This window comes from Nannobrachium achirus, assembly GCF_963921795.1.
Source record: "Nannobrachium achirus genome assembly, chromosome: 17".
Lineage (NCBI taxonomy): Eukaryota > Metazoa > Chordata > Actinopteri > Myctophiformes > Myctophidae > Nannobrachium > Nannobrachium achirus.
The window spans coordinates 41,366,900-41,427,288 of record NC_137824.1 but is presented as its reverse complement, the minus strand read 5'-3'; the positions used below and the strand labels follow the sequence as shown (position 1 = coordinate 41,427,288).

The 60,389-nt window shown below is 41.2% G+C and overlaps 7 protein-coding genes across 9 annotated transcripts; 4 read left to right on the top strand and 3 right to left on the bottom strand.

Annotated features, from left to right (window-relative positions):
- Positions 1–9,198: 9,198 nt before the first annotated feature.
- eif4ebp3l (eukaryotic translation initiation factor 4E binding protein 3, like) lies at positions 9,199–16,074 on the bottom strand. Its single transcript, XM_080745831.1, has 3 exons — positions 15,605–16,074; positions 12,693–12,869; positions 9,199–9,785 (listed from the first exon to the last, which is right to left on the bottom strand). Exons 1-3 carry the CDS (start codon positions 15,732–15,734, stop codon positions 9,757–9,759), a joined length of 336 nt encoding a protein of 111 aa, XP_080601957.1. The 5' UTR covers positions 15,735–16,074; the 3' UTR covers positions 9,199–9,756.
- A 4,732-nt stretch (positions 16,075–20,806) lies between these two features.
- Positions 20,807–34,793, top strand: acsl4a (acyl-CoA synthetase long chain family member 4a). 3 transcript variants are annotated; one of them, XM_080745853.1, is made up of 15 exons: positions 20,807–20,843; positions 23,330–23,899; positions 24,650–24,827; positions 24,928–25,037; positions 26,516–26,654; positions 28,173–28,323; positions 28,527–28,650; positions 29,591–29,662; positions 29,784–29,923; positions 30,108–30,280; positions 30,380–30,454; positions 30,561–30,749; positions 31,904–32,018; positions 32,356–32,513; positions 33,427–34,793. In XM_080745853.1, exons 2-15 carry the CDS (start codon positions 23,543–23,545, stop codon positions 33,582–33,584), a joined length of 2,139 nt encoding a protein of 712 aa, XP_080601979.1. In that variant the 5' UTR covers positions 20,807–20,843; positions 23,330–23,542; the 3' UTR covers positions 33,585–34,793. The 3 variants fall into 3 exon arrangements, with proteins under 3 accessions (XP_080601979.1, XP_080601978.1, XP_080601977.1); XM_080745852.1 differs by lacking the exon at positions 20,807–20,843 and adding an exon at positions 22,720–22,804; XM_080745851.1 differs by lacking the exon at positions 20,807–20,843 and adding an exon at positions 22,814–23,040.
- A 53-nt stretch (positions 34,794–34,846) lies between these two features.
- nxt2 (nuclear transport factor 2-like export factor 2) lies at positions 34,847–37,776 on the bottom strand. The gene is made up of 4 exons (XM_080745588.1): positions 37,646–37,776; positions 36,234–36,320; positions 35,937–36,081; positions 34,847–35,100 (listed from the first exon to the last, which is right to left on the bottom strand). The coding sequence occupies exons 1-4, from the start codon at positions 37,661–37,663 to the stop codon at positions 34,916–34,918; spliced, it is 435 nt and encodes a 144-aa protein (XP_080601714.1). The 5' UTR covers positions 37,664–37,776; the 3' UTR covers positions 34,847–34,915.
- A 182-nt stretch (positions 37,777–37,958) lies between these two features.
- On the top strand, positions 37,959–41,704 carry psmd10 (proteasome 26S subunit, non-ATPase 10). The gene is made up of 5 exons (XM_080745795.1): positions 37,959–38,162; positions 38,868–38,966; positions 39,750–39,896; positions 40,450–40,616; positions 41,250–41,704. Exons 1-5 carry the CDS (start codon positions 38,049–38,051, stop codon positions 41,401–41,403), a joined length of 681 nt encoding a protein of 226 aa, XP_080601921.1. The 5' UTR covers positions 37,959–38,048; the 3' UTR covers positions 41,404–41,704.
- A 1,031-nt stretch (positions 41,705–42,735) lies between these two features.
- mrnip (MRN complex interacting protein) lies at positions 42,736–47,376 on the top strand (the record flags this gene model as incomplete). The annotated part of the gene is made up of 7 exons (XM_080746744.1): positions 42,736–42,795; positions 43,508–43,567; positions 44,029–44,135; positions 45,198–45,276; positions 45,608–45,738; positions 45,857–46,007; positions 46,819–47,376. 7 exons carry the CDS (start codon positions 42,736–42,738, stop codon positions 47,374–47,376), a joined length of 1,146 nt encoding a protein of 381 aa, XP_080602870.1.
- A 271-nt stretch (positions 47,377–47,647) lies between these two features.
- Positions 47,648–53,883, bottom strand: sqstm1 (sequestosome 1). Its single transcript, XM_080745676.1, has 8 exons — positions 53,607–53,883; positions 52,588–52,683; positions 51,992–52,413; positions 51,588–51,726; positions 51,012–51,092; positions 50,649–50,833; positions 49,820–50,003; positions 47,648–49,024 (listed from the first exon to the last, which is right to left on the bottom strand). The coding sequence occupies exons 1-8, from the start codon at positions 53,785–53,787 to the stop codon at positions 48,867–48,869; spliced, it is 1,446 nt and encodes a 481-aa protein (XP_080601802.1). The 5' UTR covers positions 53,788–53,883; the 3' UTR covers positions 47,648–48,866.
- Positions 53,884–57,829: 3,946 nt separating this feature from the next.
- LOC308302488 (putative pancreatic secretory proteinase inhibitor) lies at positions 57,830–59,941 on the top strand (the record flags this gene model as incomplete). The annotated part of the gene is made up of 4 exons (XM_080746743.1): positions 57,830–57,881; positions 58,074–58,105; positions 58,544–58,656; positions 59,896–59,941. The coding sequence occupies 4 exons, from the start codon at positions 57,830–57,832 to the stop codon at positions 59,939–59,941; spliced, it is 243 nt and encodes an 80-aa protein (XP_080602869.1).
- Between the last annotated feature and the right edge of the window lie 448 nt (positions 59,942–60,389).

Here is a 60,389-nt window from a genome sequence, read left to right as displayed (position 1 = left end):
TTCTGTCCTACCTTCAAAATCCCTTCAAAATCCCAGACAAAAAAAAACAATGCTGAATCTGACCCCTAACTTGGGAATTTAGGCCGGGAGCCAATTCTGAAATTGGCCCAAATTGGTACCACCCAAGGTTTTTTACATTTTCGTCTTCGTACATGTCTCTAGTTTACATATTGGTATGATAACTCTTCCAATCGCCCAGCTTATTGACAGTTATCACTCCCTAAACAAACCAATATCCATATGAAACAGTGATGAGCTGTATATATAGTGTGGTACGATGTGTACTTCCGTAGGATTTTTGTGCTAAAATTGTTTTGTTTTTTTTGCAGATCCTGGTTCTATAGAGTCCAAACTATGAGAAAATGATGGGTGCCAACTTTTCCGGACCCCCACCCCCTTTCTGGGGGTCATCTAGTTTGGGGCCTCCCAGAACAGTACGCCAGTCAGTTAATGTCCAATTTTCTTAATATTAGGGTTGTTTTGTAGGTTTTAAAACATTCTGAGTTCATTTATTACAATTTTGAAGCAGCCAGAATAACCTTTCTGACATTTGGTTGGGGTCTTTCCTCACCTGGGACCCCCCAGACGCCGGACCCCTGTGCCTATCTCAGTACTCGCTCTGCTCCTGCTCCAGAACAATGTCATATTAGATCATAATTGAATAAATGTTTTTGTTGCTGGACTCTGAAAACAAAAATGAGTAGTAGCAAATATCAGGTGTCTTCCACAGGGGCTTCGGGACCCCTAGGGGGTCCTCAGAGTTACTACATAGTGTACTTCTAATGATTTCTTTGCGTAACTTTATTTTTTTACTGCTTTGGCTTTTATAGGGACCAAACTGTCAGAAAATGACGGGTGTCAGATTTTCCCAACCCCTGCCCCTTTTCTGGGGGGTCATTTATTTTGGGACATTGCAGAACAGTATGCCAGCCAGTTAATGTCCAATTTTCATAATATTAGAGTTGTTTTGAAGGTTTTAAAACATTCTAAGTTCATATATTGCACTTTTGAAGCAGCCAGAATAACCTTTCTGACTTTTGGTGGGGGGTCTTTCCTCACCTGGGACCCCCGGAATGACTCCTGAGCCTATCTCAGTACTCATTACAGTCCTTGCTCTGCTCCTGCTCCCGAACAGTGTCAAATTAGATCATAATTGAAGCATAAAAGCTTTTGTAGCTGGGCTCTGACAACAAAAATGAGTAGCTAATACCAGGGGTCTTCCACAGGGGGTCTGGGACCCCCTGTGTTTAGATCAAAATATGGGTGTAATTTGGCCGTAAAGTGCTTGATGAAACGGGCCCATTGTTTCATCCCGATCTGTCATAGCAGCAACAGTGAGTATAATGACTTATTACCAATAAATCGTCGTTGTCGGGTGGAAACCTTGTATGTCCAAAACCGTTTGTTTTGTGTTTATCATTTTTTAAATTATTTAAACAAGTGAAAACAGCCGATCTACAAGCACACAACGCCTCGCACCGCGAAAGAAATTACAAATTTGAAACGTGGAGATACGAGGTTTCTTCCCGACAGTGACGAAATAACAGAATGGATATATACGTATTAACAGATCATCAACAGTGCATATAATAATGAATATACGTACTGCATACAGGCCTTCAACAGTGACTTTCTGGGTGATATATAAATATGCCTCTCCTCTCCCCACCTCAGTTATCCCTAATAGGCATCTGTCAAGGTTACATCATGTAGGCCTACATCCCAGTAGTGATATATTCTATTGCATGAAAGTTCAGATGTGAACCTGCCACATATCTGTTCTAGGTCCATAATATATAAATAGCTATAATGTAAATGTCAAAGAGGAAGTTCATGTTTACAGTTTAATATGTGATTGTGCTGGGTGGCAAGCAACATATACATATAGCCAGCAACATATCCATCCAAACTCCCATAACCCTCCTCACTGATAGTCTTGATGTAGCCAAAAATCTCAACATCTACTTCACCTCCATGGCCAAAAATCTGGTCAATAAACTGCCCGCTCCATCTGGGCTGTTTGGTGTTAGGCACATCTTGAAATTCTACAGGAACCTTGGGGTATGCAAAGACAACTTTAAACTTGCCACGGTGTCAACTGATGAAGTGTTTAAAAAACTGCGCACCCTACCTCAATTCAAGGCCGCTGGCCATGATAAAATTGCCCCCAAATTTCTCATAGACTCAGCTGCCACCATTGCCCCAATCATTACCCATATTATTAATCTATCTATCAAGCAGGGTTATGTCCCCCAGGACTTCAAATTAGCCAAGGTAACCCCCCTGCACAAAAAAGGCAGTAAACTTGACCCTGGCAACTACAGGCCAATCTCAATCCTTAGTTCCATCTCTAAGGTAATGGAAAAAATTGTCTATGAACAGGTGGCTAAATATCTTGAAGAGAATAAACTGATCTACGAGTTCCAGTCTGGCTTCAGAGAGTCCCATTCCACAGATACATGCCTCATCTATTTGAATGATTACATCAAACGTGAAATTCACGATGGCAAATATTGCGGCATGGTCATGCTGGACCTCCAGAAGGCATTTGACACCGTCGATCATTCTATTCTGATCGAAAAACTCAAAGCTATTGGTCTTGATAGCACAGCAGTGAGATGGATGCACTCTTACTTGGTGGGGAGGGAACAGATGGTGGAAGTCAACGGAACCCTGTCCCCCCCCCTCCCAGTAAACTGTGGAGTACCTCAAGGGAGTATACTAGGACCACTGTTGTTCTTAATATACGTAAACGACATGTCATCTGCTTGTGACTGCAATCTGTTTCTGTTCGCGGATGACTCGGCTCTCCTAGTCTCAGGCAGAGACATTTTGCAGGTTGAAAAGGCCCTTAACTGTGAACTTAACAAGATCTGCACCTGGCTCAATGACAACAGACTCTCAATTCACCTAGGCAAAACTGAATGTATCCTCTTTGGATCTAGTCAGAAACTTAGCCTAGTTGAGAACTTCACAATTAAAGTAGGTGACACTGTGATAGAAAGAAAAAAACACATCTGCTACCTGGGTTGCATCCTGGAGGCTAACCTATCCAGTGAAAAAATGACCACCAAGGTAATCAATAAAGTCAATCAACGAATTCGCTTCTTGCAAAGAGTTGCCCCACTGATCAATATTAAATCCCGAAAGACACTAGGAGGTGCTCTTATTGGGCCCCTCATTGATTACGGAGTCCTTGTCTGGTATCGCGACGCCCCAGCTGCCTTAAAGCTAAAGCTCCAAACAGCCCAAAACAAACTAATTAGGGTTGTGCTTGGTCTCCCTCCTCTGACCCACCTTACCGAGCATCACCACGAAAGCGTGGGGTGGCTCAAAGTAGCTGACAGAGTACAGCATCTTGCAATGGGCCTGGTGTACAAGATACACTACACCTCCAAGATTCCCATGTACCTGACAAACTACTTCTTAAAGGTCAAGGATGTTCACGATCATAACACCAGAGGCAGCTCCACTAATCATCATCAGCGTAGATTTAACACTAAACAAGGCGCTAACTCGTTCTCCTGCTATACCATCAACATGTGGAACGCCCTTCCACAAGCCCTAAAGGAGAGCAAATCCCTAGCCTCCTTCAAAATTGGTATGAAAAGTCACCTTCAGACAGCAGCTACCCGTGACTTGTAAATAGACTAAGCCCCCATGCTCCCCCCCCCCCCCTTTTTCTTTGTATTCTGCCTTTTGTATTTGATGTTATGCTTTTGAAACTGATATTATCCTAGATAAAGTACTATGTTCTATCCGTCTGTCTTTCAATGTTATATGAGATACTTAAAGTGTGGTTCCTGTGGAAATAAGCCTCGGCTTTCTAGGATCTCCTTTTAGTTGACCTTGTACCAGTGATTTGTACTGTCATGAAACTGTACTTTTTTCTATTGCAAACTTCTAATAAATTCTTCAATCTTCAATCAATGGTCTGTGATAGGGCATTAACAAAAAAGTCGACAAGTCGACTCAGTCGACTCCATTACACAAGTCGACTCCCACCAGAGAAAGTCGAAAGTCGAAGTTGAGAAAAAATATCTTTCTATTGTGAAAATAGCAGATCTACATGCTCGCGTTGCGAGGCGTTGTGAGCATGTAGATCGGCTATTTTCACAATTTCTGCCTCTATTGACAATTTGGACAATGTATAATTTATCATTTAGGAGGTATTACAAAGTCCTTAAAATGGCACTTTAGAAATGTGCAGAAACCTTCTATAGATCTATACACTTAAACTTTATGTTGGTTTGTTTACAGTTGAGTGAGAAAACAATGTTTCACATTACGTTAATCATCTGGGGACCCCTCAAAATAATTGCGGGGTCGTGTGTGATGTGATGACGTCGTCAAACGATAAAGTCGACTTCAACTCAACTTTTTACTGAGTCGAGTCGACTTGCAAAAATCACAAGTCTTTAATGCCCTAGTCTGTGATGGGTCAGTATTTTGCCTTCATCTGGGCAGGTGCATAGGTGAGTGTAATCTGAGATAAACCAAGCAGACAGTCTGCCAGGAGATCCCTTGACCTGAAAGAGGGATCAACACGTGCTTGTTCTACATAGAAGCTTGGCATCTGGTCTGGTTCTCATGTCCACATACTGTATGCTATGAACACACAAACTTGTACAAACAAAGACACGGCCAGACTCGTGCTAAAACAAACATCGAGAGCATGGACACTCACTGCACTCACGGCAGAACATTGTATCACATCCATATACGATCATAAGATGTATCACTATTCACCACGTTCAACTTGGCGCCCAGATTTTGGGCATGAAGTAGATCAACAATTTCTTGCTCATTTTGATTTTAGAAAATAGGCCTTAAGTAGTTAATGCTTTAGTTAATGTTTGGCAAAGATACAGCATGATTTCAGGGCAAATAAACCTTCTGTGATTAGCTTATTGTGTGAGCTGAAAGGAGAGGACTGCAGTCACTCATTGTCCGGCGGAGATCAAAACCCATTTTTTATATTACTCCTACATATGTCCAAAAACATTCATGCTAATCGCTACACTTATTATCTCTATTGTCAAGTGATCAAGACGGATCTGTCAGATTTTCCATATTCCATCCTGATTGGCTAAGAATGGCTTCCAAAGTTTGCAGGAGTGGCTTGTTTTGAACAAAATGCATTAAATCATGAACACAGCGTCTGATTGTCGTGAAAGGCCACCCTACAGTTTTCAAATCGGCATCATGGTGGCGCTTTCATGTTTTATTTTTTGGCCTATAAGAACTAGTAGTAGGTCATACAATTACATTTATTTTCCACTTGGATTCGTTGGATCATACCTCTGCAAATAAGCCACACCAAGTTTTCAGCCATGTTGCATTTTCTTAGCAAAATACAGTTTTTGCTACTACTCCTACCGATTTTGTCCAAACCTCACCTAAATTGGTACACATTATCTCTACAGTCATCAAGATCTGTCACATTTCTCATATTCTATTCCGATTGGCTATGATTGGCTTCCAAAGTTTGTGGTTGTGTCCATTTTGCACAAAATGGCACACATCATGAATGCAGTGGCCAATTGCTGGGATACTTTGCACAGACATTCCGACTAAGCCAATTACAGAAGAACCTCCATCCCAAATGTTTCAAATCTCCTCATGGTGGCGCTCCAAAGCCCTCATCATGCCATTTTCTGTGCATTTTCTTCTAAACACATTTTTTGTTACTACTCCTACACATTTGGTCCACGACTTACACATTGGTACACATGATATCTGGGGTCATCTGATCAAGATGCATGAGTTACTGTATTGTAGTTAGTTTTCAGACCCCATTCCAAGTGGCTATGGCCAAAGTTTGCAGGCCCTGGGTAGGCAACCCAGCCTGGTGGAGACCTGCGATCCGACGAGCACACTTTTCTGGTTCACATCTGTGGCCACTTTTTTCTGCTGTGCACGTTAACTCTTAAGCACATTCATGGTGATAAAAGTTTTCTTTTGCAGGAACTCAAAAGCACTGCAGTGCACATACTGTACCAGATGCATAGTGTCGTGGAATTCTTGATCTATCGGTATTTGATGAGGTAAGAGGAGTCAGGGGCAAACCAGGCAATATTCAAGGTGATGATGGATATTCTAATCTACATGATATCAGTGTACGTTAGTCACACAGGATCACATCATACTATGCTCTATAGCAGCTACAAGGACAAGCTGAACCAAAACAAGACAGGCTGTAACCAAAACAATAGCTATCAGGACTAGCGGAGACATCTTGATAAGCTACAAATTATGTTAGATGTAAACAACCAAAAAATACCAATATCATATAATTCTACCACAATTCTTCCTCAATAGATCACCGCTTTAAAGGCTGAGCCCAATTCATACTGTCTCACAAGGAGCTTGATAGTCTTCTATTTTCTGTGCACTAGGCCAAGGGTCTTCAACAGGGGGTCCGGGACCCCTAGGGTGTCCTCAGTGTTACTACAGGGGGTCCTCCAAATTGATAGAAACTTTTTTTACAAGCTCACAATGCCTCGCGCTACAAGGCGTTGAGCTAAAAGTCGTTGAGCTAAAAGTCTTTTTTTTTTCTTTTTCTTTTTTAAATAAATAAAATGTCAGCTGTGCTTGCGCTCTCCACTCTGTCACATTGACAGGCTGGACAGACAGTGCAGTGACTGCAGTCAGAAGTCGTAACAGTAGCCACCAACTTTATCAAAACAAAGGCCATATTAAGGGAGAAAGGCTATTCTATGAAGCCCCAAGGTGACTAATTTTCGGGATTTGTTCCCCGTTTATGCCGTCAATGTGATGACGTCATCAATTCATCAAACGATAAAGTCGACTTCAACTCAACTTTTTACTGAGTCGAGTCGACTTGCAAAAGTCGCTGATGCCCTAGTTTGGTGTAGAGGGGAAAAAGAGCAGACCAAGTACTGAGTGAAAGGTCATGTTTATTAAGTATTGACAGTTCAAGTGGTTAATATCTGAAAAATACAAATGGACATGAATGCACTGACTGATGATCGTGCTGTCTGCTGTCAAATAATGAAACTATATGGAGAGGTTGTAGGGGCCCCTGCTTCATCTCTCTCTCAACTAAGGGGTCCTTGGCCTGAAATGTTGAAGACCACTGCACTAGGCCAATGTGCAACAGCATAAATTAGGCATATCGTTGTAAACTGGCTCCTTGTCATGTCAGCAGGTTCATGGGAGTAGAACAGCTGAGAACACTGACCTACATCCTGCATTCGATGACGACCCACAAGACCAGCTTATCTGTGTGTGCATAGCCTTAGACCTACAGTATAGGCACTTGCATGCTGGCTGAATCATCACAACAAGCCTTACATTTAAATTGAATTCACACATAATCCACACCTTCCTCAAATAGGTCAAATACATTTCAGAATTTCTAGTGTGGTTGGTTCACTACTACTGAATAACAATACATTGAAATATATTACAAATCGTAGCCTAAATTACTTTACTTAAATGTAACGATAGAGAACTATGCACAATATGGGGCTGTTAAGTATGACATCATTTTGTAGGCAGAGGAGAATTTCTGCCCCCAGTTTCCGTGAATCTTTTTACAATTTTTACTATTTACACATTTTTCTTCTCTTTGTTGTTGAAAGGAAAGTGTTAGAATTATACTTTAGTCGTTATTTTTGTCTCGGATCTGTTGAAAATAGCGAGGGACAGAAAATGCTCTCGGGGCAGATTCTCCTCTGCCTACAAAATGATGTCACGGCTTAAAAGCCCATGAACACAGTAAATGGTACTTGTACTACATACACATTAAGTAAATAGTCCTTATGGAATGTTTGCGGAGTCAGACCCTTTCAAGGTTTCCACATTTTGTTTCACATTTATCTTAAAGTTATTAAATAATAATAATCTACAAAAGATAATCCACAATGTCAAGGCAAAAACTGTTCAGCAATCAGACCCTTAGTAGCCTACTTGGACAGCATCCAGTATTTCTTTCAAATGAACCTAGCAGCTGGGTTCACCTTCAGAACGTTTCTCCCTTGGCAGAATTGTTCAAATTCATCCATGTTCCACAGGGAGCATCCGTGCACAACCATTTTCAGATTTATCCATAGATGCACAGATGGTTTGTGTCTGGCTACTCTACCATAAATGCCTAATCGGTGGAGTGCTGCACTGATGGTTGTCCAGTAAGGTTCTACCGATCTCCACAAAGGATGTCTGAATCTCATGTCTGGATACCGTCATTAATTCAGCTGTTTGGAGATTTTGTGACTCCCCGAACCAAACTGAAATAAATTAAAAAAGTATGAATCTAACATGGCTAATGGGTTTATCTGTCCTTATCTACTAATCACTATTCATCCGTATTTGTACATAACTATGAACACTTTTTCTCGACTCGGTACAGATTGGCTCTGGTTTCAAAATGTTCTAGTCTTCAACCAATGAATTGGCTAATATTTATTTACTATGCATTAAGGTGTGTGTGGGTGTGTCTGTCCCCTTTTTCTGCGAGACAAGTTATCATTGTTTCCCAACAAGGTCCTGGGTTCAAAACACAACTGGGGCTTTTCTGTCTGGAGTTCTAACCATGTACTTTATCCCTTTGCAGCCACTCAATTATGCAATTCAGTCATATAAAACTGTAAATCCAAGTACAAACAAACACTGATAAATGACATGTATATATCCAGTTGTGACAACATTCTGTAGCCTACATTCTTACTGGGTCATAACTGGTTTATGATAAGATAAAAGGGCAATACTGATGTACAAGGCAGAGATGGACACAACCTGGGTCACAAGTCTGTCAAATCTTAAAGGTGAATTCCGGATGACCCATTTTCTAGTAATCTGATGATATAATATCCAAGAATGTGTGGTAGAGGTTTCTCTTTTTATCCAGAGTCCACTGCAGGTCCGATCGCAAGCGGTGGGGTTTACCTGTAAATCACTTATTTGTATGGCACGGCTCATTTGAGACAAACACTGTGGAGAGTATTTAGTACTTATGAACGACTACATCATTTTATTTCTGGGCAGTGATTTACCGATAAAACGCTCGCAATTGGAGCGGTGGTAGGGGGAACATAAATGTAAATTCAGATATAAAAATAAGACCTGTACCACTTTTTATGGAATATTATTATAACATCACATTAGTAGTCCGGAATTCTCCTTTAAGTAATGCTACAAGAAATGTTACAAAGGAAAACAAAAGTAACACAATGGTTCATTTCAAAGACTTTTATTTGAACTTATTCCCATTTGATTTTCCATATAAAAGAAAAACAAGGTGCAGATTTTCACTTAAGCCCTGCCTCTTAAACGCTTAAAGCGTGAGAGCCTACAAACACCCATCAAGGAGAATTAATCCACTGTATTTGTAACCAAAAAAAATGGTGCCGACAGTATTACCCCCCCACGTCTCAATGTAAATCCTCTTACATTCCTTAGCTTAAAAAAAATGTATACATAGTACCATATCATTATTTACAAAAGAAAAAGAAACCATTGAGAAAAGAAAAGATCGATTCCTTCCTGCAACCGCTCAGAAAAGAGCCTGTAGCCGATCCTCGATTTTAAACATCATTCTGGTGCCTTTTTTTTTTTTAGGGTCAATGCCAACCCTACAGTTTTTGTTTGTTTTTTTCATCTTTTTGGTTCCTCAAAAAGGGTTTTTTACAAAAAAAGGAAGCTGAAAAAAAGCTTAGTAATGCAACGCTTGACAATCGCTACAGACCACAGAGGCGTTGGAAAAAAATGCTCCACAGGAGGCAAAACTGTAGCTCACATGTCCATCTCAAACTGGTCGTCCTCTGTGAAAAAGACAGGGAGATAAAGGGGGAGATAATTAACAATTAGTTTGTAATTCTGGCAGTACATCATGTTCAACCACACCCGTTAACGGATGAGTAAGCAGCTGCTTTTATCAGTAGATTGTTTTGCTCCAGACAGTAAGGGGCCGTGTCCAACTGTTTTTTTTTCCTGAGCTTCTTTGTTTTGAATTGTATTTCATGGTAGCGCCCTGCATTTACACTATGCTAGAAATGGCAGCAGCATGACGAGGTGCAGAGCATCTTTTCTGCACATCAAGGTTTATTCGAAGAATATTCAACTTTTGGTGTATAAAGGAGCGTTCAAAGAGGATGTTGCGTTCAAGTCAAATGGTGGGAAAAGGCCTTGCGTTGTATTTGTGGACACGGCCAGAAAGGATGAAAACAAACACCACTAGACCTAAAGGACTCAGCTCCCTAATCCAAAGCCAATGAGCAATGATTTGCATTGGGTCGTTTACCAGACAAAATAAGGGGGGCAGAGGCTAGAGCAGAAGGGGGTCATTCCTAATCCCTCCTGCATACAGGCCATTCCTACTGAGTGCGATCAGACACTACAATTCATCTGCCTTGGCCAGGCCTACTGACATGGATCTGCTTGTGGACTAGACTTTATTATTAATTTATAATCTCACAGGACTACCAGAACACTTGACATAGCTCGACTGACTTATCTTATATAGATTTAATATTTGTGTTTCATGTACAATTTAAGCTATATTTTAATTTACCTCCCAGGACAAACTCAATAAACACTGTTACATAATGTATAGATATTCATATAATCAAGTGTCATATAAAACACATCAGTCCATGTTTGCTGTGGCCCAGTGTTGTGTTAATGAAGCCTGCATGTCCCCATGGGGATCAATAAAGTTTCACATAATCGAATCTTAAACACTTTTAGTCACGACAAAGAAATATATATACAAACTCAATGCAATTTTTGAGTGCAGCTTTTTTTATGCGATGAAATATGAAATGGGGCAGAGGGATATGGGGTTGATAACTGAAAACTCCAGTAGTTTCCCTTCGTAAACCCACTCCCCACCGGGCAAGACTGTCATGTTAAAGGACCTACACCATGAATTTTCACTTTTTCTATTTTAAAACCTTTTTTTGGGGTCCCACTGGCACCTTCTATCCTCACAAAGTCCTATTTCTGACCGTTGTGTCTTTCTCTGGTTTTGGGCAGACAGAGATGAAAAGCTTTCCACGGGTTCTCAGAACAGTGCTGTTCTGAGAGTTGACGAGAGTGACGTCACTCTCGGATTCCCGTTTTTTTTTCAGAGTCAAAAAAAAAAAAAATTTTAAATTTTTTTTTTCAAAACTTTTTTTTTTCAAGAAAATGCAATGCAGTCAAAAAAAAATGTTTTCAATTTTTTTTTTCAAAACTTAAAAAAATGTTTTTCAAAAAAAAAAAATTCAAAAAAAATTTTTTTCAAAAATTTTTTTCCAAAAAGTTTTTTTTCAAAAACTTTTTTTTTTCAAAAAACTTTTTTTTTCAAAAACTTTTTGAAACTTTTTCTTTTTCAAAAAACTTCTTTTTTTTCTGGAAAAACCCCACTAGATGCAAACAGAGGCCGTTTTGGTATTGCAGCTGGAGAGCCTCATTATAGTAGAGCTAGAACAAACAAAAAGAATGGTCAGAGTGTTTTTTGAGGGTTAAAACCTGTCTAAAGACTCAATTTTGAGCATATATTTATACAAAAAATATAGTTTTAAAAGCATGGTGTAGGCCCTTTAATGCATGCAATGCTATGGCCTGCAGAAACACATGCTAGGGCCTGCAAAAACGCATGCTGGCTATATTTACTTTTTACACACGTGTAACATTCATGCACGTACAGAAGTACGGATGTCATGTTAAGAACGAAGACCGTCAATGCAGTCAGTTCATGTTCACATAACAAGGACACAATGTCTTCATACGCTTTAAGAAAACACACTTCATATTGGCCATCATAATAAAACAGGGAAGCAAAACTTCTGTGACAATAGATTCATGAAAACAAGGATGTCTGTTGCAGAACCAGTCAATTCCTGTTTATACCTGCTTTAACTTCTCTCCAACATGCAGGCGACTATATTTGCACACGTGAACGTGTTTACCTACTACATCACACGACAACTGCTCAGTCAGCACAAAGCTCCAAGCAGAACAATTATACTTTTGTATTTCAGTTAGTGGGGTTGTTCATGTCAGTATAGTTTTTATTAGTTTCCCTAATATACTGCATATATTTTTGATAATATGGGGAGTATTTGTCATGGGCAAGTTTTTACAATAACAATGGCTTTTGAATAGGGCCGTCACGATTATGACATTTTACATGGCGATTAATTGTCTCTTAAATAATTGCGATTAACGATTTAATTGTGTTTTTGTCGTTGACAATTACATTTCTGTTCGGCTTTTAGGCTTTGAAGTTGCACATGGTAGATATGACACATAACCTAAATATACAAAGAAATTACTGACATATTTGACAACTTTATACTTAAAAAATAACATTGATAGTGGAAAAAAGACAATTGACTCACTGTCACATTGACCATTTGACCAAAATGACAAAGACTTGAGGCATTTAGTGTTGTCTGTCATTTCTTTTTCTTTTTTTCCCACGATTTTGCAACCCATTTTCACCCAGTGCCAATTTCCTATGTAATCCTGGGCTCTGCTCTCCCTCTGCCGCGCCTGGGGAGACAACGGACTGACCTCATGCTTCCTTCAATGCATGAGTAGTCCAAGTTGTTTCTTTTCACCTGACAGGGGGGATTTCCCCGGGATGGACGTAGCGCGTGGAAGGAACACGTTATTCCAACCAGTTCCTTTCCCCTCCATCAAGCGCCCCTGCTGTCATTTCTGTGTTGGTGCACACATCTTACCTGAACGACCCTTCTCCTCTTCCTCAATCTCCTCTTTGAGGTCTTGCAGTTTCCCCATTGGGTGCGTGGCAGGAATCGTTACACCTGGGATCTGAGGCAGACAGCACGGAGGGGTACGAGCGATGGGTGAATTCCGGCACTCCAGAAGAAATTTCCTGTCGTAGATGATGCGGGTTCCTGTGTGCAAGACGAAGGGGGATGGGAAAAGAAATGAGTTTAGATACAAGAGAGATTCATTGTAGTATGCAGGTGCTGGACAAACAAGAGGTCAACATAAAGCAAATTAAGTCTGCAGTCTCTGCACACTGCTAATATTCTTCCAGTATACAGTTCAACATTAGGATCACATCTGGATCTTCAGACAAGAATATCTCACACTTGATTAAGTTCCAGACGTGACTGAAACATTGGACTTGCATTAAACAGTGAGAGCATACTTTCTTTGAATAGAAATGTTTTTACCAGAGGGGGACAAAACGCTTTGTCCTGAATTTGTGAACTCAAGACACTTGAAAGCCAAGCTAACAAAGTTGCACTTTAATAGGATTAGATTCAAAGAGACAGTCTGGCTTCTGAGCTCGTTATAAAACCATGTGGTCGGCCGTGATGTTTACTTCCGACATGGCAAAGAGGATAAGAGGCCGTGGTGGAGTTATGTACGGTGTACGCGTGTGCATGTGGCACATTGGCCCATGCTCGTGGTCGACAGGGCTGCTGGCTGGACACATATGCTCGTGGTCGACAGGGCTGCTGGCTGGACACATACCAAACAAACACACCCTGTTCTCAGAGCAGGGAACAGAGGGGAGAGGAGAACAGGAGCAGTGAAGGCTGTCCCTGCACACTGTGCACACTGCACAGTCAGTTCTGGGAAATCAAAGCACATAAACACATTCTCCCCCCTGGCCCATGAGAGCGCAAGTTCAATGCCATGTGTAGCTTTGTCGGGCAGGGTTAAAGCTTTGGTCAACCGCCCTCTCCCACATGTGTAGCCACGAGCAGCTTTTCTCAACGTTTCTCCTTAGCGTCCCACTATTTGCCTAGCTTAATACGATTCATGAAGACCCCCCGGCCCCGGGTCTTATCTCTGGCACACGGCCAATGTCATCATGAATTGTGTTTTATGACAGGGTAAAGTAAGTAAGTCACATGTTTACGCCCCGCTATTCTCGTCCTGTTGTGGAGTTTGAACTTCTCCCAGCACATGGTATCAGCCTATCCACCAAACACCTGACAAAACATGTTATGTAATAACTGACTGCTGAACTGGCCCTGCTGGACAAAAGGGGGGAGACAAATGGGCTGGAATGTAAGCTAGCAGCACCACCAATGCTAGTGCTAGACAGTTATGCAAAAGGGATCCTTGTTTATTCAGTCTCTCTCTGCAGAGTCTGCACACTGGTAGCACATGGTCTAACAGTCAACTACAAGTCTGTGAGTTTACTCAGCTTTTTGTATGCAGCCTACAGCAGTGGTTCTCAGCCTTTTTCATATCAAGGACTGTAATTTAGTCGGAATCAGATCCACATATTATTTAGTCTTTCAGAGTGAAATCTTGAATATTTGTTATTGTTGGATATGATGTTTCCATAGTGTATTGATATGATAGGGTCAGGATAACAGCCAATGATCAAAATAATTCTAGTATGTTTATCTAATTGTGTAAACTTCTTGAAAATCAAGTAATGCCGATTTGGTCTCCCAGACCCCGAGAATCTCAGGCCTACAGTGCAAGACAACAGAACCTATTCCAAGTCACTGTTGCCGTCGCATTGACACCAAGGGTCTGACCCAGGTTAAATGAGGAAGGCCTATATACATTTCATTGCGCTGTCTTGCTCAATCCTTTTGCAGTGTATGTTTTCTTTCAATACTTCTCTCCTGACAACAAGTACAGAATGTTCTCCGAGTTCCTGAAACTGCACCAGGGCTGAAGGGGTAGGCCAGCCTCCACCTTCTCCGCCTCTAGAAAAGCCAATCACTGGCCTGCGATATCTGCTGAAAGATCATGCCCCTCCCCTTCAGAAGTCACGGGTTTGTTTAGATCTCGTTGGCACTTGACGTCAAGCTTGTTGTTTTTCTTGCAGTGCGCGCTGTTGCTGAGTGCGCGCTGTTGCTGAGTGCGTGGGCCCATACTGTACATGCTAACAAGTTGGGAAATTGCATCAGCTTCAGGAGTTTAACAACAAGCATCAAAATGTCTGTGCATCGACTTCACAGTCACACCGACAACAGCAGCTACGCGTACAAGACCATTTTGTTCAAAACTTGCAGTCAACACTCATTTGCAACATGTCACCAAATGGTACCACAGTGAACAAAGGGGTCAATCATCACCAGATGATCAGTCTAATCTCATGTCTGCAAAGCTTGACTAGTGCCATTGTACATGGTGGCCCTGTCAGATCTAACTGGGACAATGTTTACTAATAAAGCAAAGCACAGAAAAACAATGTTGTGGTTCTCAATCTGGGGTCTAGAGAACCACCGAGGTCCTTGTAGTGTGTCCAGGGGGGTCTAGTTAATGAACAAGAAACTACAACTACATAACCTACAGTACAATAACTACTGTTTTGATCAAAGTATCACTGCCATTACAATATAGCAGTAACAATACACAGTAAAGCGATTATGTATATTGTACTAAATCAGGCCCAAATATAATTATCTTAAGATATAGAAAATATTATCAAATAGGGGTCCATAGACCAATAGCCTACATTATAAAAACGTGAGTAGGCCTTCATATTTTAAAGGGTTCGTGGAGTCCAATTCATATTAATATGGCAATAACAATATTTTGTTGTCGTGCTTCCTACACCAGCATACATGTAGGCAAGTATATCTTAACCATTTTCACGGAATGTTTATGAAACTCCCCCAAAACTGTTGCGTTCACACAATATTCTCACCTCCAGGCGTTGTAGAGAACAGAGTCCCCCCGGGTGTCTGGCTGTAACAGTCGGGCAGTTGGGACCAGTCTTTCAGGGTGAGGACCCTGGTGGGAATGGGGCAGCTTTTCACCTGCTGGGTGGTCGACATGACGGTTGAAGTTTAGAGTCCGAAGCCTAAGTTGCAGGCAGCACGGGAGAAGAAAGCGATGTCGATTTGTCTGCCGTCGAACGAAGTACCAGTTGTACCAAAGAGACGCAGATTTATCGCTTATAGAATGCAATGCACGGAGGAAACAAATGCTAAATGTTGCGTATTGTATTGCCGCTTTCACACAAAGTTATTCAAATGAAGAAAACGCGTACGGAAGAGTTGTGTTTATAGAGTTGATTAGCGTCCTTTCTCCTTTCCTTTGCAGCAGAAACTAGTGAAGAACAGCGACCATGTGCGACTATTTCAACCCCGACGCAGCTGGTACTGCTCTGTGTTTTTGTGTGCCAGAGACGCGGAGCACGTGGTTGTGGGAGTCATTATGGCGAGCTCGTTTTTTCCCCTGGATTATCCGCGAGGGAGGAGCTTGCCTCCCCCAGTAGAGTACTGTACAGTACAAAACAACAAACATGATCGACAAAGCTATCAATATGTCAATAAAAAAACATCAGAGCCAGGGGGATGGCATAATCAATAAAATAAAAGTCATTTTGGGTGTCAAAAAACAATAAAAACATTTAAATAATAAATAAACTCGCATCAAAGCTTGACAAGAAAGATACCTTTGAATCATTCTAGTCGTGCTTTGGATCAAGACAAGAATCATACAGATGTATTTTAACAGAGTTTGGCTTTTGCTTACTAAAGCAACACTAAGACTGGATAAAATACATCTATGATTTTCTTGATCCAAGGCTAGAATCATTACGAGTCGGACGTGCGGTGCCTGTGTGTGTGTGTGTGTGTGTGTGTGTGTGTGTGTGTGTGTGTGTGTGTGTGTGTGTGTGTGTGTGTGTGTGTGTGTGTTACGAGTCGGACGTGCGGTGCGTGTGTGTGTGTTGTTTGTGCTACTCTGGTTTACAAATCATGCGTACCTAATGTCCTGAAGATTGTAGATTTTACGTGGCCATGCTGCCCCCTGATGGCAGTTCACTGACAATGTCCCCCCACAACACTGATGATCACAGACATAAAGGTCTTGACTTTTTGAGTGCGACATTCAGATACTGCCTGCCTGGTTATATTATGCAATATTTTGGGACATTGCAGAAGCATAAACTACCACTAGAGGACGTGATGGCCTTCCTATTGATCCCATCTTCTGCTAAAATCAAGCCATTATTGACTGTCTTGTTTTTATAATAGGCCTATTATAAGGAAAAGGTGGTCAAGGGGACCATAAAGGACAATTCTCTGGAGCGATTTATTGTGTTTGATCCTTTTTTTCTCCCATAAACATAAACAGTTTAAGAAGTAGTGAAAATAGCAGATCTACAAACCGTTAGCCTCAGTATTTCTTCATGGTTCTTTGGGATTAGTTGTGGTACTATATGTAGCAGTTCTTCAGTGGTTATTTGGGATGGTTGTTGAGGCACTACAGCAGGAGTGGGCAACATCTCTTTGGGGGGCATACTGACTTTGATAAAGTGAGAGAATTGCCACACATTGGACAATTGAAACTTGAAACACATAGTGCTGAATTAGGTTAAAACGGCATGAATTTGATAGACATGACAGACAAACATATTGACGATTTTGCGTGGTGTCTTCAAGGCTCATGAATTAGGCCTATTTTATAAATATAGATCGATGGCAGACTATTTCACTGTTACATTATGAAAAATGTACATTTGAGTATACAGATGGAATATGGAATGCAGTATATCCCTAAAAAACATAATGCTGCCTTTTTGAGATGTAGATTTTGGGGGTAATTTTGTTTTTCTTGAGGACTTTGAGGGCCGTATTGAGATGGTCGAAGGGCCAGGTCCGGCCCCCGTGCCGTATGTTGCCCATGTGTGCACTACAGCACCTCAACAGTTCTTTGGGATGGTTGTGGTGCTATAGCACCTCAGCAGTTCTTCAAAAATCACTAGAGGGTATGCACATGCATAAAGTTAATGGCAAATCGAGTGGCAAAGTGAGTTTAACATCGCTTAACGTTGTTTAATGCGATCATATAGGACTTTTCTGTTTGGATGTATGGGCTGTGACGGCTGTCAAGGCCAGAACGTAGTTTTTGCCACTCAGTAGGCATTCCCGCATAACTTCCGGGTATGATGATGTCACGCGCATACCCTCTATAGTCAAGAAGGTTTATTTGTCACCGCTTATACACATAGAGAAACAACATGAAAGTATGTGAGGTATATCTAATGACAGCATTAAAAACTAAGAAAACATAAAGAAGAAGTATCCACATCAGCATAATATGATAAAGACAAGGGAAAGGGTATGTGCATATAATGGATAAGGCATATATAAATGTGCAATAAGGTAAAGCCATTTTCTGCAGAAAACACTATAGAACAAGTTCATACCCTCCAATTGTGAACCAGGGACAAGGTAAAGCCATTTTCTGGAGAAAACACTATAGAACAACATACCCTCTAATTGTGAACCAGGGACAACCCACCCTGACCAAGAATGAACCCGGGGACTACTGTTGTGCTGGGCGGGAAGGGAATTCTAACTCCTTTTTCTAAAGGAATTCTGACTTTCCTGGTAACTGACCCATTTTGCTTTTACTGTAAGCTCTGGGAATTGTGCCCTGTGGCAACTGAACTCTGCCAGAACCAGGGATTATGTTTCATACTTGTGCCTCTTGACAGAGTCTGTAACTTCTGTTGAAGTAGGCCTACTTTTGATAATGATGATAATAATGTCTTTAATTCCACTGTGTTAATGTAACACAAATGCCAACAGTTACTATGGTTCTCCAAAATGGGAGGGGAAAAAAAAGAAGAGTATATTCAGGGAATTCAGGGAAAGTAATAGATTCACAGACCACCAGTGGTCCACAGACCACCGGTTGAAAACCCCTGACTTAGACACTCTGTACTTAGTAAAACAGACCTGAGTTGCACTGAACTTACACGTTTTTCCCCCCACACCGATTTACATAAAATCTACAAGCTCACAATGTGTTGATCTGCAATTTTTGGCGAATGTTCCCCCCTCAGAATAGAGATGCTGGGGTTCAAGGGGTTAAGTTAAAGGTCCTTCAGCATGTGCAATAGCCTGCTACAGATGAGAGTATAGCTACAATTGCTTTGTGGTGTGCTGAAGAGGAATGATCGTGAGTCTGTGGCTGAACATGCTCCTCTTCCTCGCCAGCTCACCATATATGGGGATGGGAGGGGTCTCTCCAGAATAGCATCCTCAACCGCCCCGAGCCTCCGCAACCACCTCCAGATTGTTCAGCTTAAGACTCCAGTTCCAGTATAACTATGGAGCTAGCCTTCCTCACTAGCTGTATCTTGAACTGGAGGAACATATGCGGTTCTACCAGTAGAACATCTCCAGCCAGGAGCCTGGCTGTTGCATGCATTGATTGAACATAGTTGTCGGTCCAGAGCTCAAAAAAGTTTGAGAACCAACCACTGATCTATTCCTCTTACTTTATCCAACCTTCCATATTAAACTCATATTAAGTGATGTACTATACTGATTTGTAACATTTATGACTGAGCAAACACATGACATTAAATTGCCACATTTCCTAATGATACTATTCCTTCTTGAGATTATAACTCCCTTTTCTGTGGAATTGCTTGACGGGAGCGTTTCGCTGTTTCTATGTGTCATCTTTTCGACACCCAAACCTAACCCTTACCCTAACCCTAACCTCCGTGGGGTGAGTCGCTAACGGGGAACCACTCTGACAGAATGGGTTTGCTTCTCTGACATCACTGTGATGTCAGGGGAACCACACTAACAGAATCCCGCTTATGCCCATATATGGAGTTCCGTGATGTCATCAATATTAAGCCCATATCTAACAGGACTTCATATGGGAATGCCCATATATGGAAGCCACATCGGCCACATCGACATACCACACTAACAGAATCCATATATGGCCAAGACAGCCCATCTGTGTGGCTGGTTTTACAGACAGGGATCTCCATGTATGGGCATAAATGGGATTGTATGTATGATGTCAAATGTCATAGACCTCATAGGACCTTCACACAACGAATAACCGAGAAAGTATATTTGGGCTCTCACAGCATACATATCCCCATATACAGTAACAGTACACGGATCTCCATAAATGGGTACCAGGGGTCTCCACGGGTAACTGGTCCGACATCACTGGCCAGATGGCCAAGACATGGCGCGACCTCACCCTAAAGGGCGAGGTCACTTGTTGCCCTGAGGCGTCTTACTAGTGATGTAAGCTTGGGGTCCTCTTGCTCTGCCAGTAATCCACCACCAGTTCTTTGGTTTTTCCAGATGAGTTGACTGAGTGAACATAGGGAATAATTTGGGATTTGCATAGGTGCTGACTGCAGAGGGAATACAGGGCTGAGGGGACAGGGTTGAGGGAACATAGGGCTGGCTGAGGGACTATATAGGGCCCATAAGGGCTCTCCAACAGGCCTGTATTATTGTGTTGTATTTAATTATTTGTAATATTACAATGTGCTTTTTATGTTTAAACCAGATTAGTGTTATTCTCACATACCCTTTAAGAAAGTTGCTCCCCAACTATTTAATGAAGTTTAAACCATTTATTTAGCAGGCCAATCTGAAGAGCAGTGGTTGAAACAATCTCTATAAATAACCATTTAGGAATGTTAACTATCTCTGTTATTATTCAAGCAGCTTATCATGCACCTTACACCTCTATCTTATCTGATAATGTTCACCGTTTTTTTTTACATACGTAAACATGATGTTAATCATCGCCCGTTATTCACCAAAGCCACGTAACAACACGACGCCCCGTAGCCATAAAGGAATGAAAATGGAATGGAAAGAAATAATAATAACGAGAGAACCAGCCCATTAACACACGTCATTTCCTTTGACATAAAATGAACCCAGAGTTGAAAAAAAGAAAAGAAAAGAAAAAAAGGAAAAGAAGAAAGAAACAGTTCAGCGAGGGTTCTCATTGGTCTAGAAATATGGAATCAGATGACGTGGATACTTCCGGTTCCTAGTGCCTCAGAAAGGGTTACTTTCGGTCATTCTCCTCTCCTCTAGTCTGACTGGCAGGAGACCCAGTAACCGTTAGACCCGGGGTTTCACGGCCGCTTCAAGGTAAGAATGTGACCTGCCTGCCCGTTTAAGCAGGTCGCTCTAATCTGATTACAACATAATGTGATCCCATTAGGTAGATCTGTGTAAGAGTTAATTTATCTGGATCGTATTGAAATGGATTTGCGGTTTCCAGTCATGAACCGGGGTCTAGCATCGTAGCTAGATGAAAGCAACGCGTGGCCTCTTCAATGTGGCTTTATATATTTTTAAGACAATGATCTGTGAATTTAAATGCCTGGGAACGACCGCTGGAGATTGATCTGATTCATGCGATCTTAAATCGTTGCTCCTGTGATGCTGTGATCCCGCCTGCGTGCAATGCAACGTCTAGACATGAGATCCTAATTAACCACCATACTGAGGAACTAGACAGAGCATTTCCTAGTGATGATGATGTTTAAGTACTTACCGTATTAAACACTGCTCGTGTGCCTTAGAAATATAGCCATAATGTATGCAGAAAGTTGTAAAATTAACGTCCTGTTGTCTGATATTGGTTGGTTAAAAAACCAACAAGAGTGTTAGTACTAAGAGGCTCACCATCTCTCTCTAGCTCTTTAATAATCTAAATGTAAATTTTCAGATGGGTCACTACTAGAGAACCCATTCAATCAGGTTAAAAAAATATGAACACAATTTCATATTTTTACAATCCCAAATTGTCTGCTCTTTATTTTGTTTCATCACTTGCAATTTCACATGTCTATGATGAATTCTCTCACCAGTCACCTGATTGGAGGAGATTAACCTGGAAATGTATTTTAATGTATTTTACCATTTACTAATGAGCTGGAGAAACCGGAATAGAGTTGGGAGTGTAAATAGCCTACGTATTTCAACAAAATGTTGCTCCATCATGGTTTAGTGGCCTCCGTCACCAAACCAATAGGCTATAGCCTATACCTTTCTTGAGACCAGACATTTTAAGGACGCCATTCAATTTAATTTAAGAATGGATGAACATGTGCTTGCTATTTTACGATTACGTAATCTCTGCTCTAGTCTCTATTCAAGACTCTGAATAGTCATTTTCTCAAGTGTCAATGTTCATTTCATTTTCAATCTTCATTCATGCTTTTATTGATATAATGTCAGTCAAGTTTGAAGCACATTGCACCCAGGAAGGCAGATGGTCCGGCATAATTCTTCCTAACACTGTGCATTTGTGCAGCTGCATTCCTGCACCATTCCAGTGTTCATCCTGGCTGTAATTTGACTTCCTGGCTCTGTAATTTGACTTCATGTTGAAACCACAGAGAACTAAACTTTAAGTGCATCATCCGACTTTCACTGCCCTCTAGTCGTCTTGCACTATTATCTCGGTCAGTGGTTCATGACCTTTTCAGGCCTCGACCGACGAGCACTAAGAGTTGAGGCATTACATTTTGTATAATACGGTTGTATTGTGAAAAAAATAGCAGATCTACATGCTCACAACGCCTCTCAACGCCAAGCATGTAGATTGGCTATTTTCACAAAGTCTGCCACTAATATTTGACAATTTGGCCAATGTTTAGTTTGTCATTTTAGATACATTAAAAAGTCCTTAAATTGTCACTTTAGAAATGGGCAGATACCCTCTATACACTTAAACTTTATGTTGGTTTGTTAACATCTGGTGACCCCCCAAAAATTATTTGGGGACCCGCCTGGGCGTCCCGACCCACAGGTTGAGAACCACTGATCTAGGTTAGAGGTTATGTGCGGATTGAGCTCGACCCAGAATGACACCTCTCACTGACCACCGAGTGGGGTGAGCCTGAATGGTGATGTCATTGGTCATCTGTGATCCTCCTCATGTTGGACATTGGCCAGCGTGTTGATGTCATTGTTTGTCTGTGATCCTCATCATGCTATTGGCCAACAACACTTGGTCTGGACACTGACAGTACAGGGCTGTATCTTTACCATGCTTCTAGCATCCTGTCAGTCTGACAGGTCTCGACAGTCATGCATATAAAGTGAGTAACTAGCTTCCTTGGAACATTGCTTCAGAGATTATTGAGAAATGCAAGGGGAGGAAAGACGCCTGCGTTATTGATACACACTAAAACACACCCTCAGTACAAATATGTGGTGTGTATGTGTCATGTGTGTGGACGACTAGTACTGAATGCAGGTCTTTGTCGGGATAGTCACTACTGTCTTTCAAGTTCAACACGCTGCTGTCAGGAAAATGGTGTCAACGAATGAAAGGGTGAATATAAATATAATACAGGCTTTGTAAATGAGCTTAGTCCACAGTTTGAGTTGGCTGCACATTGAGTGGATCATCTTACTTTTCAGAAACCTTTTCTCACCACTTCCTCTTCACAGAGCGGGCAGCATGTGACCGATAGACGCCACCACAAAATGTGCCACATCTCCCTTTCTTTGATATTTATCCTTGCTACTTTTTATCTCTTAATTGGACAAGATAATCTGTTAAATGTTTACATAGTAATTTTAAGAAATATATTTGAATGTTTTTTCTTCTTTGTTTTTAGATCTGAGTGTTATTTGGTGCATGGGCCAGCTGGATCTATTCATTTGTGGGCTTTAAAACCACCTGTCCTCAAGTCCTGTGTCTGTGGACCCGTCAGGTTATTTGTCGAGTTCTCTCTCTCCCTGACGATCCTCCCTGCTCCTCACATCCAGTCCATCACCCCAAAGCCCGGCTGTGCGGTTCTGTTGGTACTGACGTGCCTCCAGTGAACAACATGGGTCTCCAGTCAGACTCTGTTCTCCACTCCGTCCTCCTGCTCCCACTTCACCTCCTGGTGTGGCTGTACTCCTTCCTGTCCTTCCTCCCCTGGTACTACATCACCCATGCTGGGCAGAGGCGGGCCCGGTCAAAACGGGTCAAGGCCCTCTCCACTTCGGGCTGCGCCGAGGGGCCCTATCGCTCTGTGGACCACTTTGAATCCCTGGCCAATGAGGACTTCCCCGGCAAGGACACCCTGGATAAACTGTTCGAACATGCCGTGCAACGTTTTGGACCATCACACTGCCTCGGCACCAGAGATGTTCTCAGCGACGAGAACGAGCCACAGCCCAACGGTAAAGTATTTAAAAAGGTACGCAATCGATTCAATCCCGCCTTTTTTTTTTAAATGTTCTAAACACTAAGAAAGTGTTTAGCAATCAACATTCATTGAATCAACATTCATTGTTTAGCAATCAACTGTTGCTAAACAATGAATATTGATTCAAACAATCAGTTTAGCAATCAACATTAATTTCAGCAAATATATCTTCTATATATGATACAAGAAATGATTAGAAAATAAACAACAAAACTGGGAACTTAAATTGGGCAAGTAAATTAACAAAATATACTACATAAAAGGTTTGCTCCTTTCGGAACCTCTCCCTCTGCTATGCAGCTCCGAGATGAGGTTCCTCAAAATGTCATTCACAATCGTTCTTTTGCGGGGAAACTCCAACATTCCCGAACACTTTACCTTTTGTAAACATCCTATCCAAAAAGTAAAGGTCCCATACCGGTCTCTCAGGCAGCTTGTTCAAATAAAGAGTTTAAGACCGGTATGGGACCTTTATGTTTTGGATAGGATGTTCACAAAAGGTAAGAAGTGTTTGGGAACGGCGGAGCTTCCCCGCAACCGAACAATTGTGGATGATTTGTGAGGAACCTCATCTCGGAGCTGCATAGCGGAGGGAGAGGTTCTGAAAGGAGCTAATAAAAGGTCAAACCAGTATTGACTTGATGTGCATGACTTTGTTGAGACCTGTAAATGGGGCATAGCAACCTTTTCACAGTAACCATAATAATGCAAAGACAAAAATATGTACCTTTTTTTCCCCAGCTGATTTTGGGAGAGTATCGCTGGCTGTCCTACCAGGACGTCGACACTCTTGTCAACCAGTTTGGCAGTGGACTGGCAGCACTGGGACAGCAACCTAAAAGCAAAGTGGCCATCTTCTGTGAGACCAGAGCGGAGTGGATGATCACCGCGCAGGCCTGCTTTAGACGCAATTTTCCCTGTAAGGATGTGCATTTTATTATTACTAACATAGCAGTAATAGAACTGCCTGCTGTTTTATGCCTGCTGCTTTTACTCATTAATCTGTCTTCACTCTACAGTGGTGACATTTTATGCCACCCTTGGAGAAGATGCAGTGGCATTTGGACTGAACGAAACCGGAGTCACACATCTCGTCACCAGCGTTGAGCTGCTTGAGACTAAACTGAAGGTGAGCAGACAACCTTCCACATCCACATCAATAAACTAACACGCTAACAATTTCACTCAAGTATGATCTGTGTATGTTGTTGGACCCCAAGCAATAAGGATGTTGAAAGATTCGCTAATGTTTACTTGGGGACTTGGCATGCAGCACTGCTCTGGCCCTTATTTGATAGACCGATTCCATATCATGAATCCTCCTCATGACATACATGTGCTGGTAAGCACAGATGTGCACCATCTAAGTCGTACATCATTCACAACATAGGTGGTCATAATTTGTAGTGCTACAGTTGGCAGCACTGGGCACAATGTTCTATTGTCCAACTTTTAAACTGTTTAAGAGGCAGCAGTGGCTCAGAAGGTAGACCGGCCATTAGGAAACCGGAAGGTTCCCGAGTTGAGTCCCAGGTCCAACGTGGTGTCGAAGTGTCTTAGAGCAAGACACTCAACCCCAAATGCTCCCAGGATGCTGTTCTGTTCCACAGTTGCCTGCTGCTCCTAATAGTTAGGATGAGTTAAATGTATAGGTATGTGCAAATGTACTTGGCCACTACCCAAACAAACAACAACAACAAAAGGGGACGCGTTTATTCATAGTTATTATTTAGAAAGACACAGATTGACTCATGTCAATGAGAGCTGCTACTGGTCCATGGCTGAGTCAGTAGTTAAAATGCAAATTACTTCAGACTCAGAGCAGCCGAATGTAGCATTCACAGAGGCGCATTTGAATAGGATAACACAGTTGCATTATTGTTCTGTCGTCTTTGTCAGTGTACTTTGGGTTTTCAAGCTGGTGGTGTGTGGTTTCAGCTTCGAAGATCCTAATCTTACACAGCGACATTTGCAACAATGATCACATTTATACTTTTGAACAAACGTAACTGTTTGGCTACAGTAGCATCTTTAAATATTAGTCATTACAAAGGCCTTTGTGTGTCAGCCCATGGGTGTTATTGACCGTAATAGAGAGATGACAAACAGCCCTGAATCATCATAGCATTTGAAAATTAGGTCCATGTTATTACAGTTGTATGGAGATATTTATTTTTGACATGAAAATCTTAGAACCCCTGTTCTAATGGATATAGTATGAATTTGTAACTTGCTCATATGTAACATGGGCAATTAGGTAGAAACTAAACAGAGTCAGCAGCCAGCTAGGAGAATGTTTTTCATTGCCGATGGGTTCCCAGATTGTGTAGTTGTATTGCCTCCTGTGCAATGCACGGATGCAGCCTTACATGATTACAACACTATCACTCTGAATATGAAAAGAATCTCATCACGATAGTAAAAATTTACGAAATGCAAAATTTTCGTAAGCGATGATTGGTTGATCACAGAAACCATCAGCGACAGATCCCATGAAGACATCCTCTAGCTAGACTCAAATCTGATGCTGAAGGGAGACTTATCGTGAGATGTTGGGTGTTGTAGTGATATCTGTTCTGTCCTCGCTCCTTCTCTCTCTCTGTACAGGGTGTGCTCGCACAAATCCCAAAATTGAAACATGTGATCTATGTGGACAAGAAGAGAGTAAGCGCTGAAGTGTACCCAGCAGGACTCACACTCCACAGCATGCAGGCTGTCAGTGAGCTGGGAGCCCAGCCTGAAAACAGTGAGTAGTGTTAGTGTGTGAGCTTGGTTGTGATTCAAAGACAAAAATAATGCACCTCCTCCGCCTTTGGTGCTGAGCCAAACTGCAAAACGGCAGAATCATGAGACAAAAGAAGTGCTCGCTACTCGCTTCAAAATCGTATTAATATAAGAACATAATACATTTTTAATTAAATAATTAAAATATTGTTGCTTGCTGCTGTGAGTCTTGGAGCATTTTCAAGTGAATTCTCCAGCCCTTATTTCGTTTCATGAGCTTGGTTGTGACACACGGGTATCTGAGAGGTATGAATCATTATTTTTCTGCACACAGTACTGCACAGCTCTTCTTCTTCTTTTTTTTCTTTTTTATGGCAGCCTAAAGTAATTTAATGATACCGGACCAACTCGACTCTTTTTCATTTTCCACTGACAGTACCCTTATTGTAATATATATTGAAGATTATTTAGTACAGATACCGGTCAAGCAAATACAGGTCAGATGAGACTCATCTGACCTGTATCTTTACTGACCTGACTCAGTAAAGTTACAGTGACATCTCATGTTTTGGGCCTGCAGTGTCTTTGATAAAGTACTAGAGCATGGTGTGGTGTCACAAGCTTATCTGTATGCTTACGAAGATGAGTGAATCACTACAGATAACAGGCAAACAGATACAGGTCAAATGTAATGCTAGGGTGCAGGTCAAACCTTCAATAGAGCTTCCATGCAGTATAAGTGATTGATTGCTCTCTGACCTATCGGTAGTCTGCAGTGTTTTCGTGTTTGGGAATCACCTCAGTTTGCTTGGAAACTCAACCAAAAGGATACCAAAGATATATCAGATACTCCTGCCTAAAAGAAAACCCCCCAAAAAAGCAAGTTGAGTTGAGCTGGTATAATGCAATAGAAAAATAGCATAACCATCATACTTGGCATTGCACATTATAATTGCATAACATATATGAGCTAAGTTGAGAGTGCAAGCATAGCATTAAAAAACACCCTGGCGTCCCTATTTGGGGCATGTCACAAAAAGGAAACATTTAAAATAAAACCATTAAAAAAAATGAAATAGCAGATCTACAAGCTCGACTATTTGGGGTATTGGAGAGGAGCGATCCGAGCACTCAAAAAGTTAAAAGAGGAGAGACGTAGTTCAGGCCAAAGGTAGTACTGCAGCTGAAAATGCTCTGAGAGCCATTCAAAAATGAGAGAGGCTCTCTATTCAGGAGTGGTAATTTAGCCTCAAACCTTTTGAAAAACGTTTTTGGGACATAAACAATATGACATAAATACTTTTGAAATGCATGGGGTATCACCTTTAAAAGCCGACATGTTTCGACCGCACAGGGTCCCCCAGGATGTTGACCCTGGGGGTTACGTCCCTCCTCCTGTTTTAACTTTTTTGAGTGCTCTGATCTCTCCTCTCCTGTGAGCACCTAGTTAAACTTGTTTTTCTATTTGGGGTATTAATTGTATGATGAAAGTATATCGGGCTTAAGTGGTGTGAATGTTGATGACTTGTTTGTCCCACAGTGAGCAGGGCAGTGGTCAGGCCACAGCCCTCAGACCTGGCTGTGGTGATGTACACCAGTGGCTCCACAGGCAGACCCAAGGGAGTCATGATCGTCCACAGCAACCTTATCGCCGGAATGACCGGCCAATGTGAGCGCATCCCAGGACTAGGGTGAGCGTCAGTTATGACTATAATTTAACGCACTGTGAGGTTGTATATATGCTATTTTTCAATGGCTAAAGTATCAAATAATTAAGGCCCTTCCACCTTGGGCCCTAGTAACTCATTCCCACTTTTCCCCCCCTTGTGACGCCCCTGCTTATACACAATTGTGTGATAAAGTATAAATCAAGCTTGACTGTGTGTTCTACCAGGCCCCAGGATACATACATTGCCTACCTGCCCCTGGCTCACGTTCTGGAAATGACAGCGGAGATCTCCTGTGTGACATACGGCTGTCGGATTGGCTACTCCTCCCCTCAGACGCTGTCAGACCAGGTACAAATTACACAACAGTACAGATAGACACATGTTCAATTATTCCCAGCTATTGACTCAACATATGAAGTTAACCCACTCAATCCGGGAAAGCATAATTTTAGATGTTTAGCTATATACAGTATATAGCTACATAGGTTATTTCAGAAAGCTGTTAGGATTTAGAAGGCATTTTTAGAATCTGCCTCAAGTCTAAACGGTTTAGCTATTTCGGCTTACCTTTAAATAATTGCTTGAGTGCAATGTGAACTATAGAATGTACACCATTACAAAGTAAATAGCTGTATACTGTATAATTTACTCTATTGATTGTAGAGCTAGTATAGCAGTGGGTGTGGTTTACTGGTGCCAACAAAAAATCTCCCATTCATTTTCCCCTTAGACTTTAGACAAAAATATTTATAACAATTATGTTAAGCCAAGCCAAGCCATCCAGGATGTCAGTGAATCATGACCATGAAACCTTTTGATTCTGTGAAAAGAACATTTTGAAAATCGCTAAACAAAGGGTAATGATTAAATGTAGCCATTCACAGGAGCAAAGGTTTTATGGTCATGATTCACTGACATCCTGGAGGTTCTAGCCTTAAAATAATTGTTATAAATATTTTTGTAAAGGTCTATGGGGAAAATGAATGGGTGATTTCTTTTTGTTGGCACCAGTAAACCACGACCACTGCTATGCTCTATAGCAGTGTAAGTAGATAAATAAATGTTAATTGTTGCACATGTTAACGGTGTATGCAGAGGGTGGTATCTTACATTTGACAATGCACTTCATCTTGTATGAATAAATAATACATTTACACTTCATGAATTGAGTGTACAGCTCGCATAGAGGCAATAAGTACTGTATATAAATTCACATAGGTCAGGATATTCTACAGTATATACATTCACGTATGTTTATCTATTAGCAATGTGTTTCTCTTGTTTCCAGTCCACCAAGATAAAGAGGGGAAGTAAAGGAGACAGCTCTGTGCTCAAGCCCACCCTTATGGCAGCTGTACCGGTACGAACCCTTACCCGTTCCACTTCTTCTTGCCTTTGATTACTCTGTGCTATGTTCTGTGTCCTCCCTGTTCTCAGCTCATATCAATCACTCCAGTCACTGTTTACCTTCTCCCAACCAGGAAATCATGGATCGCATCAACAAGAATGTGATGAGCAAAGTGCAAGAGATGAGTTTCATTCAGAAGACGCTGTTCAATCTGGGGTACAACTATAAACTGGAGCAGATCAAGAAAGGCTACGACGCGCCACTCTGCAATGCGTAAGAGCCCGTTCTGTCCTGGTTATGTTGCCCACAGGGTACAGAGAATTTGTGTAGTGTTCTACTTAGAATCATTACAACATAAATTAACTGTCATAATCTAATGAAGAACCCATGCCTCTGGCATTCAAACATTTAAGGTCACTTAAATTACATCTGTCTGTCTGTCTCTCTGTCTCTATAGTCTGTTGTTTCGTAAGGTGCGATCTCTGCTTGGAGGACGGGTGAGGATGATGCTCTCCGGAGGAGCACCTTTGTCCTCGGCAACACAGAGATTCATGAATGTCTGTTTCTGTTGTCCCGTGGGCCAAGGCTATGGACTTACTGAGACCTGTGGGGCAGGCACCATCACAGAGGGTAAGAGTAACTAGAAGTGAGCAGGGAGATGACAAGTGAAAAATTGAAATGGTCTGTAACTCTTTATCTTACAAAAGTCTGATATCTTACACTTTACAGTTGCTGACATTAGCACGGGTCGTGTGGGAGCTCCTCTTATTTGCTGTGAGATCAGACTCAGGGACTGGGCTGAAGGTATGGCTGAGAGTTCTGGACATCATATGTTTCCGGTACAGAATACATTTCCCATATTACAGGACTTACACGTTCCCTCCACCCTTCCCTTGATGTTTTCTTTCAGGTGGTTACACCACTAATGACAAGCCGCTCCCCAGAGGTGAGATCATGATCGGCGGTCCCAACGTAACCACGGGTTACTTCAGGTGCGAAGGCAATGATCAGGACTTTTTTGAGGATGAAAAAGGCCAGCGGTGGTTCTGCACTGGCGATATAGGAGAGATCCACCCTGATGGCTGCCTTCAAATTGTGGGTATGTAAAGTGATTCTTTTTTTTTTTTTAAACATACTTTCATTTGTTGTTATTCTATCTAGGGCTGAACAATTAATCAAAAACACAATATGAACTACTCCAATTTCTAAATCAGATTGTTTAATTAATTGCATAAAAGAGGAGGTCCAAAAAGGACATCTAAACAAGGCATTTTGGTATATTTGGTCCATGAATCAAGTACAATATTCATCTCACCCATAAATGTATGTTAAAAGGACCATGTGTTTTTGCTGTCTAGAAGTCATATACTGTATACTTCACAGCAAAAGAGGACAAAATGTGCCACAGAGGCACAAAAATCCAGGTCCAGGCACTCAGGTGGATTTTAAAAATAAAAGGCCTTTATTAATTAACGGGCTAGAACATTATTTAAAAATCACCTAACGCGTTTCGGCAAACGCCTTCTTCAGGGTGTTACTGAACAAAGACAAAATGTGTCCACAGTGAGTCCGCAGTCTGCAGCCAGGGGGCCTGTTAATAAAGGCCTTTTATTTTTTAAATGTTGTCCTCTTTTGCTCATTGTGTTCCCTTTCATGAGCACCGGTGGTTTGAGGGATACCAGTAGCGCCCCTGCTATCTTCGTTCACTGTATATATACTGCAGCTTTTTGTTTTGGTCAAAGCTATGTTATTGTTGCATTTTAATGCAGCTGAAGGCAAGCATTGATTTTTAAAGTCTTGACAAAAGATTCCCTGAAAAGACTGTTTTATGAATTTAAATCAAATGTCTATGACTTCATCATAGTGACATGAATATTAAATAATACTTTGCCTTACTTATGTAAAAGTATTCATGATTTGTAGTCAATGGGTAAACATACAATAACACTTATATGGACCTTTATAAATATATATATGTATAATAACAATATCTAATTTGGTGGTAGTTATACTGTAGTGCAAACAGAATAAAACAATGACAATTTGTGGAAAATATAAATTGTGATTAATTTAGCCTTAATTCTAACGAAGTTAGAATGGTCAAATCTGATGGGACTCCTGAAAAGCATTATTCATATATCATTTCATATCCGTTGACCTACTCAACTACTTTATTCATTCTCATGTGTCAAGTCATTTACACTGTATTTATTATTTTTTACATGTGATGAATCTATTTTATGTTTTGTTTAGACCGTAAGAAAGACTTGGTCAAACTCCAGGCAGGGGACTATGTGTCCCTGGGGAAAGTGGAGTCAGCTCTGAAGACTTGCGCACTAATTGACAACATCTGTGCGTATGCAAATAGGTAAGTGAATCTATGGCCATCTGCATATATCATAGTTTGATCTAAAGCATTTGGCTTTACGCCTTAACACTGAATTCAACCAGCAGTGGTATTCCGCTTCCACGCTCTGTGAAAGCAGTGAGGTTCAATCACTTCAATGCAATGACACGATACGGCGAGACATTGCGGCAAGCAAAGAGAAGCACGCTGTGGTCTGAAATGTCGGTGGGACTAGGTGTTTACACGAAAGCGACATAGATGTTTCTGAAATTTTGTACACGCCTATTTAGTGGCAAAAACACTAAACCGAAAAGGCTACAAACCGTTATAAATTTCTCTCTGGTCCCTGTCCTTGCAGTGAGCAGAACTATGTGATCAGCTTTGTGGTGCCCAACCAGAAGCGTCTGACAGAACTGGCGAAGCAGAGAGGCATTGCATGTTCATGGGAGGAGCTGTGCACCCACCCGGACATGGAGAGAGAGGTTCTGAAGGGGATTAAAGAAGTCGCTGCTACCAGTAAGATTTAGAGCCAGCTGATATGATTTTTTTTTAGATGTGTATATATAGCGATGGGACCATAAGCGATATTATCGTTTATCATGATAAAAAACCCTCATGATAATCGTATGTATCGTGGAGATTTAATTTATCATGAAATTGTCCTCCGATCCCTGGTGGGATCAATTCACATTTTATTTGCCGAGCTGCATATCTGGTACCACTTAAACCCTGCACTTGATACAGTATTCTTTCACTCTCTACCAATTCTCGTTGCCAAAGCTCACAACATGTCTCAACGCGACACATTGTGAGCTGCTATGTTTTGGCAAATGTTCCGCCCCAGGATAATGGATGTTGGGGATATTTTGATCATCGTGATAATTTCGTAAATTGCAATTTCTTTGGTCACAATAATGGTGATATGATTATCGTGATCATTTTGTAAATCGCGATTTCTTTGGTCACAAAAATCGTGATTTTCATATCGTCCCATCCCAATGTTGTATTCTCTAGTCACTGTCTAGTGTCTACTGATATGATGTCAGACATACGGTAGATGTTTGAGCTGGGATTAAGTACACCATTTTATACGTGGATTTTGCCCCGATATGATGCATATGCCCAGACCAATAAATCTGCAGAGCTCGATTGAATACGTCATTAACAGTTTGCAAAAAGTACAGAGGTACAGTTATTCAATAAAGCTAAAAGGATAACACAAAAAGCCCTGAGGGCTTGTTTCCATTGTAGTCCTATGTATTCAATTCATCAAGACATAAAGATATATTGTAAACTATATACTAGGAACAGTAAAAGTATTATACTATTCTGTTGTGATAAACAGTGAGGCAGAAGCTACATTCTCCAGAAATAAAACATATGATCTGATCTCTACCTCTCTGTTGCATCTTCTATTCCATCCATGTAGATAAACTCCAACGGTTTGAAATCCCAGTGAAGGTCCATCTAAGCCCAGAACCTTGGACTCCTGAAACGGGTCTCGTCACTGATGCTTTTAAGCTGAAGAGGACAGAGCTAAAGAAGCACTACATCCAATATATAGAGAGAATGTATGGAGGCAAATAAATGTGCCAATTGACCCTAGAGCTCCTTATTGCCACTGTTTAAATATGTAAATAACATTTCAGGTACCCATTTGAAATTTTAAACAGGTTCTGTACCGAAAATGTACAAACAAGTGACTTGAACACAAATGAAACTGTAGATAGTTGTACTTGTTTGGCTAAACTGTGCTGCTTTCCATACTTTTGCTTGGGAGAGGAATACACATTTTGATTCTCACAGAGTTGCACCAAAATGGCACCTCTTATTCTGTGGAAGAGGGTGCGTGACCATAACAGCACTCAACTGCCATTCACTTCAATCTCTTTGTAGGCCTACTGTTTTGTAAGTAATAGATACATTTCATATTTCGGTGTATTTTTTGTTGTGAATGCATCGTTAGTACTCATTCCATCAAATATTAACAATTGTAGTTAATGACTTAAATAGGCTTCCATTGGCCTTTGGTGAAGATGTTACTGTGCCTTGAGCCTATAGTACAGGTGTGCAGACATAGGTGGCATTTAGATCAAAAGGCTAATAGTACAGTGACCTGTTACTGCCATGTGATGTTTACCTGGTGTTTTAAACACATTTACACAAAAAATATTTGGCCCAGCCATGGCCATGGGCTATAGACTGAAGCTTGAAAGCAAGGATTTCTGTGTCTCTCGTTGCCTGTCCTGTTGTGCTCTCCTGGCCAACCACAATATTGCTTTATTTTGTACTTTTGTTTTTGTCATAATGCATTGAGACTGTCAGACCAAATGTGTAAAACATACATGACTCAGGAAGATATTTAATATATTCAAATGTCACGTAGTATAAAGTTGTAAAGAACTCACTTCTGTCAAAACTGCTGTCCGTTTGTGAGCACCTTAAATTATTTATTAAAGAGTAAGCATGCTAAGCTACTGCGATGCTTTTTTTAGCATAATCTTTAGTGATAACTGGCATACTGTAAAGGTTCGCATATACCTCAGTTAATGATTGGTTAATGTAGACTAATATTTGGTCTCAATGCTTTCTGAAGTGGCATCTGTTCAATAGGATTTTCTTTGTCATTTTGATGTCTTGTGGAAAAAAACTAACACTTTGGGAACATGAACTTCAGCAGTGGGAACATGAACTTCAGCAGTTACATGTTCTGTGATACTGTTACAATTCTGTAATTATTCCATCATGTCCCATTCATTGTGAAATGTTTGGTAAATAAATGTCATTTTGTACTCAAAGTTATCCAACATGTTTTCCATTTTATTACAAAACAACATAACCAAGGCTGCACATCTTAATTTACACCATCATACAATAGAACACTTGACACTCGTTAGAATGAGACTTGAACGACTTCATCAGCTGTTCCAGTCTTGAAAGCGGAAACAGTCGCTGGCAATCTTCCATACAGGCTGGTCGCTGTTGGGTGAAGGCTGGGCTGTTAGGAGAAAGTTCTGGTTGAAGAAACGCTGCTTGTTCCCCTCAAATTTAACTAGTCCACCGGTCACAACCAGCAATGTCGTCTGGCCTTGAGTAGCTTGTTCTGCAAAATAGAGGAAATCAAAATGTATTCAAAGTCCAGATAAAATGAGTGAGGTTTACTTGTCCAGATAAATTAGTGCAATTTACTTATTTCATTGGCCTAGAAAGAAACAGGCTCCAACTTTGCCCTGTAAATATTGCTCAGGTATGCCAGTGTGGAAATGCCACTCTCACAGACATGCATTGTTACAAAAGGTCATTTATTGTCTTTTCTTTTTACCGTAAGCTCTGAGAAATGTGCCGGACAAGTGACAACTTATGCAGAACTTACTAGGGACTGTTCCATAATGTGCCTCTCGAAAGAGTCTGGACAAGTCAATGAGCTGATCCTCCTGTAGTAGTTAAGCTTGAAGAACTTTTGGAATCGAAGCATAAGCCTCCTCAAATGACAACTAATATTGATGTCTTTTATTCCACTGTTCTCATCCCACAAACACCAAATAAAAATTCAAGAAAATGTGTAAATCTTCACTTTCCTACATTATTGAATGCATGGTCAATACCTTCATGGACCACTAGTTGAAAACCTCTGCGATAACAAACTCTGCATGTATCTGGGGTGGCACAGTCCGTAGAGCACTTGCCTTTGGTCATGGGTACAATCCCGGGCACTGCCAACTCGGCATATGAGTACCAACTACCAACCACGGCTACATGTCATGTGGTAAGTACTGGGAGCCGTTGTCATCTCCCAGTGCATTGCCGCCGATACAGACGACAAGCCACTCCAACCTATTTACTTACTGTACTTATCATAGCAAGAACACAGACAGTACACGGTAGAGACAGTCATGGCCATATTGAGTGTTGTTGGTTTGGAAGCTGAATGATTCTCACCATGAACAGGCTGACAGTCCAGTGTCTGAACATTGAACTCGCTGGATGGAAGGGACTCAAAGAAGTCATTCAGAGAATCCACACCTGACACTGCATTTCCATTCCACACCAAGGTTGCTTTGTCCAGGTAGAGTCGGGTTAAATTCTATGGTAAAAAAGAGATGGGGCGAGTAGAGAGAGGGAAGGAATAGAGTAAGAAGGAGACATACGGTAAATACCATACAACAACATGTAATCCATATTGACAGGCAACAAGTTCCTATTTGCATCACAGAACAAAACAAGGTCAACACTCACCCTCCTTTTCTTGTCCATGCACTCGTAATAAATGTTGATGAATTCTTCTGAGTACCTGCATGACTGGTCAGCATGTGTCCTAAAATCCTTGTGTGAGAAAGAATGAAAATATATTGTCAGTCAGGCTCAAGTCAGGGAAATCATGGTGCTTGTGGCAAGGTACCCTGTGACAGTTCCCCCTTCAAACACTGTATTGGTTCCATTTGTATACTGTAAAGCCCGGATCAGAGTCTACAGTGGAGAGCTATCCACCGCAAATTTGAGGTGGAAAGCTTTCCACCTCAAGTCAGAAAATAAGTGCAGGCCATCATAGTCACGGCCCACGGTGAAGTCCTTTACCCCGTCTAGACCGGTTCAGGTCGACCAATCAGTGAACGGGGTGTAGAGCCTGTCTGTCTGATAGTAAAAACAGAGAGATGTGTTGGGACTCGCGGTGGAAAGCTCTCCACCGCGAGGAATGATGTAACGTTGTAGTTTCATCACTCAAAAAGACTCGAAAAGACTACAAGGCTATCCACCGCGGACCCGACTATGATCCGGGCTTTAGAGTTAAGGGGAGACCTTTGCCACAAAATTAAGGGAGCGATAAAAACGTGCCCACGAGTCACGACTCATGACCCAGTATTTGGAACCGGTGTACCAGAAAACAGGCAGCTCGGAATCAATGGAACCGAACCGTAAACCCTAGGCTAGAGTCAAAGCTTGTTAAAATGTCCCTTTCTATATTAAAGATACCTATTCGTATGACTGCCCCAACCCTGTTATGTGCTACTAACTTGTAGATGTATTATTCTTATTCTTATTTTATTATTATTAAAATTCACTGGTGTAAAGATTAGATTAGACTAGATGTCATTATTATCCACAAGGGAAATGTATTTTGCTTGGGTCAATGCATATCAAGACAATACAAGTAACTAAGTACATTTACTCAAGTACTGTACAATTTTGAGGTACTTTTACTTCACTGGAATATTTCCTATTTGCAGCACTTTTACTTCTACTTCACTACATCTCAGAGGCAAATATTGTACTTTTACTCCACTAGCATTTATTTGACAACTTTATTAGTTACTTTGCAGATACAAATTATTATATTATATTCATTAACCAGTACTTCAGTGGTTGTGAGGTTGAGCTTATAGATCTGCTATTAAAAAACATTTTAGTACTTGTTTTTGTGCCAATACTTTTGTACTTTTACTCAACAGGCATTTTACTTGTAACAGAGTATTTTCATATTGTGGTATTGATACATTACTAAAGTAAAACATTTGAGTACTTTTTCCACCACGTTCAAATTAGGCTTTTTGCCATGTAGCTAGCTAGCTACTAGCTAGCTGCTGACATGCTATGCTCGATGAGAGAACTATAAGGATATAAAAATCACGTTTTCCAACAACAGAACCTACCAGTGTTACAGACGCCATGGGTACAGACTTCAGGATGAAAATGTCACAAACGCACACAGCTAGAAGACGTGGAGCTGTTTCTATCTTTTTCTAAGTTATTTTTTCTCGTGTTGTCTTCTAGTTTGCCTCCTCTGTCAACAGGAAATACACGTTCCATTCGCTTCCGCAGGTCACGGTCTACAGTCTTCAAAGTAAAAGCATTCTCCTCCGTCATTCCCATTTCCCAACGAATCGAGCGACATCAGCTTTTATTTCGGAAGGAAGAGAAAACATCGCGATGTTTCCTATCCTAAGGCGGAAGTAACGCATCCAATTGAATATTTCCCGAGTCATTGCAGCACGAGAAGAGCAAAGATGTTAATAAAACCATTATAACATAACACCAAGGATAAAAACACCTAGAATGGAGGGCTCTGTTTCAAACGTGGAGATCTGTGACTTTGCCTACAAGGGACAATTTGACCAAGTGAAAGAATGCATTTTAAAAGATAAAACGCTAGCCTACAAAACGGACCAGGTAACGTTATGATGCATGACATGAATGAACCACACTTTTATTCAGTAGTTTGTTGTGTTCCAAATAGGCTTGCCTAACTTTATTAACTGTGTATGTAGAGTTTGGAGAATGTTTTGCAAAGCTCACTGTGTTTAATTTGTGGACAAAACGGATCTACGAGCAGCAGCTGGCCAGCTGCAGTGTTGGAAAAAAGTACTCTAATTTTACGAGTAAAAGTATCAATGCTGCTACCTGTAGAAACGCTCTGTTACAAGTCGAAGTCCTGAATTCTAAATTTAATTGAGTAAAAAAGTACAAAAGTATTGCTATAAAAATGTACTTAAAGTACCAAACGTAGAAAGTACTCATTGTGCAGAATGTCCCATTTCACAAGTTTTAAGTATAACATTTCTAAAAATCCTTTGAAAATAGCAGATCTACAATCTCTGTCGCGGCTCATTATGAGCTTGTAGATCTGCTATTTTCAAATGTCCATAATGTATACTGTAGGGCTGTATGTTTTTGAATAATAATCAAAGCGTACAACTATAACTAAAGTTTTCAAACAAATGTAGTGGAATAAAAGTACAGTATATACCTCAAAATTGTACTTAAGTACAGTACTTAAAGTAAATGTACTTAGTTGCTTTCCACCACTGCCTATACAAGCTATCCCAATGCATATACGAAGTACAAATGAGTCTTTAATTGTTTTTCTTGTTTAAGGACCACAGAACTGCTCTCCATTGGGCCTGTTCAGCTGGACACTCCGACATTGTGCAGTTCCTCCTGAATCTAGGAGTTGAAGTGAATCTGCAAGACGATGTAATGTTGATGATTGATGGATGATATTCCACATAGTTCTCCATTCTGATAAAGTATTGCACTCTCACTTGTGAGAATTGACTGGTAAAATCTCGATATTTCTACGTCCCATTAGTTTGACTAAGGTTTCGGGTTAGGCGTAGTTTGGGGTTAGGTTAGGTTTAGGCATAGTAGCATTCACCAGGTTAACATTCACCAGGTTAGCATTCACCAGTGTCGGCAGGTTAGCATTCACCAGTGTCAAACAAATGGGACGTCGAACAGATGCTATGACGCAATATCGACACAACAATTGACACAGATCATACTGTATGAATCATAGTATATTTTTATGAACATTTTATTCTAAAAACAGCATTAAAATTATACAGAATGCAAATCTTGATGCCCTAAAAGTCAAAGAAAAGGGGACAAATTTGTAATCAGAAATTATTTTACATTTCCTAGTTAAGGTTACTATTTTTAATAAATGTTATTACAAATCTGCATCTATCTTTTTTTAAATATAGTAATAGAGTTCATGAAATACATTGTGTAGGTGTCTTGAAGGTGAAACATTATGGTTCTGCATAATGGATCAAACCAAATGGAGTTAGTTAGTTATGTTAGGAGTTAGTTATGTGACTAGAACTACACAAGCTTCTTTGATTTCCAATGCCTGTTTAACTTTGTGAGCTAGTTAATTAATAATATTTAATTGATCCTGTATGGCTTGCTTTGACCTTAGTCCTGTCTACAAACAAGTACACAGTAGTTTGTGAATTGACATGTGTTCCTTCTCAGGCCAATTGGACTCCTCTCCACATCGCAGCATCTGCCGGCAGAGAGGACATAGTGAGATCTCTCATATCCAAAGGAGCTCAGTTGAACTCGGTCAATCAGAATGGCTGCACTGCTCTGCATTATGCAGCTTCTAAAGACAGATATGAGGTATGGGTCATTTATAGCAGTGGTTCTCAACCCTTTTCGGGCTGCGACTCCCTGGGGACCCCCCACCTTGACGAGCACTAAGAGTTAAGGCATTACATTTTATACAACACGGTTCTATTGTGAAAATAGCCGATCTACATGCTCACAACACCTCGCAACACAAGGCGTTGTGCGCATGTAGATCGGCTATTTTCACAATTTCTGCCTCTAATATTTGACAATTGGCCAATGTTTAATTCATTAGTCATTTTAGCGTATTAAAAAGTCCTTAAATTGTCACTTTAGAAATTGCAGATACCCTCTATACACTTAAACGTTATGTTGTTTACTGTTGGGAGAGAAAACAATATTGCACATTATGTTAATCATCTGGGGACCCCTCAAAATAATGTTTGGGGGACCGCCACATCTTGAACCTGCAGCTGGTTTGTGATGTGTCGTTAGCTTGTAGATCGGTTATCTTCAGTGAGTAACACTGTCGTACAATGAAGTATGAATGAAGCTGATCACTGATCGTTAACACACGCATGGTCCGTACTCCTTCCTCTTTTAGATAGCTCTGATGCTGTTGGAGAATGGAGCAGACCCCAATGTCATGGACAAGCTGCAGGCTACTCCATTACACAGAGCCTCCACCAAGGGCAACTACCGGCTCATCCAGCTGCTTCTCAAACAAAGCGCTTCCACCAACATCCAGGACTCAGAAGGCAATACACCACTGTAAGTGTGTGTGTGTGTGTGTGTGTGTGTGTGTGTGTGTGTGTGTGTGTGTGTGTGTGTGTGTGTGTGTGTGTGTGTGTGTGTGTGTGTGTGTGTGTGTGTGTGTGTGTGTGTGTGTGTGTGTGTGTGTACTGTCTTATGTATAAAATGGGTATCTCAGATAACACACAATCTCATTCGTTGATAGCCGTGGTATAATAACCGTTTACCATGGTTATACCTACTGTTATGTATTGCTATACTATGTAAGAAAATGACAAAATGTACTCACACATTATGATAAATGATGACGATGAACATTGACTTTTTGAGTAAAAAACAAACAAAGAAGAAATCATGTAATGTTGTTACTATAAACTGTTTTAACTGGGATGTTTATCATTAAAAATGTTGTTACCATATTTAGTAATAGTTTTTTCCCCCCTGTTTTTTAAGCAAGTAGGCCTATATTGAAGTGGAATAGAACACTGTTGGCATCAACTCATACTTTTATAAGAGCACTGAAATGTGCAAACAAACTGTTCTATCAAATGTCTAGTCTGTTTTTCTTTCGCAAAGTATAAATAGTTTAAGAATGGAATATTAAAAAGGGAAACCTTTTCATATTTACAACCCATGTGTTGTTATCCCCAGCCACCTGGCATGCGATGAGGAACGTGTGGAGGCAGCCAAGTTGCTGGTAGAACATGGAGCCAGTATCTACATTGAAAACAAAGAGGAGAAGACTCCTCTCCAGATAGCGAAGGGCTCTCTGGGTACCGTCCTCCGTAGGATTGTAGAGGGATGAGACCGGTCCTACTCCATCCAGGATCAACCACATCTCCAAAGTGTTGTCATTCCCATCATCCTTCCTCTATCGAGCTGATCGGAGACATTCAGATTAGTACAGCTAAAGCAAAGGAGTGGATTAGAAGAACTTTTGACTGGCATGAGCCTACAGTATAACAGCTTCTTACCTGGGAGTAAAGAACGTCTCAGACTATTCTGTTGATGCCTGTGGACCAGCTCATATTCTAACATCTCTCCATGTGCCAGTGCAACATATTTTGTATGAAGTTTGAACAGAACTGTTGTTTGAAAAAAATAAAACATTGTTCAACCTGTTTTTGAGGTATATTGACTGGGATATGTTAATTAACTGATTAAGTTATGTTGTCTGAAGGGTTGCTATACATTTGTTTTGTTAATGTTTGTGGGTTTAAATTCCATGCTGTTTTGCTTGTCCCAATAATTTGCATCCTTCTTACTCTACTCAATTTACATTAAAGTAACATCTTGGCAGATATACCTGTCTTTTTTTATATAACTATATTCTACGCCAATCACTATGCCAGCAATAGTTATATTGTAGACGACCAGTAGTTTATTGAATCAACAGTACTGATGAGCAGTTTGATGGTTATTCAGCAGTAAGATATACTCTGTACCCACTCACTCACACTGCTTTGACAAATAGCCCTGATAATTAACAGGTACAGTTATACAAAGTAGATTAATCTTTAAAATGGACCTAGAAACTGGATTAGGGCTGCATTAATCGTGGCAAAGCTTTACAGTAGATCAGAGGTTTTCCACCTGTGGTCTGTGGACCACTGGTGGTCCGTGAAGGTATTTCATGTGGCCCCTGGTCATCCATTCAGTAATGTATAAAGTGATGTTGGACCAGCTGTAATCATGCCATGGACTAGGCCCTACTTCTTGAGAAGCAGTGCACTAGACCTGGTGACCTATGATGATGAGTCAATGAAGTCAGTTGAGTTGAGTCAAGCAATTCCACAGAAAAGGGTAGTTTATCTCAAGAAGGAAAAGTGTTATCATTATCAGGAAATATGGCAAGTTAATTTCATGTGTTTGCACACTCATAAATGTTACAAATCAGTAGGCCTAATACTAATAGTATCAGTTCATACGAGTTTAATAAAAAAGGTACATCTTTGCTGCAGTTCTCTGTCTTTGCACTAGATGGTGAACAAACACTACTTTTCACTTCTGTGCATAGTGGCGCTCAGTATTGACGTCATCCAGTTTTAAAACCTTCCCGGGGAAAATGCGACAGTTCAGCTAGCAGGCTTGTTGTTGAACCTTGCCTTTTCTTTTTTTGATCTTTCATCTGGCAAAAATGGTCCAGGAATTCCATGTAGTAAAGTGCTACTCATGTCAAACCTTTCAAGTGCATCAGGTAACTTCTATACTTGTTTATGTCTGTCTGACAGTTGTGAGTGTGGTGAAAAAGTACTCAAATGTTTTTACTTAGCAAAAGTATCAATACTGCAATGTAGAAATGGTCTGGAATTCTAAGTTTACTTGAGTAAAAGTACAAAAGTATTGGTATCAAAATGTACTTAAAGTACTAAAAGTAAAAGTATTATGCAGAATGTCCCACTTCAAGTTTTCAAATGTAAAGAACTTTTGAAAATAGCAGATCTACAAGCTCACAATCGTGACACATTGTGAGCTTGTAGATCTTCTATTTTCAAAAGGCCAAAATAAATATAGGGCTGAAGTGGTTCATGTATGTTTTGTGATAATTATCTACAAAATAACTAGTAACTAAAGTTTTCAAATAATGGTAGTGGAGTAAAAGTACAATATTTGCCTCTGAGATGTAGTGGAGTAGAAGTAAAAGTACTGGAAATTGGAAATACTCAAGTAAAGTACAAATACCTCAATATTGTACCTACTGTACATACCTACCAGTAGTTTTATGATGAGATAAAGCTATAGTTTAAGTACAAATCACGTACTGTAATGTGCCACAAATCTATATAAATCTAATCCAGTTCAACTGTGGAGTTTGGAATGTTACACGTCTTGTTACCATGTAGTTAATGACGGAATTGCACATGTTTATCAAGATGAGTGAATGTCAAATGTTATTTTCTGTATTTCAGGTTAAAAAGAGCAAGAAATGGATATGTAAGATGTGTGGTGAGAAACAGTCTCTTATCAAGGTAAAGTAATCATTACAATTATTATGATGAAATACAAAGGGAGAAGAAAATAGAAATCTGAAAGCTAGAACTTTAAAGGAAAATTCCAGAATAAAACATAATACCACTTAATCAGCCTTTTATCACGTATGTACATACCTGATATGATGGATTTTTATTATAGTCCTTCCAGTTTTTACTTCTCCTGGACTCCTCAGATCTCTCTCCCACAGCCAAAACGGCGGATTATTTTCACCGCTCCAAAGTCACTTTTTCCATCATAAATCTTTTATTTATAGTTCCTAGATTAATAGCAGTGGTTCTCAAATGTTTTCAATTTACCCCAAATAAATTAATTCTATGTATTCGGCTGCAGTGCAGACCCCGCATCCGAATGTATTTTGTGCCAGGGGCAGTGGCCCCCATACACGATTTGTTGTGTTGTTTAAATAATTTTGATAGGACTTTCCTTATTTAAACAGGAGTTTGGACGTGGCTCAGGGGCGGACTGCCGACGTCACGTTCAGAAGCTGAATGGCTTGCAGGGAGAGAAGATGATGGAGGCGGAGCAGACTGCTTCGTTACTATGGTAACTAACTAGCCTGCAGTACCAGCAATAATGACCTCATTACATACCTGTATAGCACGACCTGCTCAATACTGTACAAGTGTATGTTGTGTAGGGATGGTACGATATGAAAAAAGATTATTGTGAACAAAGAAATCACGATTTACGATATTATCGCGATAATCAAAATATCCCCAACATCCATTATCCTGGGGTGGAACGTTTGCCAAAAAATAGCAGATCTACAACATGTGTGAGTTTGTGGATTGACTATTTTAACTATAATAAAAAAGTTACGGTTTTGGACATAGGTTTCCACCAATATATTATAGCTCTATTCTAAACACCAGCTCACACTTATTGGTAGTGTTTTCTTTAAATTATTATTATGTGAAGCACATTGAGTTTCCCTGGTATGAAATGTGCACAAATTGACTTGCCTAGCGGTAAAATAAGCTTCACTTCCTAGGGATCACCACCACCACTAGAAGCATCCTATATTGCAGAGGACGGGGCAGTGATTCATTTTAAACAGCTCTAGGAGTTTTCTCACTGGAACGTGTTTGGCAGCATACCGTGCAGCTCTAGTTAAACCTGACTACTATTTATATAACAATGTCAGTCCTGGTAGGTCTTCCCTCTGGGCTGTTACCTGCTGTGTGCCAGCCCAAGCATAACTTGAAGCATACATACACCCAAACCTTATATACGAGGTGAGACCTACTGACAATGATAAGGAATTAATTGCTATCAATGAACTAAAAAAAAAACAAGGCTAACCAAGGAGTTATCTACACAATGACATGTTTCCCAAACAAATTCATTTCAAAATGCATTTCGAGGTGTCAATTAATTCACAAAACAATTACAATAAAATTATACATTACAGATAACAGTACAGTACAACACTGGCTGCTGAACAGCCGCCTCCAAGCCGGCTTGATGACAATGAATTATTGGTGCAGCAACTGTGAAGTGTTTGCTTGCAATGTCCCCTTTTATTGCCTATACCACGGGACAAGAGACATCCCATTATGTTTGAAGTTTATCTGTAATAAAACTAATGTGTGTCTTGTCTACCAGGGAGGAGACAACGACGGAGCAGGTGACACAGAAGGGAGGAGAAGGCGATGTGGTGACACCCCAGCAGATGGACTCACAGGTTGTGTGTTATTAAATATCTGGAATAATTGAGGCTTGGTTTATGTATTTGTAAATTGTAAACCACCTGAATTCAAACCTAGCACAGTAAAATCCTGAGTGTTCATTTACTCAGAGCCTACAAATGGGACAGGTTATTATGTACATTCTATGTACATTCTTAGAGTTAAAAAGTGTAGACATTTTACAGTGAGGATGCTGTATGAGGAAAAATCAACTACTGTTCAGCCACAGGGGAATCCCTTAATATCAACATAGGACGTATGACTAGTATGAGGCGACAATATGGAATGGAAATGATCCCATGACCATTCTAGTTTCTGTTTCTTCAGGTGAGTCGGTGGAGTAAATACCTACACCAACCAGAGGCAGGGCACAGTCTGGAGGCTGAGTCAGAGGACGAGAAGGAGGAGAAGAATATTTTCCTTGACAGAGACCGTTTCCACGCCAACAAGAAAGTCAGGTACATCACGTGACTATGCTATGATGTGGCTCTTACCCGTCCATTACCCAAATGATGACTCATGTAAATGTCTTGTTGATGTTTCTAGTCAGCCAATGAGCTTTCTTTGTATGAACAGCAACAGGAAGCGGAAGAGGAGAGGAGCATGTGGAGATGAAAGGAATTACTACAGTAGAGAGGAGCGCAACAATCTAAACCCTGATGTAGACTGTGACTCTAAACCCACCTGTCACCCTGAAACTAATACTAACTGCTGGAGGAGGTCAGAGGTACAGTAACACGCTCTACTTATTGACATGCGCCCGTGTTCTCACAATGGTTCATATATCCTATGAAAAGCACAGTCCTCGCATTCAGTAGTATAGCTTACGGAAATTCTGTGCCTATTATATTATTATATGTTGGACAATGTGGACCATGTAAACTCATGTCTTTTTTTATTTGAGTTATGCCTTATTATGGAGTGTTATTTTCACTTAAGAGAAAATAAGCAATAGCTGTCTGTGTCACTACCACATCACCCACTTAATACATTTATTCTTTTGCCTGTGCAAGTTGGCCTGTTCTCTCACTGCACAAGGTTAATGATGAATAGCATGAAATGATAACTGATCATTTGTGCAGCGTACCCTTGCTGTGCAGTGAATACCACCAGGGGTGGGTGTCACACCAAATTCTGGGCCCTGGGTACTTTAACGGTTGAAAATAGCAGATATACAAGCTCACAGATCTGCTATTTTTGAAAAATCGTGAAAATGTGTGCAAGTCTTTGAATATTTCAAATCCTTCTAAGGTTTTTTGAAAATCCTGTTTCTATGTCAGTGGTGCTCACACTTTTTCATGTGAAGGACCCCCAAAATGATATGTATTTGGCCACGGACACCCATCTCAAAATATGTAGTCCCCCCCACGGTACTCAATGCCGTGCTGTGAGCTTATAGATCTGCTATTTGTCAATAGTGTCAAATAATTCCAGGCCCCTCCACCTTGGGCCCTGGTAACTCAGTCCCACTTTCCCCCCCTTTGTAACGCCCCTGAGTACCAGGAGGTTACAGCACTGACGGGCTCCTCTCTCCACAGCAGGCACAAGAAGAGAGAGGCACTGTCTTCTCCAGCTTAAAGAATTCATCTAAAAGACCAGCCTGTACCACACGCATTAGTACAGCCAACAGTGCATCTCTCCCAAATCCAAGTAGGCTAAACACAGCCACTTCCTATCCAGACAAACATTCTGCTACAGCAGTCTCCTCCCCACCTCCTGGATCCAACACGGTCTCTAGATGGAATCAGTATCTATCGACGCCACACGTGCTGGAGGAGGAGGAGGAAGATGATGAAGGCTTCTGGGTGCCAGGGGGCGTAGCCGAGCACCAGTCTGTTGGGACACGTTCCGCAGGGGACCCAGCCTGTAGAGGTACAGCCTCAGTGGGAGGACTGGGGAGTGTCCCTTTCAATAAGCTGAAGACAACAGCCAGTCCCTGTGGCATGGGAGAGGCCAGTAGTAAGCCTGCTCACATGACAACAAGACCTGCATGTTCTGTCAGTGTGTGTCAGCAGGCTCCACCGATTAAAGGGCCACACCTTTCCCTTCCTATTGACTTGTTTAGCACTGGAGATGATTTTGATGATGAGTTTTAAAATAATTATTCCTCCAGGATCCATTTTGTTTTAGCCTTCAGTAGAAGAGATGGCTGATTTCCACTACACAACAAGATTCTCAGAATTAATTTAACTCAGAGGAATTAAATAAACACTGAGGATTTGAATGTGTACCAACTGGCGTTAAGTACAGTATCTTTACTTGCTTTGGATTCTGTTCAATTCATTGTACTAGCTATGTTAGTTTTTATAAACAATCATTTCTGGGACACTTGAAATGGTTATGGAAATAAAACCAATGAAACACACATACATTGTAGCTGTTTATTGTGAACACAGGTTAAATGCAGAGAAACCTTAACGATACTCTTAACTTGTAGTCTCAAACTATAAATGACTGTCTGCAAGACCTTAAAGATGCAGTGCCATGATTTTGTCCCTCCCTAAAACATGATCAGGTATTATGATTATAAGACTTTTTTCAAAAAAAGTGTACAGAAAGTGTAGAAATGTGGCCACACCCACCAGTTCATTAAGTATGCCTGGTTGTCCAGTAACTAGGGACCCAGCTGAGGTTAGCCACGCGTGATTGGAAAGGACACCCGGGCTCCAGGGAAACCCCGCCCACCGAAGCTTTTGATTGGCTGATGCGGAGCTAGGGAGCGCTCAATTGTAGTCGCTTGGACAGGGCGTTTATCGTGGGCTTGCCCAGGCCGTAAATATAACGATTGCATTCACCACGGCTTCGTAACTCGCGCAGCCCCCTGGCCCGCTCTTCGCGGCCACTCGCGCCTGCGGCGCTCGGGGGCGAAGAGCAGGACCAAGGTCCGCTGGCCTTCGCGCCGCTTGCAGTGTCGTGGACAATCGAGCGGCTCCGTCTGGAGCCCGGGTGTCCTTTCCAATCACGCGTTAGCCACACCCAGGGGATGAGTTTGATGTAATTTAATCTGTGTTTTTCTACTGGGCCTTTTGAGGCCCAGTCTTTCACGAAGTAACCAAAAATACACAGGGAAGGCAAATTGCACATTATAACCACACCTGGGGTCTATTAGAGTAATGTCAACTCCATAGACACATACAAAACAGAAAAAGTACAAAACTATGGCACCACCTCTTTAAAAAGGTCTAATTTGGTTAAATCCAAGACAAACACTTGAGTCCCACATTTTAAATAATGCATATAATATTTGAGTTGGATGCTTTTCCTTTGCGCACTACTCTACTTTAGATCACCCCGTTTAACATTTGTTTAAATTTCTCACAAATTGTTGCATTGTTTAACATGCATGTGTTATAATTGACAACCACATATCAGAGACCCCAAAGAAATATTTTCAATATAAATGATAACTTGGCGTCCTAGCGAAAACAAGACAGAAATACAGTAGGAAGGTTGTTAATGATTTAGATTACAATCGTTACTGCATTGTCAAACGTTATTTAACTGATACATAAAAGCTCTACCTTGACTGTTAATAATTACTGAATAACAAAGGTGAGACAAGACATGCTGTATATGCTGGGAGCGGTCAGGGATGTGTGGGAGGTTTGGCGTAGTGGATGGTGTCCAGCGTCGCTCCGATGTCACAATTCTTTGTTTGGAGGAGTCCAGTCAACCAGCCACCTTCGTCACTGAAACCCATTGACAGCATCTGTGACAGGGCTTCAATCAGCTTGGGTTCTGGGTCTAGAGAATGATTCATGATGAGATTGTAAATCGCTTTGGATTAAAAGCATCTGCTAAATGCCTAAACTGTAAACTGTAGATTGCATCAATACATCGATAACACATTTATAGAGTGCCAGATTAGATGTCCAGACTGGCTTTGTGAGGGCAGTTGGTTACATTTGGACATTGTTCTAAAGTGCACGATCGTATTTGCTACTAAGTAACTAGGATACCAGGTAAACATCAGATCTAACATCTGTGTAAATAACATGCCATCTAAATATCTTTCTTAGCATCTGTGGTCAAGCGAACAGTAGGCCTATGAATAACATAACACACATGAACAAGTAAACAACATGCATGTATAAATAGCATCCATCTAAAAATAAGCAGCAAGAAGAACATTGTAGGTTAAGTTACTTTGCAGCTAAGCTGCATTGCTGCTGAGCCAAAGAACAGTAACTGGCCGAGTAGGGAAACAAACACATTTTCATGTTGAGGTCCCATTTCAGCAAACAGTTTGTTGGTACAGAAGTGGAATATACATAATGAATTATAGGGAAATTATGAATTAAAAACGAACCCCCTGCATTAGCTTTGATATTACACAAAAAGTATGCCTACTAGGTTTTGGGTTTACAGGTATAACCTAGGGGATATACAGATATACAAGCTCACAGCGCGGCACAGAGTGCCGCTCTGTGAGTTTGTATATCTGCAATTCTTTGTAATATCTAAAGCATAAAATAATGGTTAAAGCAGTTCAAGTCTAACGCGACACGTATAATGTTCCAGGCCTAAATGGGTTAATACCTTGAGGAAGGTGGGGGTAGATGGCAGCCTCAAGCAGGCCTGAAGGGCCCTCGCTGGGTGGGGCCTCCAGGGACCCTGGCGCCTCATCTTCCAGCCTGAGGGACTGGAGCTCTCCAGTGGAGGGGTCCACCTCTTTAGGAGTCAGGTGGGTCCATTCCTCGTCGCTCCCTTGACCTTTGGTACCCTGTGGAGAAAAGAATTCTGATAAGTCCCTCATAAAATAACCTTCAGAAAGACCTAAAGCCAAATAAAATATACACTACGGACAGTTAAAAAAACAACAGAATAATCCACAGACAAGAACTGCACTTAACATTAACCCTGACTCGGAATGACTTCCAAAGTCCAAGACTTAAGTAAACAGCATCAACTAATAGTCAGACTAACCTCGCGTCACCAGGCTTTCCACAAGGAGGAAAGAGGTTTTCATTCCGAACTGACCAGTGTGAGCTGGTCTAGGCCACGTTTTCTAGAAGTTGGTTTCCGGTAAGCACTGCACTTTGTTTGTTGCCAAATAGAGTAATCTAGCCATACCAGTCGTGCAACGAGTTGAAAACATTGAAATCAAATTACAAATTTAAGCTGGTAATCATTTTGGGGAACCATTTTGGAGGAGCACATTTTGGGTTTCCACCATGGTTTCCGCCTCGCCTGATGACTGCAAAAGGAGTTGATCCAAGTCTGCTTCAGATATAAAATAACTATCTAGATAACACCCAACACCCTAAAGACAGTCAAAGAGTTTCTAAATGTTGTTTGTACAATATTCATACAGTATGTACTGTATGTCCCTGTATGCATGTAAGTGATTTGTCTGTGTGTGATGTACCTGATCTCCCTCAGTAGCGCTCCCGATGCTGCTTGTTCCGTCCACCTCCATGTCCCCTTGTTTGACCTCTGACCCTGCCGAGTCCCCTGACCCCGTAGCACTGGGTGGTCCGGCAGATCCCGGGGGAGTGGGGGTCACCTTGGTGCGTTGACCTTCATGTTCAACGTCAATGTCAACGTCGATGCCTGGTCGGGAAAAGACAATTTTTACCACTTAGGCCCTATATACACACACAAAAATAGTGTCGCTTGCTGAGAAGAACCAATCTCGTAGTCAAGCAAAACCATTGTGTGATAGAGTTTACAGTTTGTACTCTGTGCAGTAGAAAAGGGTGTGCTTTGTTTACAACAGGGTATTATTTACCTAATGGACTCAGCATGGCAGCCACACCCTCTCCAATGTTTTTGAGGAAGTCCACATTTGCCTGTGCAGCAGTGGCAGAGTCTAGGAGGGGAAGAGGAGGTTTCATTATATGGTTAAGATTTTGGGGTTTGATCCTTGACCACCGATTACTGAAGTTTACACTGATTTAAAAATAAGTGCCAAAAGCTATGTGACAAACATGAAAGTGGTAAAAGGCAGGACACATAGGCAGCATAATTGCAGATGAAGATAAGGCAGATATTTTTGTGAGACCGATGTATCGGTCAGGCTCTACAAATAGGACTTCCAATAAGCAATCCCTGTCACAGATGTCTGGTCTTGAGCAAGGCACTTAACCACAGTTGAGGACCAACAAGAAGAAGTATTACCGACCGCAAACGTAACTTTTTGACAAGACCACTAGAGTGTTAACTAACTACTATATACACAATCGCCTACCTTGTTGATTTCCTGATGTTTGCGCTGCCGATATACAGTACACAAATATTACCGGCCTAAAACCAAAGCTCAACAAACACTCAGGATTTTTCCTGTGCAGTAATTTCCTGGACTCACCAGAGGGGGTGCCGTTAGCCGGGTCAGCAGTAGAGGTCCCACAGGTAGGGGTCTGAGCCCCACAGGTCCTGGGTTGGCCCTGGTTCTGACCCCTGTTACACTGCCTCATCCTCTTCAGCCACTTTCCACGAGGGATCCACTGAGGAATGTTTACAAGTATGAAAGTTATCATCATCATTCATCATCAGGCACATTGCAGGATCAAAGAACCACTGACTGCATTTTTCTTTTCAACATTTCTATCATTTTCTACATCACCTGGGGTGGGTAGAAAATGATAGCTGCTGTCATAGCAGCAGTAGATTTGCAATGTTCCTTTTTTTGTGAAAACTTTTGCCTTCACAAAATAAGGATGGCAGGTTTAAAGTGATTCAAGGTTTCAAAATGAAGGGACATATTCTGACCTGGAACATGTTGTTCAGTGGGTGCCAGATGGGCAGCAGAGCGTGTTCCTGGTGGATCCCAGTGGACTGACAGGCAGAGCACAGGTCATAGTCGGGACACACGGTGCACTTAAACCTGGTCCCCATAATGCTGCCCTCACAGCTGTCACACGTCACGCCAGGGTGCAGCATGGCAGGAGGGGGGCCATGGGGAGGTGGGGGCCCAGCGGGGCCCTGGGGAGGTGGGGGCCCAGCGGGGCCATGGGGAGGTGGGGGCCCAGCAGGGCCGTGAGGAGGTGGTGGTCCACAGGGGCCGTGGGGTGGCGGGGGCCCACAGGGGCCGTGGGGCGGAGCAGGGCCATGTGGGTGGGGTGGGAAGGTGAAGGGAGGGAACCCGCCAGGGAAGGCATGGAGTGGGAACTCACGACGATGCTCTTTCCTCTCTGGAATGCCAAACGATAACACCAATATCAGTATAGATTGAGAATAAAACAGTAATAGCGTTGTAATAACTAGCTAGCAGTTTTAAGTGTTCATTCTGTGTTCAGATGCACAGGGCCATAGGCCAGTGCGTTTGTACATGTATGCATACATTTGTGTATATATACTGTATGTACCTTTGATGTACAGTCTAAAGGTTTGGTCCGACATGCAGGTCAGTCCCATTATCTGCTCCTCGTCTGTAGAAAAGGAGATCAGGTCGCCATCTTCATCTGGAGGACAAAAAGCATCTCGTCAAAACACTGCTCTGTTTGTGTTTACAGATTGATGCCGATTGTTCTGGAACACTGAAAATCACCCGTGCATGCGTGTGTGTGTGTGTGTGTGTGTGTGTGTGTGTTTGAGATAAACATGGGCGGTAGTCATATTCCAAGTCCAAGTCATATTTTTAATATGGACTATTACTTCTCTAATGGAATCTTCTCCTTCTTCTGTGTATGACAACAATAACACTTGTACTTATGTCATAAATGTAATATTTGAGTATTGTGAGATGTGACTATTCATTAGTCAATTCATGTAGTCTAAATATGTATTTTTAAATGTCATGTGTGATTAATGCTTGTATAAATCATTAAGTGTATACACTCTCTATTGGTCTATATGTCAGTACTGTATAATTAATAGTCTATGTGTCAATATTATTGGTCCTTATGTCTCTATAATTAATAGTCTACTGTATGTCTCTGTATAATTTACACATCTATATGTCTCAGTATCATTACAGTCTATTACTATGTCATGCATCATCAGTAGTATTAGCCTTGGCCTATTAATTATGTCACAATCTAAGTATCATTAACTTAAGTCTCTGTAGTCTATACCATTAACAGTCTATTATGTCTCAGTAATATGAATAGTTTATTATGTCTCAGTAGCAGAAATGGTCAATTTGTCTCAATATTATTAACAGTGTATTACAGTAGTATTAGGCCTATATTATGTCACAGTCTAAGTACCATTAAGTCTCTGTAGTCAGTATCATTAACAGTCTATTATGTCTCAGTAATATGAATAGTATATTATGTCTCAGTGATAAAACGAATAGTATATTATGTAGCAATAATGGTCCATTTGTCTGAGTGTCATCATTAACAGTCTATTTTAATGTCCCAGTCTCGTCACTGTCACTCACCCTTGTAGAACATCTGGAAGGCGACATTTTTCAGGTTGGAGAAGACCTCGGCAACTTTTCCCTTCAGGTACTCGAAGCTGCTGGACACGTCCTGGTCGACGGTGAAGCGTCGGATCTCCTTGGGGTTGTCTTCCTTCCCCAGGAGGTAGGCTTTCACCTGGATGGCCGTGGAGGTGGACATGGTGGACACTGTCTGCTGTCTTCTGCTCGCTTTTGAACTTCTGTTGCGCAGTTAGAAATTCGTTCGCCGGAGGTTCTCTGCTGAGGCTCTGCTGTACTTCCGTGTTCAATAACCTCACTTGGCCAAATACAATATTTATCCCGCCGACGGACCAATCGCAAGGCCGCACCGCCTGAAATGTAAACAAGTGGGCGGAGCAGGTCCCGGGCTCCGACCAATGATAGGCTGAGGAATGACAAGGCACTTTCCACGGGGGATTTTTCTTGGTGAGGTCATTGTCACATGACACGTCACAAGCACGTGATATTAGCAGAGCCACGCAGAGAGACAGAGAGCATGAATCATGAATCCTCATATCAACATCATGCAACATTCATGTCTGGTTTGAAAGACCAGTGGTTTTCATGCTTTGTCATGTCATGGTCAAGGACCCTCACATTATATATTTGGCCACAGACCCTCCCCATCTGAACATAATGTTGTCCCCAATACAAGATTTATGTTTATAAAATGATTCAAAAATACCCCCACATTTTCTTTTTTCCCCCCAAGATGTTTTTTAAATAGCAGATATATATGCATTGCTTTGTGAGCTTGTATTAAACTGATTTTGATGATACAACAGATTTAACTGGGGATCCCACTGGCACCCCTGAAGAACCCTGGACCCCACTATGAGAACCAATCATAGAGGAACCAATGTGCAAGAAATTTAGATTTTGTGTCCAAATAAATGCACACAAAATGAGTGTGCAAATAAATCAGATGAACTGTAGAGTTTTTGTTTTGTATTATCATCTGAAAGGCCGGAAATGCAGCTAGCACATCAACATTTTAAATGAATTATTTTTGTAATAAATGTAATATGCTTTTGACTGTAGGCTTAATCATTTTAAGGATGTTGTCTCTCAGTGGAAATGTCTTATATGCATGTTAAGGTCAATTTCTTCAAAGTAACTTCAGAAATAACAACACATCTTTTGATCTTTCTCTTTGACTATAGGACACAATTGAACATTTACAACTGATTCAGTTCCAAGCATAGATTTCTTATTTTACCTGTTTTTAAATAAAGTTTAAAACAAAAAAATAAAACAAAAAACATGGCTGATAGAAGTTTCTGGATGTATTGGATCCTATGACTTGGAAATACCCATTGCAGTCCCCTTGCAAACACAAAATTGAACATGAAAGATAAGTAGGCCTATGCCAATTGGCCTAAATTTGTTGAAATTTGTTTTATTTAAACATTTCCTGTCCCCCTTTTCTCTACTCCTAATTTGTCAAGTAGCCTACTACTACATGTTTGTACAATAATAATATATAGCCTATCCCCACCCTACATGCGTGTATGGACACACACACACACACACACACACACACACACACACACACACGCGCGCGACCAAATATATATGATGAGTCATTGTCTTGTGATTGAGATTACATTTTGTTTTTCTTTACCTTTGCCTGGATGCTAATCTGTGTTCAGAAGATACCAGATGCCCTACAAGCAAACCTTCTGGACGTTTCTAGAAGAAGGTTTGGACTCTGACATCATGCTGAGTGAGATGTATGAAACTTCTAGAAAACTATCCCAAATTGTACCGATACCATGCTGCCTATGTGGTATTGGTATTCAACTGGTTTCAGCAAGGATATAAAAGACAAGAACATGCATTTCATGAACATCAAAACATCAAATAAAGAATAATATTCATGCCTAGAACTGTATTTTTAGACAGTCTAACAAATCATTTTTTGAGACAGCATTGTAAGGCTTGTGTGGTATCTGTCTATTGTAATGTTTGTAGCCTGATGGTATACTGCCACCTTGTGGCCATTACTTGACTACTACACCAACCATGTAATGTCAAGACAAGCCTTTATCCAATGAATGAATGCACTATCCACATCTTAGGTATGCTGCTCCCAGCCTCCCACTGAATAGAGCATATTAGCTACTATATAAATATTGGATGCGGTTAATGTGTTGAGGTCTAGAGGTTTATTGATTTGAATTATCTTTAAAACTGTTTTGATCTGAATGACAATTTATGTAACTTAAAGAGTATTATCTCAAGTGTAAAGGGAGATGTTTTGTATCTAATACACATTAGAGTAGCCTACTCGCAGTGTACAATCCTGACTGTTAATTGAACTGGTCCATTTGCACACTCTCAGAGTTATGTTATTACTTGAATAACAAGTTACAAACATTTGAATGCACATGTTCAAAGTCGGGTCCTTGTTTTGAAGTTAGGTGCAAAGTTATCTAGATGGTCTCTAGGATTACAGCGGAACCAAAACCAATAACAAGTTTCACAATGGTGAAAGAGAGAGTTTGAAAGATGATAAACAACACATGTGAACACCATTGGTGAAAAAGAGTTAAAAAGATGGAGAACACTTTGGTTTCAGATGGATTAGACGGCTATGTGATGGAGAAATGGAGAAATAACAACCAGTTTCCTAAACGAAAACCCCCCAAAAAAGGAAAAAAAAAACTATAATGGCAAAGAGACGTTTTTAAATCACTGGACTTAATTGGTAATAACGTTATTGTATGAAAAGGTATCATAGAAAAGGTGGTTGTAGGCGTCTTCACTTGTTGTGTGCTACTTGTTGTTCTAGTCTCTTTTATTGGCCCGGGCCGCCGGTGTGGTGGTCTGGTTACCCTAGGCTGCAATGCCAGCCTGACTGCCGGGGTTCGTCGTTCCCGACGACCTTTGCAGCGTGTCACTCCCCATCTCTCTGCCCATTTCCTGTCAGTCTACTGTCCAGGCCTCAGGCATCTAAAAGTATGTCCTTGAGCGCAGGGGAATTATTTTGGGTTAAACTGTTTCCGGTTTGATAGTTCCAGCCAAACTGTAGTCCATCTAGGACTACAACATGACATAGAGTGGTTTCCAACTGGATCAAACCCCAAAAGTGAAGGGATCCCAGGCTACCAGGCATAAAAGCCCCAAAATAAATCAAACACGATACACCTGTGCATATCTCCTTGTATGGGCCATTCTGTCCGTGACATCAACTGTGGTGATGGTGGTCTTTAGTCATGTCTTTAGTCATGTGTGACCGCAGCTGTTGATACTGCATACATAGGGGACAGTAGTGTTGGTACGGCATACATGGACTTACACACAAAGTCAAACGTAGGAGTGGTTATTTGCACTGGGTGAGGGTGGTGATAATCGTGTGCTGCGATTGCTGCGGTATAACCCCTTGGGCGGATACAGCAGCCGACTAATCAACACGAGCTAAAGTGCTGCGACTTCGGGTGCTCCTTGGCAAGGCAGGTAGAACTGGCACACTGTGAGCAAGAGGAACACGTGTCAAACATCGACAATGCTCGGCTGCCAAGCAATTGCTGCTTCAGGCAATGTGGTAGAATGCTGCCAAGGAGAAACTGCACTGGAGTGTATCCTGTTGCAAAGGAACCACAACACAGAGTGGAAAACAGCCACCATTGTACACATAATGGCTGCATAACGGCGAGGCCGGCAGCCAAATGCTGTGTGTGGATACTCTAGGACAGCGATGAATGCCCGGGTGATCATTCATCTAAGCTGTTATATGCTTTATTACTAGATATAGTGGCTGTGTCAGAGTTGTTGTTGCTCATCTAGATTGTCAGGGGGGATGACTATAACAACCCAGCCCCACCCACCCCTCCATCCCATATATTTCTGCCTGCTCAGTAATATTTGGCCAGTAGGAATGTTTATCCCCTAATAAAGGCCCGAAACAATAGGGGGGCTGGTCACAAACATTTGGTCAGGCCCTCGGCCGTCAAAACATGGCTTTTGTCACCACAGGGTCACATTATTTCAAACCCTACTCTATATGACAACAGCACTCCACGCAGCAGCAGCAGCACAGACACAGACAGGACTCGGAGCAAACCACATCGCAGAGCAGACCGGACTCGCAGCAGGCAAACATCCAGATCCAGTTGTCATCGTGGGAGCGTGGAACGTTAACTGCTCGTCTGCTTTTTGAACTAACCTTGTTTCTCTCTCTGGTGATCTCCTCCATCACGATGATTCACAAGACAGTTGTGCTGCTCTGTCTGGCAGTTTGCTTCTCTGCAGGTAACCTCATCAGAGTCATTCCATAATAATTTCATATCATATAAGAGTTAGGTTTAGGCTAGATCAAAATAGAGATGACACTATATATTACTGCATATTACTTTAAACATTATACAGTATATTATTACTATATTGAAGTGTTGACTTAATTCAACCTGTCTAAATGTTTTTCAACAAATGTCACCTTTTCAGATGCAGAGGACAAGTCCAGACTCTACAGGAGGGTATGAGACAACAATTAAAAACTAAACCAATAAATAAAGTAGAAAGATGCAATTCTGGGAAATTGCAATTGTTGTTGCCGTGACGCGAGTCATGAGGAATAAGCAGGACCAAAAGCTTCACTTCCCTGTTGTGCAGCCGTCCAAGACGGATAACATTACTCAGAAAGTTTACAAAACTCAGGTTCACTTTGCTTGGAAAAAAATCCACGGACCGATATGGCAACCACACACTAATGAAATATTGTCTAGGCAAATATTTGAAGGATTATTATGCATTATAGTCTTCACACAAATATCACGTGTCATGTCTTCCATTTTTAAATATCTTTAGAAACTGAATAGCTGGGGGGGCTGAATATATCTGGGGGCTAATGTTATGGAAAACTGCTTTCAAATGGAATCCCATTAAAACAGAACTGATGTTTGATCTGTCCCCAGCCTTCCTGCAGTGACATGAGCGTAACCCAGGCCTGTCCTCTGAATTACTCCCCTGTGTGTGGAAGTGACGGTGTCACCTATCCAAACGAGTGTGCTCTGTGTGTCCACAGGCTGTAAGTAGTTATGCTCCATGTATACTTGGCTGCACACTGTGTGCTCGTCGACAACGTATAACATCTCTATGCATTGTGAGCTTGCCTTGTAGAGCAGGGGTCTTCAACAGGGGGTCCGGGACCCCTAGGGGGTCCTCAGAGTTACTACAGGGAGTGATAGAAACGTTTTTTCTTCATTTTTTATATTAACCATTTGAACCCTAGTGTCCATATTCTTAGAACCTTTGCCAAAAATAGCCGATCTACAAGCTCACAACGTCTCGCGCTGCGAGGCGCTGTGAGCTTGTAGATCGGCTATTTTCGGTGTAGAGGGGAAAAAGAGCTGACTAAGGACAGAGGGAAAGGTCAACTTCTATTGACGGTTCAAGTGGTTAAATATCTGAAAATACAAATTGACGTGAATCCAAAATACACTGATGTGATGATCGTGTTGTCAAAACAATGAAACTATATGGAATCTCTGAAAAGGTTGTGGGGGTCCCTGTTTCATCTCTCTCTCTCTCTCTCAACTAAGGGGTCCTTGGGCCTGAAAACATTGAAGACCCCTGTTGTAGAGACTTCCCCCTGTCCCCACACACCTGACTGAGCCTTCCTATGTGATTTATTGGAGTTTATTTTCCACCTGAGACAGGGGAGAGGGGAAAAGCCCTTTAACTTTGCTTGGCATGCAACATTGGCTTGTGGTACATTCACACAGAGCAGTGAGCGCTATAACTATAAAAGTATAGTTTTAAAAAATCGTTTCAAAAGTCAAGTGGATGGCAGCGCTGACTATAATAAATTACAACCATGAACGATTTAGTTATCTATAAAGTTATATCGTGCCCGATGGCAATGGTGCTTAACTCAGAGAGTGTACAAATACAGAGACCACTGGTCTATATTACCAGGATCAATAGTATGAATGATAGTCTACGTCATAAAACCTGTTATATTGTATATTATATTGTATTGTATTTTATATAGTTATATAGTCAGTGTGAACACTGCCATCCACATAACGATTTTTTTTTTCAGTGCGAATGGCCCATACAGACCTGTAAGGAGCCATTTGGTTCCTAACAATCAAAAATAGGATAACTATGGTTCCCCTGGAACCCCCCTAAGGACCCCTTGGGGTCCCCGGAACTTACTTTGAGGACCACTGATATATCTATGTATTATGGTAAACTCATTGCCACCAAATAGCCTCAAGATGAGCTGTTTTCCAAGCTGATGAAAATGTTTTCTTGTTTCCAGGGAAACCAACGCTGACATACTGATAGTGAAGGAAGGAGGATGCTAAGGAACGATGCCCCCTCCCCACGCCTCCATACCCTAATATACACGACAATATAGCCATATGCTAATCATTCTTTTATAATCCTGATGTTTTGTATTATATCTAATATCACTGTTTGCCTCTGTGGATTATTATTAAAGATCTAGAGCTTTGCTGTTGTCAAAATGTAGGAACCTAATGTTGTATTCTGTAAGTTAAGGACATTAAGGATGAAAGGTTTGACCAAACCCAAGAGATGAGAAGGAGAGGTGTAGTTTGTTAGAGTCTTTAGGAGAGGAGGTTTAGGGCCCTATATTTTCTTCCAAGCTAAACCCTAAACCCTTAAACTTCTTTGGCTTGAAATTTTGAAAAACATTTTAAAATACTTCAAATAGACGATCTACATCGACATGTTGTGAGCTTGTAGATCAGCTATTTGAACTATTTGAAAATGTTTTTCAAAATAGTAAAA

Excerpts from the sequence above, each read along its gene's own strand:
- eif4ebp3l (XM_080745831.1), bottom strand. The coding sequence starts at position 15,734 with ATGTCGACCACCCAGCAGGTGAAAAGCTGCCCCATTCCCACCAGGGTC. Across the intron at positions 12,870-15,604 it reads GTTCTCTACAACGCCTGGAG|GAACCCGCATCATCTACGAC; the intron begins GTGAGAATATTG and ends TCTTGCACACAG. Across the intron at positions 9,786-12,692 it reads AGAGGAGAAGGGTCGTTCAG|AGGACGACCAGTTTGAGATG; the intron begins GTAAGATGTGTG and ends TCTTTTTCACAG.
- acsl4a (XM_080745853.1), top strand. The coding sequence starts at position 23,543 with ATGGGTCTCCAGTCAGACTCTGTTCTCCACTCCGTCCTCCTGCTCCCA. Across the intron at positions 23,900-24,649 it reads ACGGTAAAGTATTTAAAAAG|CTGATTTTGGGAGAGTATCG; the intron begins GTACGCAATCGA and ends TTTTTTCCCCAG. Across the intron at positions 29,663-29,783 it reads CCCTTATGGCAGCTGTACCG|GAAATCATGGATCGCATCAA; the intron begins GTACGAACCCTT and ends TCTCCCAACCAG.
- nxt2 (XM_080745588.1), bottom strand. Across the intron at positions 36,082-36,233 it reads GCATGGACAAGAAAAGGAGG|AATTTAACCCGACTCTACCT; the intron begins GTGAGTGTTGAC and ends TTTTTACCATAG. Across the intron at positions 35,101-35,936 it reads GGACTGTCAGCCTGTTCATG|AACAAGCTACTCAAGGCCAG; the intron begins GTGAGAATCATT and ends TCTATTTTGCAG.
- psmd10 (XM_080745795.1), top strand. The coding sequence starts at position 38,049 with ATGGAGGGCTCTGTTTCAAACGTGGAGATCTGTGACTTTGCCTACAAG. Across the intron at positions 38,967-39,749 it reads AAGTGAATCTGCAAGACGAT|GCCAATTGGACTCCTCTCCA; the intron begins GTAATGTTGATG and ends GTTCCTTCTCAG. Across the intron at positions 40,617-41,249 it reads TCAGAAGGCAATACACCACT|CCACCTGGCATGCGATGAGG; the intron begins GTAAGTGTGTGT and ends TGTTATCCCCAG.
- sqstm1 (XM_080745676.1), bottom strand. The coding sequence starts at position 53,787 with ATGTCCACCTCCACGGCCATCCAGGTGAAAGCCTACCTCCTGGGGAAG. Across the intron at positions 51,727-51,991 it reads CACTGAACAACATGTTCCAG|TGGATCCCTCGTGGAAAGTG; the intron begins GTCAGAATATGT and ends AACATTCCTCAG. Across the intron at positions 50,004-50,648 it reads GCGCTACTGAGGGAGATCAG|GGTACCAAAGGTCAAGGGAG; the intron begins GTACATCACACA and ends TTTTCTCCACAG.